General features: G+C 34.9%; 6 protein-coding genes across 6 annotated transcripts; 3 read left to right on the top strand and 3 right to left on the bottom strand.

The window, feature by feature from the left end:
* The first annotated feature begins 3403 nt into the window (after positions 1-3403).
* On the top strand, positions 3404-8025 carry LOC121977827 (cytochrome b5-like). Its single transcript, XM_042530251.1, has 3 exons — positions 3404-3502; positions 7614-7680; positions 7757-8025. The coding sequence occupies exons 1-3, from the start codon at positions 3416-3418 to the stop codon at positions 8023-8025; spliced, it is 423 nt and encodes a 140-aa protein (XP_042386185.1). The 5' UTR covers positions 3404-3415.
* Positions 8026-10201: 2176 nt separating this feature from the next.
* On the top strand, positions 10202-13386 carry LOC121976012 (protein SIEVE ELEMENT OCCLUSION C-like). Its single transcript, XM_042527985.1, has 6 exons — positions 10202-10420; positions 10522-10604; positions 10694-11264; positions 11361-11488; positions 11779-12255; positions 12632-13386. Exons 1-6 carry the CDS (start codon positions 10258-10260, stop codon positions 13130-13132), a joined length of 1923 nt encoding a protein of 640 aa, XP_042383919.1. The 5' UTR covers positions 10202-10257; the 3' UTR covers positions 13133-13386.
* Positions 13387-13633: 247 nt separating this feature from the next.
* LOC121976011 (cystinosin homolog) lies at positions 13634-23108 on the top strand. Its single transcript, XM_042527984.1, has 8 exons — positions 13634-13802; positions 13948-14080; positions 19598-19687; positions 19810-19934; positions 20151-20193; positions 22049-22166; positions 22252-22301; positions 22740-23108. Exons 1-8 carry the CDS (start codon positions 13684-13686, stop codon positions 22881-22883), a joined length of 822 nt encoding a protein of 273 aa, XP_042383918.1. The 5' UTR covers positions 13634-13683; the 3' UTR covers positions 22884-23108.
* A 141-nt stretch (positions 23109-23249) lies between these two features.
* Positions 23250-26119, bottom strand: LOC121976010 (LON peptidase N-terminal domain and RING finger protein 3-like). The gene is made up of 5 exons (XM_042527983.1): positions 25809-26119; positions 25504-25726; positions 25361-25410; positions 23965-24039; positions 23250-23881 (listed from the first exon to the last, which is right to left on the bottom strand). The coding sequence occupies exons 1-5, from the start codon at positions 26030-26032 to the stop codon at positions 23452-23454; spliced, it is 1002 nt and encodes a 333-aa protein (XP_042383917.1). The 5' UTR covers positions 26033-26119; the 3' UTR covers positions 23250-23451.
* Positions 26120-46014: 19895 nt separating this feature from the next.
* LOC121978521 lies at positions 46015-47376 on the bottom strand. Its single transcript, XM_042530858.1, has 5 exons — positions 47362-47376; positions 47040-47245; positions 46330-46442; positions 46205-46233; positions 46015-46080 (listed from the first exon to the last, which is right to left on the bottom strand). The coding sequence occupies exons 1-5, from the start codon at positions 47374-47376 to the stop codon at positions 46015-46017; spliced, it is 429 nt and encodes a 142-aa protein (XP_042386792.1).
* A 2603-nt stretch (positions 47377-49979) lies between these two features.
* Positions 49980-50629, bottom strand: LOC121978520 (auxin-responsive protein IAA27-like). Its single transcript, XM_042530856.1, has 2 exons — positions 50555-50629; positions 49980-50450 (listed from the first exon to the last, which is right to left on the bottom strand). The coding sequence occupies exon 2, from the start codon at positions 50442-50444 to the stop codon at positions 49980-49982; it is 465 nt and encodes a 154-aa protein (XP_042386790.1). The 5' UTR covers positions 50445-50450; positions 50555-50629.
* Between the last annotated feature and the right edge of the window lie 10319 nt (positions 50630-60948).

Genomic DNA, 60948 nt, shown 5'->3' with positions numbered 1-60948 from the left:
GTGCTTTTGATGTGATCCAACCTCCTTCGAGCTATTGCGGTCGTGCACCTTGCTAGTGTGTTCTGGCCTTCGCGCCGTTGTTGATGTGTTCTGGCCTTCAAGTCGATATTGTATTTTGGTCTGCCTGCCACTTGTCACATGTCGGCTAGTGAACCACTATTATAGTCCGGCCTACGAGTCACTGTTATACTCTGACCCTCGGCTCCCCAATCCAGCTTCTTATTCGACTCATATTCATCTACTCTTCCGGGTCATGACTCTTAGGACCAAAAATTTTTAGATATCTCCACAATAGATATTGTTCACTTTGGGCCTAAATCCTCGTGGATTTATTTTTGGGCTCTATCCAAAAGACCTCATACCAATGGAGATATCTTCATTTTATAAACCCATGATATTTTCCATGTATTTCCAATGTGAGACTTTGATTGTATTCCCAACAACAACAACTCGATCAGCGTTACAACCAACTCACTGGTCTACTAGAGGGCGTCCCCTGGGCCAAGGTATGTTTTTCATGCTTATTTTCCACACACTTTGTTATTTTAGTATTTATTTGGTTCCGTATATATTTTTGAAACCTGCCTCGAGCATCGGGGTACTAGGGACTGTGGCAACTTGGTCACTGTCTACGGGTAGCGTTGACCTGAGACCTTCTGATGACTTGGTCAATATGGAAGACAGCTTATCATACCCTTCCCCTCCAGGTCATGACAACTCAGTCAACATTCTAATCATATCATTCCGATTGTTCCATCTACTCAGCTTTCAGATGGGAACAGTAGTCTAGGAAGTGTATCCATAACAGTACTTACAATTTTCCTAATCGTCATATCGTGCACTTACTGATCTATCAGAAATTGCCAATGCTTCTTAGAAGGGTGAGGTTATCAGTCTATTCATGATGACAAACATCATTCACTGACAATTCACACAATCTGTTCTGGTAATGCTGCTTCAGGGAGCTAAATATGCGCGAATAAGGTAGATATAGAGATTTGTTTGCACCCAAAGTACTTACGAGTTTCATAAAACATTACATGCTCTTAATGGCTGGGAAAGAAGAAGTTCCATCTAGCTCATCTGAAATAATTGGATTGATGATTTGTTATAATATGGGTTAATTGCATCTGGATAGCAATAGTAGTAGAATTAGTAATCACTTCTCATATATTCCTCTGATGACTAGTCACATATGTATGGTTGGACTCATGTTGCTTCTAAGAACTTGTGCATTTTGTTGTTGACCTCATTCTTCTTTATCAATGATTCTAGTTCTTTCCCATATGGATTTTGTACTTGCATTATGCTATCCTGTTATCTGCATGACTTTTTTTTTTCTTCCATATGCTGGAATAAACATGTCAAACATGAGTTCTGTTGTGTGATCCAATACAAAATATAACCATAACCATAATAACTGCACAATAACAGCTAGGTCTTAGTTTTGTTAGATAGTCAATGTACATATTTGCCTTGTTATATTTGTGTTGTCTCTTGATTCAGGCAAAAGATCCTGAATGAATTAGCAATTTGGTCTTTTCCAAATTAGGTTCAAAGCAGTCTTCAGAGGCATAAGATCCTTGTTCTTTGCAGTAATTAGCCTTAAGGTTCAAAGCAGTCTTCAGGTAATTATACTACCAGGTGATTCTTTCTTCAAAATCCCAGTCTTCACAGAGAGTCAACCACTGACTAATACTACTACTTCTTCTGAAATCATCCATTCTGTACACTAATCATTCAAGGAAGACCATTATTTTACAGCAGATGGAGAAGAACCCCATGACATCCTATCAAAGGCCTTAAGGTTTATTGAAACAGCAATCTTTTTCACTTACATTATGTTGCATACTTCTTCTCTTAGGAAGAAAAGCAATTTAGTGCACAAAAATCAATGCCCTAAGAAGGCCTCATCTATTGTAAGTAAATTATATTATATACTTTCTTAGATGGCTTACAATATAATTTTTTAAGATTCTTGATGTTGGCGAAGTATTCTAAAATTTAAGACATCAGGGCAAAAAAAACTTATAAAAAGGCATTTTCTTCTCTTGAAAAGTTATTTAGATACAGAATAATATTAGAGTTGAAGTTTTTCATGTTTTTTCCTATCAATATTGAATGAGAAATCTATGATGCAGATTGTGAGATTATTTATATAAAGTTTATATAAAGTGAGCTTTTTTCTTTGAGGATGTAAAATCCGGCCAAATCATATTAAATTGATAATGGAAGCATTATCTTAACATTTAAATTTTTGATTAAAAATATTTTTTAAATGTTTTAATTATATGGATAAAAGGAAGTCCTTGGGATTTTCTTTTTAAAAAAATTGCACAAGTTGATTATTTAAAAAAATGAAGTTTAAGATGATTGTTGATAAAAAATGACAAAAAAGGAGTAAAAAATCAATCAAATTAAATGAACAAAAGCCTACCGATCTGATATATTTTTAAAAATAATATTTTTGGGTCCACTTTTTCAAAAATACATTTAGCATCAAATTGCACCAGTCTCTTTAATTATTATTAATTTTCTCGTGAACAGAAATTACTTTTCTTTTTTTTGAAAGAAATTGAAATGAGGGAAGTCAAAAAAAAACATACAAGTTTTTATCTCCTCTCTCTAAATTTGAAAATCTTCCATAAATACTATTAATTTAAATACTTATATATACCCACATTAATTTAGCCTTTCTACTACATAATCCATTTTTTTAAGCCCCGGGCTATGGTGCAACTAAAGTGTATCAAATTATCATCATATATCTGTGATTCGATTCCAGTTATGATGTATTTGTAGAGATTTTTTCTCTAAATGAAATGCGTACTAACTATGAGATAAGGTCATCCGTCGTGAGCACTTTTCGATTTATATATCAAATAGAAAAACTTTCACACTAATCATCTTAAATTTAGTATTATTTGGTTCAATATTTTTTTAATTAGCTATTTTTATAAATTATAATATTACACATTTATTTCTCTACATTTTAAAATCCCTATATTTAGTCTCTCGGCTATTTATATTAATTAATAAAACATCACAAACTTTAAAATTTATCTTTCTCATTATGAGATTTGTATAACCAATTGCTTTCCTTTATGCTAACCTTATCAAAATAAAATAAAGGGAAACAATTTATGATTTGTTTTTTTTTAGATTTTTTAATGGAACAAAAAAATAGCAATTTCAAATTTTTTATTTTATTTTATTTTTAGTAAGCTTTTATTTTATTTTTTCAATAAAATAAAATAAAATAAAATATATTTTATTTTATTTCCAATATGAAAATTTAAAATCTCTCTATAAATTGGTCACACCCAAGCAACGACTCTTCAGGACTCTCTTCCTCGTCCCGTTACGTTGCCCTTCCATCGGTCGATTCCAATTTTCTTTGGCGAGGTAGGAGGAGATGGCCAGCCACGCGAAGGTCTACACCCTAGATGAGGTCTCCACGCACAACTCCTCCGAGGACTGTTGGCTCGTCATCCACGGCAAGGTCTGTGCTCGTTTCGTCTTGCCAGATTCCGTTGATCGATCTAGTCATCTTTCTGTCTTCAGGGGATCTTCAAAAGTAACCATTTATGTCGACTCTTTGGATCTTGTCAGTGGATCTTTACGAGGCTTGCATGCGTAGTATTTTCATTGTCTTTTAGGCTATAGATTATTAAAATTTATCTGTATCTTATTATTGTGATACTATACACATGCTTCGTTGGAGAAATTAGATTGTGTGAATGGTGCATTGGAGAGTAGATAGCTATGTAAGATGATATGATAGTAAAAGATGTTGGTTTTAGTCAGACTATTAGCTACGTATTCCTAAGATAGATCATATAGATGTGTGAGTTTACTGTAAAGTAAATTATGAAGATAGATAAATTCAATTGATTCAAGTTCAAGGTATAATAAGTAGAAAGTGAACAAAAGAAATGGTTGCTGTAATTGAAGAGTAATTTAGAAAATCTTTAAAGAAGGGGGAAAGGCTTGCAGAGCTAACTTCCAAGAAGCATAAAATTCTTCCATCTAGGGCCGGCCCTGACTTTTGGGGCCCTTGGGCGAAAAGAGAAAAGTGACCTCTATAAAAAAAAATACTAACCTACAATTTGAATATAGTTTAATAGAAAAAAATTAAAAATTAATATATTTAATTTAAAATATGGTAAAGCCCATACAAAATATATTTCACAAGATTCTTCAAAAAGTGCAACACTATATAAAATATGTTTTCTAAGTTTCTCCAAAAAGTATAATACCTACAAATACAAAAAAAATATATAAAATAATTATTGAAAAAATCTATATCTTCTAGCATTTTTAGAAGTAAAATTATCAATAAGATCTTCAAAATCAAGTTTTTCTAATAACTCATTTTCAATATATAAAATTGTCAAACCATTTACATTCAAATCATTATCATCATTTTCTCTCAATTCTTTCTGCTCATTCGTTGCATGATTATGATCATCATTTTCTCTCAATTCTTCTTGCTCATTGATTGTATGATCATTTAATTCTTCTTGATTACTCAATTTTTGCTCATTTATTGCATGATCGTTTAGTTTTTCTTGACTTTCTTCTTGTAATTCATCGACTGAATCTTTAATTGAAAAGCTAGCTTTAAAAAATTTACAAAGAACACCTTTGTGAGTTTTAATAATTTGTTCCACTCTTTTTCTTTTGTTTCTTTTAATACTCCGAGATTGATAATTTTTTTAGAAATATATTTGTACTACAAATTTTAAGTGTAAAAATAATGCACACAAAACCAGCAACAAAACTAACAATGAAACAAACACAAACAGTGAAAATAATAGTCAAAAGACAATAAAGCCTAGTTTGTGCTTGAAGCAATCGATATAATCTATTCTGTGATGATTAAAATTGGGATAATTTATTTAAACTCTTTTAAATCTGTAAGAAAAATCATAAAATATTGACTCTAATATAATATTAAAAATCAATATTGAATATTGATGATAAGAAAAAATATAGATAAGTAGGTAACTTACGTTGTAAGTTTATATATTAATGAATTATGATATTGATGAAACTAAAATTTTAATTGGAGAACAAACTTTTCTAATTTAATTAGAAGAGATTCAAAAAGTAGAAGACGGAAGAAAATTAGCGTTCAGGATTCCTACTTTATTCTTTAAAGTCTTATGACTTATGTAAATAAATTAATAAAAAAAATTGTACCAGAAATAAAATCTTGAAAAGAGAAAAAGGATCGTTTACCTTCCTTTTTTTTTTCTTTTCTTTTTTTAGAATTCTTTCTTAAATTTTAATAGTTTTTTTTACCTTTATTAAAATAATTCAACAATATATATTTTTAGACCTTTATTAAAATATTCCAATAAAATATATTTTTTAGATTTTTATTAAAAAAATCTAATTATATATAATATATATTATATATGCATATCAAATTTGGGGCCCCTAAACATCGGGGGCCCTTGGCTGTCGCCCCTGGTGACATGCCTCAGGGTCGGCCCTGCTTCCATCTAAAAGGTCATGCATTATGCGAAGCTTCTGAAGTTTGTATTTCCTTGTTAGCTTGATTGAATGTTGCCATGTTTCTAAAATGAAGATGTTTCCTCTTGTTAGTTTATTCTTTTTCATTTTGTCAAGGTTATGTCTCTTTCATTTTTTTATTACATTAGCTAATAAAGATGTCTATACCATCTTAACTTTTTTCTCTCATTTTATTATTCATTGATGCTGATCATAATCTAGATCAGATACAGTTTAGTTTTTTCTACCATAAAGAATTGGGAAAGAAAAATCTTTTCCTTTTCTTTTGTTATGGTAAACTGTGATGACTTTTTATTTCAGTTTGTTAAGTTTGATGAAATAAGATCCTTCCCTGTGATTATTAAGAGACATTTTAATGATAATCACATAGACCGCCAAGCAACACTCAAGGTTGTTCGAGTAATTTGATCATGATATTTTCTTCTTGAATTTTGGTTCATGCCAATTAAGAAATTGATATTTGGAATATAGAAGATGATAAAAGAAATATATATATCGCATGTTGGCAAACATTTGTTAAAATGCTGAGAACTCAGAAATTAAAGTTTCCTAATAAGGTGTCGTTTCAATAGAAGCTCATTCTCATCTGAATCTGGTTAGAAATTTTTCACATTTATGCTAGCTTTGTAAAAATCTAATTCAACTTGGATGCACCTCTTACACAATATCAAGGATATGGGGGCATAATAATCCTAATTTTCTGTTTGAAGTCTTTGCAATGCACTTTTGTTTGGTTCGACAACCCTCTTTTTGTGGTTTAAAATGTCGACTATTGCCATCAGAAGCAACAAGCTGTGTTTCGATACACTATTTGAGGTTCAGTTACATGGATTTTATCTTTCCAATTAGATGCAAGGCCATGCCACTAATAATATTCAAACCATTGCTTTACCATTTCAGCTAAAGGTTTTTTCAGTCTCCCTCTATCCTTTTCAAATTTATAGCTTCTACTCTAATCAATTCAAATTTTCTAATTATCAAAATATATTTGTCGCCTTCAAAATGCCTGTTGATTATATGTTTGCTTATTGTGTTATTATTTAGAAAATCATCCTTAATACATTTGTTTTGGTTATCATTAACTTTTCTCCCTTGATTTTTTATGTTTACATTTGCTATCATAGATTCATAATATTTCACAAAACTCATTAATTGTATCTTGCTAGATCTCACTGGTTAATTTAAGTTTCTGTTAGCCCATCAAAACATAAATTTAGTTCTTTCATGACAACTTACATTTGGATAAGCTGTTAATAATACTATATTTTGAGTGGAATGTTAATCTATAAATTTGACAATTTTCTAATTGCCTAAACTTTCTATATGTGATCACCCAATTTTTAACAACTGTTGTTTTTAACAACTGTTGTTCATTGGATACAAATATAATAAATTTTTCAGCTTAAGGTTTGTGATGTACCATATTTGTATACACAAGTATACACACTGGTGATGGACGAGATTGTATTAAAATTTGTCTTTCTATGAGGGAATACTTGGACTTTTGATTGTGGACAATCTCTTTAATAAGTTGTCTAATAACGTGAACTATCTAAATGTTTTAGTTTTCATTCGTAGGTAATAAATCTGTTCTTGTTAAAAATGTTAGTAATTGCATAAAGAAACTCATTTCACTTATACAAAACTAAATTAGAGATTAAGTGAGACACAAACCAAAAAGAAAACTAAGATAAATGAACTAATTTTGATTGGGCATATTCAGTCTGTTGAGAGTGGTAGTGAAAAAAGGGGAGTAGGACGATTTATAGTCTCCTAGGAGGTTGTTATGGTAGTTGGCAGAGGTCATGTTGAATGAGTGATAAGGTGGAAGAATTAGCTAAAACTTAGATGAGGGATTTTTTGTCCAGAGAGCTTGTCGTATCTTCTCCAAACAGTAATATTTGGTTGATGATTTTCATGTAGATTGAGTAAAGGAAAATATTATATAGTTTACAAACAATAGTGTCATTTGCTTCTAGTATTTATCAACTTTGCTCTTGGCAGTTTCTGCATAATTAAGTAACGAGTTTTGCTGCTATTGTGGTCAGTTCCCTAATGCATTTGTTTTCCAGGTTTATGATGTTACCAAATTCTTACAAGATCACCCTGGAGGAGATGAAGTTTTGCTCTTAGCCACTGGTATATCTACCTTGAATGATTCACAATACCATACAGCTTGAATTGTTAACCGATGAGATATCCTATTTATGGTCAGGGAAAGATGCAACTCTTGATTTTGAAGATGTTGGTCATAGCACCTCTGCCAAGGCATCGATGGATGAGTATTATGTTGGAGAAATTGATACTGCTACAATCCCAAAGGAAGTACTCGACACTCCTACCAAACAGCCAAACCATACCAAACAGCCAAACCATAACCCGGGCAAGACATCCGACTTTATTGTCAACATCCTCCGAGTTTTAGTTCCTCTTCTTATCTTGGGTTATGCTATCGGCGTCAGATACTACTCAAAATCAGCTTAACTGTTGTGTCATTTTTCAGTCAAGTTGGAAATAAGATTTCTGTCTGATCTCCTATGCAGTGACATTCAGTATTTTAATTTCTTCATCGGCTCATTCCTTCATACCCTTGTTCATCAGTGACAGTTGTTTTTTTTAAAGTTGTCTTTCGCCAGCTTCCAATTGCCTATATTTCTTTTATTATTTGACCTATTTAGTGACTACTCATTATGTTTTGCTGAGAAATTATCGTAGATAATTACTGCTGTTCTTGTTTAACTCCAGAGCATCTTTGCCGGTGGATTGTTTTTATTAATGGTGCAAGTATTGTCCCTCTGTTTGTGCGCATTTGAGTACTTTAATCAAAAGCAAACTCACAAATTATGATCGACAAGAAAAAGAAAAAACAGCCCAATATCAGACCAAACTGAAATTTCACATATATATACATACACACGAACTTGTTATCCTGCACATTCTTATATGGGCAATTGTGGATGACAGTCAATGTGGTGGTGAGCTGATGCAGATAAAAATCTAGCATTTTCTCCTCTTCTTCAAAACGCGCGGATATATTTTGGCTCTCTCTCTTCCCTTCCCTTTATTCTTGTCGTTGGTTTTCAAAACCAAACCCCTAAACCCTCTTCCCCTCTCATCCATTTCCTTTCTTCCCCTGTGTCAAACCTTAGACTCAGGTCTTCTTCTTCAGTGATCAATTTGAGTGGATTGAGTTAGAGTTGGATGTGAGTTAGGGTTTTCATCCAACCCATACTACTCATTTTCCTCCTCTCCTTTTTTTATCCGTATTTTTTAATAGCACATTAATTATATATATATATATATATATATATATATATATATATATATATATATATATAATCCAGAGTAAATCTAGAGCATTAGGTAGTTAGTTTTTTGGGTCTATTAATTCTAAAGATGATCGACTTAGATTCGTATAAATTTCTCATTGACCATCAAGATAAATCTGGAAGTACTCGTAATAAGTTATCCAATAACCCAATATCCTAGGTTTATCATTTTATTAGAAGAAAATATCAGTGCACCATAATTAGGAATCAAATTGTTGAGAGACTATATAGGTGCTTTGCCATTGCACCATGAGGATGAAAAATTTAATATTTGATTCAACTTTGTGTTGGGAGGAATGGTATTTAACATAACAAATTATTTTGATCTCCATGAATCTCTTGCATCAAGTTGCATCCATCCTTTGCTCTTTTTCTTTCTCATATGTCCTGGTACTTATTTTTAGTCGACAATTTAATTCGATTAATTGATATTAAGCCACAGATAAAATAATCCTCCATGATACGGTGATAGGCTGTTTATATCATCTTCTAAGTATTTACGATTTAATTCTCAACTGTGATATATTATTAGATATTTTTCTCGAATAGAATGACAAATCTAAGATTTGGGTTGCTAGGCCGCTCGCTATGAACACTTTTGGATTTATCCTTGATGGCTAAAGGAAAACTTCCATAGGATCGGATTTATCGTTTTCAATATTAGTTGGTAGAATAAATACATGGTAAAAAAAATACAATATCAATCAGAAATACGTATCGAACGATTAACAAAAGTAATAACTTGCGTTGTAGAATAGATGCTGATATAAAAACAGGAAAAAGGAAGGAAACAAAGAATTGGCTGTGGAACTTTACTTCAAGATCACACATGAAAGTTATGCTACCTTGCTTGCCTAGGGGTAAAGCAAATATTCCTGTACCTAAAGAGGAGGATTTTGAAATAAAGTTTTGTGCTTTTAAAGTGGTCAAGAAGCCAGTGTGTAAATCTCAATGATGGCAGGCTTCGGCCAGTCGAGTTGCTCTGAAAGGCCACAGGTTCAACTACTTTCCGTAGATCTCATTTCGCGACTTTCCAAACATCTAACTTTGTTCTAGATCAACAGAGTGAAATGGACACTAGCAATCGACGCGAGGTGTAAGTCAGGGGCGGAGTTAGGATCCAGATTCAACAATATAATATAATTAATGAGTATAATTATCACATGGTAACACTCTATCATTATGCTGAAGCTCCTCTTCTATGATACAATTATCACAGTGCTGTTTAAATTAAACTACTGGACACCTGGGATTTACTTTTACTTTTACTTTTACTTTTACGTTTACTTGAAGAACAATGCTGTTCCAAACAGCAGCAAGGCAACGTCGAGGATCACCAGCTTATTAATACGACGAAATTCTGTGTCAGAGATCATCGGCGAGCGAGATGCAGTCGCAAGGTGGTTCAGAATGCCTCCCTGAGCACGAAGACATCTTGATGAAGAAGATTCTGCAGACGCATGCTCCGGAAGAACACCAAGTTGATTCTGCCTCTCTGCTCGATCTAACTGAGAGAATATTTCTCAACTTCGCAGTGTCAAGCGTACGAAGTAGTGTTCATCTTCTTTTTTTCTGCTTAAGTTTTTCATTCGATCGTTCTTACTCATCGATCAAAAACTTACAAATATTATTTTCCGAATCATTGAATTAGAGGACTGCAGAAGCAAGGAGGATGCGAAGATTGTCAACGCTGTGAAAGAGCTAGGAATCACAGTACATCATATGTCATGCGAGGTAATTAATTAAACTATATATACATAATCCCATCGATCGAATGCATTTATTAATTCAGAGCTAGGCTCTCTAATTTGTGGCATTGGCAGATGCTCCAGCATATTTCTACAGATCGTCCACCGAAAGCGACTACATGTGTTCTCCTGGAGTCGTTGGAGAGACATCGATGGAGCACGAAGCTGACTATCGTTCTTGCAGCATTGGCATCGAGCTACGGCAATTACTGGCTCATCGCACGCTTCTGCCTCACCAATCCTCTTGCCTTATCGCTCGCAGCTATGAAGGGTCAGCTAAGGAACAGTCTGAAAACAACTACCATATTGAACTATCGGTTAAAGGCTTTGCGATATCTTCTTGAGAAAATGGTCAGCGTGGCGAAATGTGTGATGGCGTTCGAAATACTGCCGACGAACTATGTGAGCCAAGATTACGAAGCCTTGGCAATGATGAAGAACCAAGTCCATATAGCTTCCTACTGGGTGATCCGAAGTTCAGTAGAGTGTGCTTCGCAGATTACTAGCACAATAGCTTTGGGGGTCGAATCGAACTTGCAGGCAAAGGTCACACCTCAAGTATGGGAACTCTGGAGTTTAGCTAAAAAGATCAGCTACATATATGAGGTTTTAAGAAATAACTTTGATGCCTTCAGTCAACAAATAGGTAATATATATTTTCCTGAGCCTCTGGGCTCAAGATCTCTCTCTCTCTCCCTTGATTCTGACCATTAATGTTGTTATCATGTATTTCATTTCAAAGAGAAGAAAGTACATTTGAGACTCGTGAATTTGTTTGCTGGAGTTCATGACAACAACCAGGATGTTCTATACACATTATTTGCTCAGAAGGATGATTTCCCCCTCAGGGATTCTTGCTCACAGGAGAAGGTTAGTCGATTTCAATCAGAATTTCGAGTTAAGTTGTAATTAATTAAAAAGTGCTCGTTTATGAACTATATTCATTGATAAAATTTGTATAACCTGCTAAATAAATAAAGAAATTTTAAAAATAAAAATAAATTTATATTATCAAATTCAATGACTAAGTAAATAAATTTAAAACTTAATTTGAATTGATTATCTTATCAAGTTTACTAAAAATTTGACTCTTACCGCTTTTAATTTGTTGTAATAACATTTGAATTGCTAAATTCACATTGCGGTGATTAATTATGCAGGTTGGTGTTAATGTATTAAGTAACAAAGTAGTGATGCTCTTCATCTCAAGCCTGAACATATACCCGGAAAAGCTTCTTCTCGTGGTACAACAATCAGAGAAAAAGATTCATAATAGGCCAGAAGAAGAATATGAGATTGTTTGGATTCCAGCAATGTTTTCCGCACAAGAAGTCGAAAGAAGAGTGTACGACCAAGTAGTCGACATACTCCCATGGTACTCTATCACCGAACCTTCGAACTTGAGCTCATCAGTTATGAAATTCATAAAAGAAGTATGGCACTTTCAAGGAGACTCCATGATGGTGGCCTTAGATCATGGCGGAAACGTATCCTCCCTAGATGCATTCGATATGGTCGCAATTTGGGGCTCGAAAGCTTACCCATTCACAACTTCAAAAGAGAGGGAGCTATGGGAAGAACAAAGATGGACAATGGAACTTCTACTAGACAACATAGATCCGCTTTTCTCCTATTGGGTAAGTTACTGCATTTACAATACAACAATTCACCAAATGCACACCGCTGTGATGTAAGATTTCAAAAAACACACCAATATGATACTGATTTTTTAGATGATGCTTTTTGAAAATCAATGCCACTATTGTGTTTTTTTTTCTCAAAATATAACACCACTATTATATAAGATTTATGCAACACTAAAATGGTATTGTTCTTCAAAATTCAACATGTACAGTAATGATTGACAGGAAGAGCAAGAAACACATGCGCCTTTTAATAAATCTGAAAGTTAAATGCATCTTTTTAGGAATTTCACAACTTTAAGAGATGAATTGCCGGTGCACATATGCTATATTGCAATCAATGTCCTTGATGATCGGCAACTCTTTTCAGATGGAAGAGAGAAGAATCATCTGCCTCTATGGAACTAATGATTTAGGATGGGCTCGAGAGTTGAGCAAAAAAATGAAAGCCCTCAGCGAAGCTGGAGTCCCAGTAGAGCTCATCTACGTGGGAAGCAACATGCAGGAGCAAACCTCAAGCACACTGACAAGAATCATGGAGGAGAAACTGAGCAGGTACTTGTCGCACGTAAACATCAGTATCTTCTGGCTGCGTTTGCAGAGCATGCGAAGTTCGAGGCAGAGACTTGGGTACGCAAGTGAATCTGACGACTCCATCACGCAAGAGATAGACTCCTTGCTGAGCTCCGACACACGAAGCTCCGGCTGGCTGCTGGTCGGTGAAGGGGCGTCCGGTGAAGTTCTTAAGCTTTGGGGTAATCAAGTGTTGGAGTCTCTGTCAAACCTCCATGCATGGGGGCAGAAGATTAGGAGGTTGGGATTCTTGGGCGCCCTCCTGAAATCCCTCGGCACTTCGGCCACAGAACCCTGAGATTATTCCGTCGTGACCCCTTTCTCAGAGAGCTCCATTAATGGAGAGTCGTCGGTTTGCAAGAAGTGCAAGTCTATAATGGAGAAGCACATCATGTATCAATGCGGGACGTGTTGAAGTCGTTCCATTATAAACATGAGATTCTCGTGTGTTGATCCTGTTTTTTGGGATTAAAGTTGAGAAGTAGATCCACTTTAGATCTATATGCTCGATCCTCTGAGTACTGTTAATTATTTTAATGAGATGGAGTGGAAATTTTTCTAATTTTACTATCCAGTGATGGATGAACGGTGAATCTGCCAGGGATTCCATCCGGATTCTTACACGCATTGCCAAAGGCGGGTGCATCAAAGCATGTACTACCCAAAATGCCCGTTACCTTTTTCGATTTTCTCACGTCGACCCGGATCCATTCAGCGAGCACAGACAGTCCCTGGAGGGCATTTCCGGGATTCGGACCAAACGAAGGCACTATAAATATCCTCGCTTATTAGTTCCTTTTGGGTGCCGTGTCTTCCCAATCGCATCGGGTCGAGTAGGGAAAGGAGCCCATGGCGTCTTGGAATTCGATCTACTTGGACATCACTTACCAGATCTTCGGGTGGATCGCCTTCTTCGCATGGTCCATCAGCTTCTACCCCCAGGTCATCCTCAATTTCAGGAGGAAGAGGTCCGGATTTTTCCTTTGTTAGCTTTTTTTTACTTCAAGATTGAGTTCTTGTTTGTAAGGTTGATTTTGATGGGATCTACTGGTGGTAGTGGGGGATTTGTATTTTTTTTTATGTGGTATCGAGCTGATTTGTTGTTGATTTTAGCGTGGTAGGGTTGAATTTCGATTTCCTGGTTCTCAACGTAACGAAGCACTCGTCGTACCTCATTTACAACGCGGTGCTGTTCTTCAGTCCTGCGGTCCAGAGGCAGTATCATGAGAAGTACGGTTCCGATGAGGTTGGTATTTTTATTTTAGGAGAAAAAGAAAAAAAAAAAAACTCCTTCTCGTTGGTTTATGTTCTTCAGAAAGGCGTTTGTTCCTAAATGTTTTGTTGCCTCGTTCGTCGACGAATTGATTGACGATAATTCTGTAGTAGATCATATTGCGCTCCCTTGTCTTTGTTAAAACCGAAGCAATTCCCATTTCTTGCCCCCTTGACTTTCTGAAGATACCTCTATCAATTAATAATTGCATTAGTTATCATAATTAATCTACTATTTCCTATAAATATTTTCTGTGATAATCTCAAAAAAATTATAATATAAAACACAACAACAACAACCAAGTTTTTTTTCCACTAGGTGGGGTTGGTTGTATGAATCCTTTTACGCCATTGAACTCTATCTTCGACTATATCATCATCTATATATTATATTTAAATAAATTTTATCTTATTTTACTATTGCTAACCAAGTCTTTTTTTTTGTCTTCCTTTTCCTCATTTGATATGCATATTTATCATAGTTTCACATTGCCTAATTGGAGCATTTATTGGTCATCTAAGTACATATCCGTAGCATCTTAAACGTGTCTCTCGGAGTTTTTTCTCAATAGATAAAACTTCGACTTTCTCTCTAATGCTCTCATTTCTTATTTTGTCCATCCTCATATGCCCACTCATCCACCTTAAAATCCTCATCTTTGCAACTCTCATCTTCTGCTCATGTGCTCGAGTCATAACCCAATATTCAGCTCCATATAACATAGCAAGTCTAACTATGATTTTATAGAACTTACCTTTAAGTTTAAGAGGTACTTTACGATCACACAAAACACTCGACGCTCCCCTCCATTTCACCCATCATGCTTGTATTCTATGTAAGACATCTCTCTCGATCCCTCCATCGTTTTGCAAAAATGATCCTAAATATTTAAATCTCTTTGTTTCGGACAACTCATCCTCTCCTATCTTAACAATTGTCTTATTACTTCTAATATTGCTAAACTTAAATTTCATATATTCTATCTTTAATCTATTAAGCTTAAAACATTTCCTTTCTAGTATTTCCCGCTTAGTTTATCATTTACTCCTTCACGTGTTTCATCTATTAAAATAATATCATCTGCAAATAATATATACCACGATACTGTGTCTTAAATGTGCACAGTGAGTTCGTCTATAATTAGTGTAAAAAGATAGGGACAGAATTGATCTTTGATGTAACCCTATCTTTATTCGAAATGCTTCAGTTACTCCGCCTGAAGTCTTTGCTCTGGTCGTTACATCCTCGTACATATCCTTAATTAGGTCAATATATGTTACGCTAACACCTCTCTTTTCTAAAATTCTCCATATAATTTCTCTTGGGACTCTATCATAAGCTTTTTCTAAGTCAATGAATACCATGTGTAGATTTTATTTTTGCTCCTGATATTTTTTAATTAATTGTCTAAGAAGATGTATAGTTTCTATTGTTGACCTTCCAGGCATGAACCCAAATTGATTTTCGGTCACTGCGGTCTCCTTCCTTAATCTTTTTTCTATTACTTTTTCCCAAACTTTCATAGTATGACTCATTAGTTTAATACCCCTATAGTTTGTAAAATTTTGTACGTCTCCCTTGTTCTTATATAAGGGAACTAGAGTATTTATCCTCCATTGATCAGACATTTTTTTTTTTTTCAATATCATGTTAAATAATTTTGTAAGTTATTCAATACCTTGTTTCCCTAGGCATATCCATACCTCTATCGGAATATCATCTGGTTCAACGACTTTTCCATTGTGCATCTCATTTAAAGTTTGTTTTACTTTTGAAGTTTGAATTCTACGATAAAAATTAAAATTTCTATGCTCATTTGACCTACTTAAATTACCTAAGTTAAGTTGGTCACCTAAACTTTCATTAAAAAATTGATGAAAATACCTCTTCCACCGCTCTTTTATTTCTCCATCGTTTACTAATACCCTATTACTTTCATCTTTAATACATTTTATTTAGCTAAGATATCTACTATTCTATAAATGTTTCTTTCTCCTTTTTTTTATCCAATTTTTGATATAATCGTTCATAAGTTTTATTTTTTTGCTTCACTCATTACTTTCTTAGCTTCTTTCTTGGCTATTGTATATTTTTTTAAGTTTTCTTCGTTCTTACAAATATATAATTCCTTATAAGCTATTCGTTTTTCTTTCACTTTCTCTTTTTCTTGTACTTTCTCATTCTACCTTCAAGATTCCTTACTTAGTGGTGCATGTCCCTATGACTCACCGAGTACACTCTTAGCTACTATTTTCAACTTTAATACCATCTTATTCCATGTTATATTAGAGTTATATTTCACCTAATACTTGTACTTCTACCTTCTCCTTAAATATATTTTGCTTCCCATCCTTTAACTTCCACCACCTAATTCTAGGAATCATATATATTTTATTCCTATTGATACTATGTTTGAGGCGTATATCCAACACTACTAACCTATGTTGGGTAGTTAAGTTTCTTCAGGGATAACTTTGCAATCTTTACAAATCTTTCTATCCTTCTTCCTAATCATAAGAAAGTCAATTTACGATTTATTATTCTCACTTTTGAATGTGACTAAGTATTCTTCTCTTTTCTTAAAAAACATATTAGCTAATATAATATGCTATCGCAAAATCTAATATAGTTTTTCCTTCCTCATTTCTCATTCCAAACCTATAACTCCCATGTACCCTCTCATATTCCTCATTTTTCACTCCGACATACCCATTTAGATCACCTCCCATTAAAATCATTTTATTTGGTGAAATATTTTATAATATTTCATCTAAGTTCTCCCAAAACCTTGATTTGGTAGCTTCATCTAATCCTACTTATGGTGCATATACATTAATTATGTTCATAGTTTCTTTTGCCACTATTATCTTAAGGGCTATAATTTTATCCCCTTTTCTAACTACTTCTACAACTTTATCCTTTAACAAACTATCTACAATAATACCCACTCCATTTCTTGCTTTATCATAACTAAAACCCGAGTTCTTTATCATCTTTGCATTCTCGCCTATCCATTTTATCTCTTGTACACATAAAATACTAATTCTTCTTCTAATCATCATATCTACTACTTTCATTGATTTATCGGTGAAAGTTCCTATGTTCTATGTTCCAAATCCTAGATTATTGGTTTTCTTATCATATTTATTCTTATCCAACCTATGGTGTGAGAACTCTTGCCTATTTAACACTACACCCAAGTTCTCATGGAGATGTAGTGGTCCTGACGTTATAGTCGGACCCTGTAACGCGAACTTTTTCATATTTAGCACTACATCCAAGTTCTGGAGATGTAGCGGTCCTTGCCGAGACGTTACAGTCGGACCTTGTAACGCGTTTCTTACGGAGAACAACCTAGCATTAACACAATAGTTTAATGGATCCATTCATTGAATATTTGCCATAATTTTGACGTTGGCCGGCAACCTAACGTAACCCTCCCCTTTTATCCATAGCATAAAAATAATTCATGATAGCAATCACTTTAAGTCCCATAACAAAAAAATCTATTGAGATAAGTAGCTGTATTCAAGTATGTAATCCTAAACTCATCTCATACCTATGACTAGTATCTGCCATTTCACCCAATCTCATTTTATTTCTATTTAATGTGTACTTGTAGCAAAAGGTGAAATCTGTCATCCCAGTAGTATTTAATGTGTACTTGAACTCAATTAAAGGGGTCAGATAGTCATGATTATCTGGAATTATCTGTTCTGTTGCCAGTCCTATTGCTTCTTGTTTTCTATTTCACAAAAGTGCTTCGATCTAATCAATATTAAATATAATTTGACATGGAGTTTAATAAGTTTGGATGGGTATCCGCAAGAGGATGTGATGTGTCTCTCATTGTATAAGCATATGTAGAAGCATAAACAACCTAGGTAGTGAATTTTTAAAACTCGTTTCCATGTAGGAAGATTTAGGTGATCTCACACATGGATAACAATTTGACATGTAATGAACACTCACGTTAACCTGCCCTAATTAGGGTCACCTTAGTCCTTATCTGTTATGACAAAGGGATGAGATATGAAATCATAACCTGCAAACATGATAGGCATTGGGCAAGGTTTTGATTTCCTGCCCTGCCCTGCTCTGCACTGATTTCTTAGATTGCAATACCTGGAATTTGATATAAACTATGTATATTTTATAAGTTATTTGTCATAATTAATATAGATTACATTGATCTGCCTTGAGCTAGCCTCACTCAAGAAGCGGGGCTTATGGCAAAGAAATATTTTACTTTGTAATCCACCATTCCACCTTGCTACTTGTGTGGGTTGGGGGTGAGAAGTTAAATTCATACCTTGCCCCGGATCATTGCTAAGTCTTCACTCATGCTCCGTCAAAGGTGTAGTGTCACATGTTAGGTGTGATTAAAGAAATGAGTACTACACCTTCAATGGCATATAAGTTTAACTCAACATTGAAGATTTTTTTTTCCTATAAATTATAAATTTCACATCATGGTTATACAAAACTATAATTTTTTTTGTCGAGATATAATAAAATGTATTTATAAAATTTAATAAAATAAATTCAGAAAACCAATATTTGGTGTGGTCAAATTTAAATAAATTTTTAAAATTCATTTGCATTAGAAGTTGTATAATTTTTTTTTTTTAAACTAGAACCATTATTTATTTATTTATTTTAAAAATGCAAAACGTAATATTTTATGAATAATATTTGAAATTTTAAATTTTGCAATCAATAGATTTTCTATAAAGGAATCTTAAATTCATAGTTGTGAATTAATTTGAGAAAACAATTTTTAGATTTTAATAGAATTTAGATCAACAATATTTTTCAAATGAGCAAAATTAAATTTGTATGTATATGTGCTTTTAGTTTTAAATATAATTAATGTCTTAAGTAACATTTCAGATTCTAAATCATTTCAGATTCCTAGTTCTTAATTAATTCTAAATTAATTTTAGGTAAACATAATTTTAACTATTATAATATCTAAAATGATATTGTTAGATTTGAGTTCAACAATATTAAAAAATAGAGACAGAGACTTACTACTAAATGCATATTTCCTTTGATTTTATAATTGCATTTGGGCAAAAAGGCGAAAGAAAAAAAAAATCAAATCTTGATTGTTGTAAATTTGAAACAAAATGTCTAAAGAATTTTGATTTCTCAATAAATTGTTCCATGCACACTGCACAAGTTACTGAAAGGAAGGTTGTGTTGTATAAGTAGGATGTTTGAAATTACAAAAAAAAAAGAAGTTATTTTTGCTTGTAAAATAAGACTATAACTGTGATGATATCTTATGAAGAACAAGCCTGATATTGATCTAATGTGACGGTAATTTGTTGAAACTTTTCATAATCTCATTAAATCATTCAGCTCCTTTGCTGTTGGATCTGGAAATATAGCTGGATTGCTTGTTTGAAAAGTTTTGCTTACTCTGGAATCATTTTTTAAAAATATATTTAAGATGTATTCATACTGAATTTGCATGGATTTCAGATGATTCCTGTAGCTGCAAATGATGTGGCTTTTTCAATACATGCTGTTGCACTCACAGCTTTCACATTGTTCCAAGTGTTGATTTATGATGTAAGTAATCCTTTCTTGAATGATAACATGTCCTTTGAGTCTGAACAATACATGTCATTATACCCCTTTTCTTTAATCAAACTCGCTATTTACCCTTCTTTTTTTATTTCTAATCTACACAGCGTGGAAATCAGAAGGTCTCGAAGGCTTGCATTGGGATTTCTATAATTGTCTTGCTTTCTGCGTTGGTTTGCGTGATCTTAGCTTGGCCAAAACATTCTTGGCTTTGGCTTATCTCTGTATTCAAGTAATACTTTGTTCTCTTATGAAAAAGTAGATATTGCAATATTAGATAATCAATCCATGTAAGATACATCTAATCTTCCTGATATGCCAAAATAGAACAATCCAGAAAGAAGTTAAATCCAACATTTGCAAAAAAACAATTTTCCTTTCACATTTGGAAATGACTTTCTTGTAGTTATTGTCTGATTCTAATTCTATTCTTTATGGTCTAATTCAGCGCAATACAAGTTACCATGACGGCAATCAAGTATATCCCACAGGTACAGATTCTATCTTTGCTCTTAAGATTCAGTCAGTTCACATATGTCATTACATCTAGTATAAGATCTTTTGTCTAAATGAAAGAAAATTTAGATAATCAGACACCAGCAGCCTGAAGCCAAAAGAGAGTAATATCTTTTAGAATTCATTGGTGTGTGGGTACACATTTAGCTTATATTATCTGAGCTGATCAATTGTCCTAGTTGTTCTAAATTCAACCTTAAGCATCACTAATCAAGTTGAGGTTCTTGAATAGGCCTTCATTCAGGCTTCAGAATACACCTTCACCTTAAAGCTATGAATTGTCAACTCCTTGTTGACATAAAGAAGTTTAGTAGATCATCCTTAGTGGTATGTGTTATATGCCAATATGATGCACGGACCTAATCTACCTAATTGCTCGTGTACTCCCTCCCTCCACTTTTTTTCTTAGGTCCATCCATGATGTTGCAATTGCTAACTTTTGCTTGTCCATTGGCTTGCAAATGGGCAATAACATAAAAGTGAAACCTCCAACTTGTCACACGATGATTTGAATTTGAACAACATTCCTTGTATTGTTTTTATAATAGGTGATGAAGTTCTGAGAGAGGTTAAATCCAGAAGTGAAGTCCTTCTAGATGATTTTTTTTAGTGGTGATCTTTAGCCATTGGCTTTGATGCCCTTGATGAGACCCTCTGTGGATGTGGTTGGATCTAATGCAAGCCATGACAATAAATCATCTCGAGTAAAATTTCCCTTGGCATGCGGTTAAGCACATACTTGTGAATCTTCCATAGTGGATCTTTCAGGAATTGCTAGTGTCTTGCCACTCTATCCTTCAACTTTTATATATTGGATTGAACTGGTTCAACATTTGTGAGTTACATAAATAGATAAGTTATCAACCAAGGTCTCCGTGGAATGATTGAAGTGCCAAGATTACTGTTTTGGTTTCAGTATGCTATGTTGCACTTTTTAGGAGAATTGGTTAGTAGATTGATTTTGAGTAACTATTAGGTTAGGGGTGCTAGAAATGGTTCAGATTATGTCTTTCTCAGATGCCCAAGTTAAAGACAGTAGTAAGAAAGATTGTATTTATGAGCTTTTCAATTTCACCATCTCTTGGGATTACACTTGAGCTTATATAGCATGATGCTTTTTATTTGTCTTGTCATGTTTTCAGTCTGGGAATGGCCTTCTCCCCTCCCAATAAGGTTCAGAATCTTGGTGACTTGATCTGTTCTTGGGTTGTTTGTCGATGACGAGGTATAATTGGTATTCTAGTGGTTACACTAGCTTTGGATGTTGTTAGGTATTGGCTGTCACCTCTTCTCCTTCCTCTTCAAGAATCTTTGGTTCAAAAATCTAATTGTTTGAGGTCAGGTCAGACCCTAGGTTGACGGTTGAAGGTCTGTTTGTATCCCACCCATATCACCAATTTTTAGATTATATTCAAGAAGCTAGATGAACGAAACCCTCCATGTGCTTATCATGTAATACCTCAAAACTATTAAACTAAAGGTGGCCTTAGGAAAGTAGATAGCCAAGAAGACATCAGCATACATACAAATTAACTTCATGAAATGTACCCTCTTAAACTAAACAATCCTAGTTAAGTGAAGTGAAAAAAAGAAAGTGAAAGACATTGAGGTCATGTTAAGTAAATAGTTACAATATCTTGAACATGGCAACATCATTTAGAATATTCAACAAGTTATTTTCTATAGAAAAGCTAGTTTTTCTTTTTTCCTTGTTCTTGTTTTCCTTTCATTTGTTACCCCTATCTTTGACAACTTTGGATTGATGGACTTCTTGACACTTTTGTTTTGTTCTCCCATCTCGCTCTTTAACACTGCTAACCTAATTGTTAGGCATTTATGAACTTCCAACGAAAGAGTACTGTTGGTTGGAGTATTGGCAATATCCTGCTTGATTTAGTTGGCGGTTTGTTGAACTTTGCGCAGATGGGTATTCAATCCATAGATCAAAGTGAGTAAAGGTTTTTCTTATGGTTGGATCTATCCTTGGTATACGGGTTTCAACATTTTCCTGATAGGTACATTTTTTTCTGCAGATACACTAGTTAACTTCTATGGTAACATAGGCAAGACGCTTCTTTCTGTGGTATGTAAATGCCTTGAGTTTCTTGATGCATGAAGGCATTGTGTTTCTTTATCATTGTCTTTGTAGTCATGCTTTTATCAATTTAGACTAGATTTGCCTGAGGTTCTGTAAGAGGCTATGCAACTACTGTAATCAGTGCTTTTAAAATCTGACACTGGTTGATGCGACAAGTTAAACCAGGAACTGGAGAAAAATTTGCTGGTTTAACAATGACAATTCCGTTTGAATCTGTTAAAAACTGCTAAGTATATTGCATTGAAATTGTAAAACAATACATGTATGTGTATTTAGGGCTCAACTAGAAACGTTTGACCTGAAATATCAATGTGATGCTGCTCCCTATTACCTAATACTCTCAACAATAGTGTTTACTTTTTATATTCTTCAGATATATTTTCTGCTCATATTTCCTAATTTTTTTCTGGTTTAATTTTGCAGGAAGTTGTACTCTTTGATGCTCTCTTCATTTTGCAGCACTATGTATTCTACCCCGTGAAGGATGAAAACGACCCAACAACACTGGAAGAGAATGCGACTTCCTCCTTACTGACTCAAGAGAAACCTGAGTTTAAAAACGTATAGGGGAATAACATCGATTTGTACATATCAGAAAAATATTTAAGTTGCTACTTAAAGGTCATTGCAGACATTGATGTGTGATTTTTTTCCTCCTAGCTTTTCATGTTCATGCCAGCTTAAAAAACAAATCTTTAGTGCGTGTGTATATATTGACATACTAGACAACTCTCACCTGACTGAATTATGAATGTTTCTTCTTGGCATACAACCATTGTAAGCTTACTCAAAGATCTTGTTGCTGAAGTTTATTATGCAGTTGTCTCCATATTAGGGGCATCTAGTATCATTGTGAATGTGATCCGGTGCCGACCTAGCAGTCGTCGGGTTCCATTAGCTGAACCACAAGAACAGTCAATGAAATTCACTCCATTAATCAAATTACCAAATCGAAATTGGCAACAGCCATGAAGTCAAGTCACAAGCAAATAAGCAATGCCATACGCAGAGGAATTAGTGAAACAACATTTGTTGTCTCAATGGTTATTGTCATTTAACACAACACTGATACGCTATGCCACACCGTTGCTTTGATCAGTAACACAAATAATCAGAATCAGAGGCTCATGTCGTGTCATTCACTTCTTGTGCGAGTATAGAAACCCCTGGACACCATGGATCTGATATTGGCATGAGCAGAATAAAGTGCTTGTCGTCGCAGCCCCTGGGTGCTGTTTCCTTGAAATGCCACCATAAACTCTTCCCTTTGCAGCCTGAGCGCCATGGCCGCATCCTCTGATTGGCTCGGGCCAACTCTGGTTCTGGAGCTCCTACTCTGTGTCATTTGGGAAGCTTCACTTGCACCACTTCTGATGTTGCTACTTCTGGTACTACTTCTTCTGCTGTTGATACTTGTGTTTGCAGTATGTAATGGAGCGTGTTGCATGCTCCTGCTCCGTGTTTCACTTGCAGTAACTTTGCTCTTCCTTGCATCCACTTCCTCAGGGAATAGAAGCTGGATGGTGTTCCAAAGCACTGTGTTTATGGTGCAAGCTCTTCCGTTGCTGCAGCAGTTCAGCCAACTCGGTCAAGAATTTATGCAACTTTCTTTCAGGCAAAATGTAAAATCCACATGAATTATGTTTACCTTATCAGTTGTCTGCATTTGGGGCATTTCTTTCCACATTTTGTGGCAGCACACTTCAAGCATCTGATGCAGAAGCTGTGAATAATGACATCGAGCAGGTATCAAAATCAAGAGCACAAATTCAGAGTCCCCTGTCTGCCATTCATTTATCTGATTTTTCTCTGTTGGTTTTCTGTTTCTATTCTGATTTATTGTGCTCACTTGACACTTTTATTTCATCAAGTTCTCAGATTTTAAAACCATTTTTGTATCAGGAAAACGACTAGAGTTTTTTAGGCTTCTCTAAAAGAGTCTATAACAATCATCATGGAATAATCTAAAACTATTTGGAAAGAAGAAAAAAACATAAAGTAGATGAAAATATGTATGTGACTAGGAGGAAATGTCTAAAATGTTGGACGAAGATATATAGCCACCATTAACTCCTACACATAGAAGAGGCAATGTCATTTGTGTAACCAGCAAGAAATTGAAGAAAAGTTAAAGAGAGCATAAGAGGAATGTAAGTAGAACTACTAAATTATGGTGTGAAAGTGTAATTGGAGTTGTTTGGAGTGGTAGAAAAATCCAACTTTCTACTTCCAATATCCAAAGAGCTCTAACAGCAAGGAAGTCATGGAAGTTGTGGCAAATGAACATTAAGAATACATTCTTACATAGAGAAATTGAACAAGACATATACCTAAAGCAACCACAAGGATTTGGAGACAATAGCTCCTAGACTATGTAGTTGAAGGCGGCATTATATGGACTAAAATTTGTCTATAAAGAAAAGACTAGAGTAATTTGCCCGTTGATATTTAGCAACCATTATCTTCTATAAATACGGGTGGGTGATGTAATTTGTTTAGCCAAGAAGAGATCAAAGAAATGCAAGGGAGGCAATGACTAGGTGTGTGAGTAGAACTCCAAAGTTAAAGTGTGCAAGTGTAATTGGAGTGCTTGGAGTTATCAATCCTTCAATAATAAATTTTGATTACTAGAGTCACTCCAACAGTCTTATCTTGCATGGTCATGAATGAATAGTCGAGAACTTTCCTAATTTATGTTGTCATCTAATCAAATTAGATAACAACATTAAAAAATCCTAATATATTTCTCTTCAGAACTTTGTAAAATCATAACTGATGGAATTTGAAAAGCAATCTTGTCAAGGAAAATTTAGATGCATTTTATCATCTTCCCATAAATCTTAATCTTGTTCAGCAATGGTTACATGGTTTTTCTAAGTAGCAGCAGGGAAGTAGCAGATCTATCCAAGTTATTCCTGAAAATAATCCCATTCAAAAGTGATCATCCATTTACTAGTCTCCTTTAGACGATCAAAGAATTTGAAGAGAAAAAAAATAATTAAATGTTGAGTGAAATCGATGCCTGGTTTTGGCTTTTCATCTACCTGTGTCCGCAAGGAGTAGTGCTCGGCTCGAAGCAGATCTCCAAGCAGATCTGCATAAAATAGCCCTCTTGATGAGCACAAGAGAAAGATAGTGATCAATGGAGTCGATTGAAGCCCAGGCCGAGAAGCAGTTAATTACTCACAGCGCAGGAGAGCTCTTCCCTCAATCGATCCATGCAGGGAAGGCCCTTGTTTGGCTCCTCCAGCAAAGCCCCTTCTTTTTCGTCCTCCTTCGCCGTTCCCACCACGGCCTTCTCAGCCTCCTTATCGATCTTCTTATTTTCAACTCCGTCTTCTTCTTCGTCGTCGAGGCAAAGTACCACAGGCGGAATCGGAACCCCAGATTGCCTCCGCGCCCTCCTCTTTCTGCAAATCGCAAAGAGGAATAAGAAATCGGACGAATTTGAGAAAAGGAAAGGCGGTGGGTAGAAACAAGGGCGTAAAGAACCTGGTGGAGGAGGTGGTGGATGCGGGGCTCTTGAGGCGCTTCTTGTGCTTGTGCTGTCGGGACTCTCGCACGGGCGTGTCCTCCACCACGAGGGTGGCGAAGAGGAGGGCTTCCTCGTCCCATCCGGCCATGGCGGCGGCGGAGCGGAAACCGGGGCTCAGGATCATGCTGCGGTTCGTCGTCGGCGCCGCCGCCTTGGGGCTCTTGCTTTCCGCGGAAGGCATTCTGTTCGTCTACCGTAAGGCAAGAGACAAATGGCCGATGGCAACGGTCGAATTTTCGAATTAGGGCTCTGGGATCTCTACTTTGTATTTTATGCTCGTGCATGATTAAAAAGGAATGAGAAAATAAGTCAAGCATTCAAACCCCATGAAAAATTTATATAATACGAAATTTAAATTAATACTAAATTAAACTCAAACTGGTATAAATTGAGAATAATAAATTTTAAAGGTTTTAAAAAAATTATCACAGACTCATTATAACATTTAGGACAATAATATTCACTAATTAACATAACAATAGATTCTTAAAACTACTATGATTTAAAAGTTATCAAACTTTTAAATTTTTAAATAGTATAATTTTATTAGTCAATTTAACTAACTGATATACCTAAAGAACTTTGAATCATTTCAAACTAAAATTAATATATTTTTAAAAATCTTCTTAATATATTCATGTCATTAGACGTAAATGCGATAATATAAATTGATAAAAGTGAATTTTAAAAATTTATAAAAGCTTATGCATAAACTCGAAAAAAGTTATATATTATTTTTTATAACTTTAGAGCCTCAATCTTCACCTTACTCAGCTCTTTGATAGATTCCATTATTATTATGTAATTAATTTTCATGAATAAAGGAATTCATTCTTTTATATTAAAAATAGATAATCTATCATTAGAAAATTTATTAATAGATATATCCCTTCTAAATATATAATTTACTCATAACTAAGTTCATTTAAATAATATTTGGTTTTGAAAAACCTATAGCCAAAATGCCCTTTTACAATTTTGAAAAACATATGATTATATATAACGAACAAACAAAATTAATGTTGGCAATTAGTGTAGAAAATTTGAGAGCCATATCAAGATGTGGCTAGAGTTAGGTTTACATGAAAGATGGTTGCCAACTTTCCACATGGACTCTCATAATTGACGTTTAACAAACAACTGACAATGAACTACAAAGACCATTAACAAACGCAATAATTAAAGAACATGAAAAAAGGCCACAGAATCCAAGACATGAAACAAGGTAACGAGAATGGCAATGCACATGAAACCACAATCTTCGAGGAGTGTGCATCAACCACATACAGAGAACTGAAAGCATTTCTGTTTCTTTCTAAAAAAAATAATTTAAAGAGCCACAGCAAGTCGCCAGACACAGTAAACACAACCATCATTTCTGAAAAAAAAAACTTGCACCTTTTAATTTGTTCTTCACGTAGGTCACAGGAGTCCCATGATACCTTGTTCCTCTGTCAGCTGCATAACATGGCAATCATGTGCTCTCGCATTGCCCTTTTGATTGCTTTGCTGGATAAACATTAGGATCAGTTCCTCATTAATGGCCATCCTATTTATCTGAATTAGGTGCCAAATTCCTGATAATGTCAGCTTGAAGGTAAGGCCTGCAGTGCAGATTGGTCCTCCTCTATAAGAGGCCCTTCCAATGCAGTCTCCTTTCCCATCCAAAACCCAACTAACTTTGCTTTTGAGTCAAAAATGGTGTCGAAGGTGGAGGAATCCAGGGTGAGAAAGCAGGGGAAGGAGCAGAAGCAGGAGGTGATGAGGCTGCACAAGGTTTGCAAGTTCAAGAGGAGCAGTTTCAGTGAGGAAGAGGATGCCACTTGCTCTGCGATGCTCCTCTTGGCTTGTGTCGTCTGCGATCCTTCGTCTATTTAGGCAGATGCATGCCTTGGCCATCACCTTGTTTCGTTTAGTGAATCTATTATGCGGTTTCTATCAGCAGTTCAAGATAATGCTATATGAAGTTGGAGTAGTCTACATGAGAAACTTTGCCACTATCTCTATTCAAGGGATAGAGATGATGGAACTTGAGTTCACTTGAAGGAAGTAATTTAGGTTCCATAGCTTGTTTAACAAAGCACAACTTCAAACTCTTGTTTGAGCAAGAAGAGTTTGGACTTTAGGCTGTGTGTGTGATGTGTTGTTCAAGCTTGATATCAATAAAGTTAGTTGATCTACTTACTGGATTCCGTGTGTTTAAAACATGCACATGGTTGTGTTGCTTAATTATATTGTAGAAAACTTAGGTATTTTTTTATGGTCCGTTCCTAGGTTATATGAGGGAAGATAAATTATAAGGTCAACTTAGAGTAACCATCCAAGTAGTTAGAGGGTGGGAGGGATTTTTTTTTCTCCGAGGATATGTGCCCGTCGTGAATTGATCATTTACCCCATTGTAATAAGTCTGTCATCTTATAACTAACTGAGCACCATGTAGGGACTGGTTGTGTTGCTTAATGATAATGTTTAGGGTTGCAAAAGTACCACTGCTAAACTATGAACGAACTGTAGTGCGCGTTGCCTAGAAATGTTTAGTGTAGAGTTGCCGAGTAGGGATGCCGAATTATTGAGCGACTCGAGAGGCCAAGTCAAGTGGTCGGGAAGCACAACTAGAGCTCCATTGAGCACTGCTTAGGTATGTGCTTAACATAAGTTTCTTAGAAGAGATTGTTCTCCTCTTTGACTATGGTTAAAGGGCATCTGTTTCCTTCGATATAACAGCTCAGCCATGTCAGCAACTAAACATTGTTTATGGTAAACTGAGCAATAACCCGAATGCTGTCACTGGAAAAGCGAAAAAAGGACAAAGAAACTACGGGGAAGGCTTGCTTATGGATGATAGGAATTCGATTAGATTCCCTTCTCTACTGCCCAAGGAAGGAGTTTCCTTTTATCACTTAAAAAAAAACTAATTTAGCGATGAAAAAAATTTTATTGCTAATTATCAATGACATTTGCCATAAAAATAAAATTCGTTATAAATTAGCAATAAATTTTATGACAAAAAATTTATCACTAAATTAGTAACAAATATATTTCGTTACAAAATTCGTTGTTAACATTATATTTGTTGTCAAAATTGTCACGGATTGGCGATTGATCCTGTCTGAAAGCTGAGAAGATGGCGGGTTACGAACATAAATCTGCGGTTGACTGGAAGAAGACTCCACATTGCCCTACAAAACTGGGAGTGTTAGTGTTGGGTTGGGAAGGAATCTCCAACGTTGACCCTCTGATACTCAAGTCAGTCCTCAGTTTAGTGGAGAAGAACAGTAGGAATCAACAACAGCTAGGAGTGTGTAGAATAGTGAAGCATTACATACTTCCATCTGTAGATGGAGACCCCCTTTTAATTGTATCACTGTAGCATCTGTGCGCAACCTCACGGGGTTATGCGAGATGGTAAGTGGTGATTATGTTTGTAGCTGAGAACGCAGGGTCGAACCACAGGGATGTCGGGGCATAAAATCTCCGAACCCTGTGTACCTCACCCCACCCACCACTTGCCCTCTTGGCTATCGTGATTTACCTCCCTCGTGATGGCCTTGGGTTGGGTGCGACGGGGGCGCTAGGGGCGAGCGATTTCGCCTGTTGAAGTTGCAGCAATTGTAGCATCTATGCACGCATCCCAAATCATGTGCACGTTTTCTAAAGCGTTATAGGAAAAGACAAGTCAAAAAGTGTTCCTTACACCTTTTCTTAAGCGAGCACGCAAATCTCTAATATGGCAAGCTAGAAGCTTCTAAAGTACTGCTTGCTTGCTGGATATTCTCTGCTGTCGGTGGCACAAACTTCCAAAAGAGTACCATGAGATATGTATGTGGGTCCTGCTATAGGCCAACCGGGATCCGCTTGGCCGAGACGCCACCAGCTTGATCGTATCAAACGGGGCTATCAGCCTGGCCTTCACTTAGCATTTCTGTTGTCAGAGGGCTACCTTTTATCCGACCGAGCATGCCGTATAATCGGCAGGGACGGTGGGCTAGGAAGTTTACTATTTGTCTCTTACTCCCAGCTACAAGTTTTCGGCGGATGGCCGTTCGGACGGTCACACTCGACCGACATGGAATGCCCGTTTAGCGAACCTTGTCTGATCTATAGTTCTGGGCCTTTGACCATTTTGACTTTGACATTCGTGTCAGTCGGCCTTCCCCATCTTAACCCGTTCTTAAGTCTCCTCCTCAAGTCTAGTCGAAGGAGGATGCAAGTTTGACTGACTAAACGCTTAGTGTTCTTTGCAATTCTTCTTCCCGACCGGACGTTCTAGGGCTTATAGCCGCCGCTTAGCTAGCACAATCGTTGCTCTCATGGATCTTCAATCGCCAATCTTCTCTAGATCAGAAGACTCCGAAATTGACGCTGCTCGGATCCGATGTGAACCACACTTGGCCCTTTATTAGCTCTTTGCTGATCTTTCTCCTGCTCGAGAGACTTTAAGACTGATGCCGCTCGGGTCCGATGTGGACGACACTTAGTCTTTTATTAGCCTTATTAGCCTTTTTTGACTTCTTTCTGGAGCGACTATACACACTCAGTGCCTTTTAATGACTACTGATGCCACCTTGATTTATTGGAAATCACTCAAATCCTCTGCCATTAATATAAAGTACGTCAACCATGCCTTTTAATCATAGGCTTCCATTCCTCATTAATGTCACCTGTAGTTGAATGCTATGTGTTGCGATCTTTTACTGCCGAATATGTGATGTGATAGGTGTTGGATCATAAAGTTCGCTAGAGAGGGGGTGAATAGCGATCATTGAAAATTCATTATCGAGTAAGCAGCGGAAACAAAAAAATAAACACAACGCTAATAAAACCAATTTTACTTGGTTCGAAGCCTTCATCAACTCCTACTCCAAGACCCGCATGTGAGAGTGCTTTCGTTGGGCAATCGCTCAAAAAAATAATTCGCAAAAGTATTACATAATTTAGTACAGGAATTATGAAAAGAATATCAACAACAAGGAAAAATGAAATTGAGTTGCAGGTTGTCGGAGGAGCTTCGCAGCGTCGCAGGAGCAGTACGCAACAGAGCAATTGTAGAAGTAAATTGTGTTTTTGCTCCAGGTGGAGGGCTCCTTATATAGGTAGCTCCGAGCGCCTGGACCATGACGTTGGCCCAGCCAGTCAACACGCTCCACGTTTACGACGAGATAAACTTTTGCATTCCGGGCACCCAGACCAGTTCCGGGCGCCAAGAGCTGGTACGGGTGCCCAGATCCCTTCCGAGCCCCCGGACCACTTTTTCAGGAAAAGATTTTTCCTGCAAGAAGAAGATTAGTCTGATGCAATAAACATTATACTACCCTGCAAAATTTATAAAAATATAGTAATTAGTTTCTGTCTCCTCGAGACTAGAATCTAGTCAAGATCTCAACTTAGATTTTCGAAATGGATCTAAGTTGGATCAATGCCTACTGTTCCCTCAAACGGGGAACATGTCCTCACCAAGTCACTCTCCTCCAGTGACTTACCGTAACTTACCATCTTGCCAGACATCTAGTCAGCCCGTCGACCTGTCTGGACTTCATGCCAGTTATCCGATTGACCCGTTGACCTAGCTGGACTTCCCTGCAATACTAAGTTAGCACAATAGATAAAATAGTAAAGTAAGATAGTGTTAATAGATTTCAAGATTTGCTGGTGTGGTCGACCTAGGGTTACCTCCCCTAGGGCTGCCCATCTTCACTCAATAGAACTTCCATTACTTATCTTCACTCACCAGGACTTCCACCACCTAGCTTCACTCACTATGACCCAACTTCACTCACCAGGACTTTCACTACCTAGCTTCACTCACTAGGGCCCGGCTTCACTCACTAGGACTTCTACTTTGTCGAACCTCCAGTTAGGACTAGTCACTTAGTAGAGTTCTCACCTGCCTATTCTTTGGTTAGGACTTACTTTTTCTAGTCATCTAGTTATGACTAGACTTCTCTATTCCAAATATCAAGTCCTATTTGGATCAATTCTTGGTCAAATTGACCAAACTTAGGTATACTATTAAACATCAAAATCCTAGAGGTCGATTGCACCAACAATCTCCCCCTTTTTTATGTTTGATAATTTTCTTAAGTTAGGCTTGGGTCTTTAAGGGTTAATTCTCAAAGTTTGAGAGATTAGAAATGTTTTAACTTTTCTAACTTAAGATAACTCTCTTCCTTTAACTTTTATAACTTAAGATCACTCTCCCCCTTTGGCACACATTAAAAGGATATAAACTTAAGGTTACTCTTGATTAGATTTTTGCACCAACAATAATATTTGAAAGACATAATTAAGTGTTTCAGAAAATGTAATTTTTCAAAGAGGTGATGCAGACTAATTTTTCAAGGTTGGTTGTTAGGGTAACTTTTGAAAGTCTAAGCAACTTTTGATAGTTAATTTTCAAAACATTTTTCAAAATACTTGCCAAAAACAAATTTGAAAGTTATATTTTCACGGAGATATTTAAAATTAAGGAAATTGTAAAAGATAGATTTTTGCAAATATTTTTCCAATGGTTGGAAATATATAACATATTTCAAAGATAGATTTTTGCAAGAATTTGATAAAGTTTTTCAAAAAAATATGTTCAAAGATTAAAAACATATTTCAAAGATATTTTCAAAATATTTTCTATGAAGTTTAGGGAACTAAAAAGTTTTTAAGTAACCTTCAAAAATGCGTAAGTAGATCAAAAACATTCACAAAGAGCTTTTTCTAAGTAGAGTTTAAAATAAACTTGTACAAAAAAAAATTTTAAGTAAGATTTTCAAAAAGAAGTGTTCAAGATTATTTTTGAAATAAGGCCATTGAAAATATTTGTCAAAAAAAAATATTTAAAGTAAGATTTTCAAAGTATTTTTTTTTTTAAAAATTGAGGTAGGATTTTCAAAAGAGATTTTAAAAAGAAATTTGATAAGGATAATTAAAAAATATCCTAAGGAATTTTTAATAAAAAGACTTAAGGAAACAATTTTCTAAATAAATATTTAAAGAAATTTGATCCCCTGAATTTGATACTCCCCCTGAATTTGATACCTTAGTGCCTAGGGAATTTACTTTTTGTAACACTAATGCTCATCAAAATTATTTATACCTTATTATGATTGTTCACTTAAGTTTGATTAAATAATTAATTTTAGATTTAGGTGTATGAAGTTAACCTTTAGTTTAAGGTTGAATGAAATAATTTGGTACTAATTCAATAATAGTTAATCATTATCAATGGTTTATTGATTAACTTTTACTTGACTCAATTCAATAATTTAATACTTATTTATTAAAATAACTTACATTTCATATTAATTGACTGATTTAATAAAAGTCTAAGTTATAATTTAATTTTTCATTTACATCATCCTTTGTTATTAGATTTAACTTAACTAAGTCAGTATTAGTTCAAAGTTAAATTTGTTAAAATTATTAAATAAATTTAAGTAAAGATACGGTTCAATTTAAGTTGATCTTTAATTGAGATAAATTATGATTTAATTAAAGTAAAATTAAAATTTTGATTAACGTTTTAATGTATAGTCAAGTTTGATTTAAAAATGACTTAGAGTTAATATTTTAGTTAGGTTAAATTAAGATACTGATCAAGTCAACTAAGTTTTTAAATAAGGTTAGACTAAATAACTAAGTTTTAATTATTTATATATATTTTTTAATTAAGTTTGCAATTTAGGTTAATTGAATTTTGATTGATTTGATTGTTTATTAATTAGGATTTAAGTTTTAAGTTAAGTGTTTAAGTTTTAAAATTATTTTTAAAGTTTTTTTAAAAAAAATTTTAAAAGAATTTTTAAAATGATTTAAAAAATTTTTAAAAATAATTTTTAAAATGATTTTTAAAGTTTTAAAAATAATTTTTAAATGAATTTTTGAAATAATTTTTAGAAGAATTTTTAAAATGATTTTTAAAGTTTTTTAAAAATAATTTTCAAAAGAATTTTTAAAATTATTTTTAAAGTTTTAAAAATAATTTTTAAAATGATTTTTAAAGTTTTTAAAATAATTTTTAAAATGATTTTTAAAGTTTTAAAATGATTTTTAAAGTTTTTTAAAAAGAATTTTCAAAAATTATTTTTAAAATTTTTTAAATGATTTTTAAATTTTTTAAAATAATTTTTAAAATGATTTTTAAAGTTTTTAAAATAATTTGTAAAATAGTTCCTTTTTTAAACTTAGTTTAATTTTAATTTAATTTGGTTTAATTTATAATTTTTAATTTTGTATAATTTTTAATTTAGTTTAATTTTTAATTTTAAGTTTAGTTAATTTTTAATTTTTAATTTAGTTTAATTTTTAATTTTAAGTTTAGTTTAATTTTTTAATTTAGTTAAAATTTTAATTTTTAATTTAGTTTAATTTTAAATTTTATGTTTAGTTTAATTTTTTGTTTTTAATCCAGTTTAATTTTAATTTTAAGTTTAGTTTAATTTTTAATTTTTAATTTTTAATTTAGTTTAATTTTAATTTTAATTTTAATTTTAAGTTTAGTTTAATTTTTAATTTTAAGTTTTGTTTAATTTTTAATTTAGTTTAATTTTAATTTTTAATTTTTATTTAATTTAAATATAACTCTTAATTTAAAATTTCAAATTTAACTTGTTAATCATTTCACCCGATTTATATTTTTAATCAGGGAATCATACAATTTTGTTAGATGAATTAAGTTCAATTTCAGGGTTTGATTTAACTTTGTGTTAGATTCAGGTTTGGCGTTGGGTTCAACAAATAGACATTTTTTGGATAAACTTCTGGGTTATGGTGAATTACCTGGACATCATTAGAGTAACCATGCATTCAAACTTTTTCAAATAGTCCTATCCACTAAACTTAGTACAAAATCTTGGTCTAACTAGTTATGATTCGTAAGAGGTAGCTTCAATTAGTTCCATTAAGTCAAATGCACTAGGTTAAAGTCATATCTTCCTAGACATACATAGACAGAGTTTTCCTAACCTACTATCATCCAAAACTTCACCAGTACCGTAGGTCAAGTTAAACTTTTGTCCCTTTTTAATCTAATCCTAATTATCCTGTCGGGTAAGTTGTTATTTTGGAGTCTCTCTCTAAATTATTGATTTTTCTTTTATGATTTTTGTATAATTAAAGTTAATTTTATTTGAGATTTAATGTTTAATTTATAATTTAAATTTAAGTTTTAATTTTGAATTAATTAAATTGATCAAACTGTCCTTCTTTGAAGGAGTATTTAAATTTTCTTTCAATCTTAATTTTATTAAGTTAAAATTATTTTTAGTGTTTAAGTTTTTATTAGTTTTTAAATTTGAATTATTTGAATTATATTTTTTTAAAGATTTATCTTTTAACATTGTATTAACGGTTGATTTTGAATTTTCTGGATTATCTTTATTTAAAATGTTATCTTTAATATTTAATTTTGAATTTGTTAACTTTGGTTTTGATTTTATTAAAATGTTTGAATTTATCCTTATATTTTCTTTGTCTTTTAAGTTTATATTATTAGTTGAATTTATTATATTAGTCTTTAAAATTTAATTTTTTATTAATTGAATTATCTTAGTTTCGGATAGAATTTTTTAAATTGATATTGTCTAGATTATTAAATAATTTATTAAGATATTTATTGATTTTATTTAAATCTATTTCGTTATTTTTTAAATTTAAATTTATTTTAATGTTTGAATTAATTGTTTCTAAATTTTTACTTAATTTTAAGTTTTCTGAATTAATTAATGTGTCTGAATTGATTTGGTCAATGTTCTATTTGACTAAGTCACAGTTGATGCAAATTTGATCAAAGTCTTGGTTTACTTGATCAAAACCTAGATTGTCATGCAGCATACTAGGGATAATTTCATAATTATCTAGATTATCATGCAGATAATTTAGACTACTATTGATAGGGGTATTTTGGTAAATTATACTGACCTTAAGCGCATCCCCTAATTCAGTAGGTTTCTCCGTTGGATCTCACACGAGTCTGAATTCAATTTTGACTTGATTCTCTAACTCCAACGATTCCTCATGAAGCTTGGTCAGGCAGGTCCAAAACTCGTGGGCATCCTTGACCTTTCCTATCATGCATGTAACTGTGTTAGGTAATATATATGAAATTAACTTTATTACCATTTGGTTTGCTTCCAAGTTCTGGGTTGATCATCTCAGTGCCATGCCACCATCACAGTCATTCATAAAGATGAAGCTTTCCATCAGCATCCTCCACAAATTGAGTTCGTGCCTCTCGTATATCTCATATGGTGGCGGTTTGTGGATGCTCTGTCCTTCTTGATGAGAGACATTGATATACTTACAAAAATTATAGGCATGAAGCGATTTCCAAAACTTTGTCTTGGGGTAAGTAGTGTGGGAGATAAAGAATTGACGGCATTTCACTAATTTTGAAAATAATAATAAAATAATAAAATAATATTAATAAAAATATTATGACAAATTTTACCAGAAGGGTTATTTCATCAATTCTAACTAATGGTGAAAAAATTGTAGTGAACTTTTCAAAAAAAAATTTGGAGGGAAAAATACGAAAGGTGGTTGGTGGTTGAAAAAATTCTAACTATCTTTTCTTTTAAAAAAAACCTCTTTGCCTGATTCGTGGTTGCACCAATTCAGAGTGGTACCCGCTCTGATACCACTTATTGGATTGTAAAGTTCTCTAGAGGGGGGGGGTGAATAGCGATCGTTGAAAATTCGTTATCGAGTAAGCAGCAAAAATAAGAAAATAAACACAACGCCAACAAAATCAATTTTAGTTGGTTCGGAGTCTTCGTCGACTCCTACTCCAAGACCCGCACGTGAGAGTACTTTCGTTGGGCAATCACTAATAATTAACAAAATTATTACACAATTTAGTACAAGAATTATGAAAAGAATACCGACAACAAGGAAAATAGAATTGAGTTGCAGGTTGTCGAAGGAGCTTCGCAGCATCGCAGGAGCAGTGCGCAATAGAACAAACATAGAAGTAAGTTGTGTTTTTGCTCCAAGTGGAGGGCTCCTTATATAGGTAGCTCCAGGCGCCCAGATCCCTTTCGAGCGCCTAGACAGTGACATTGGCCTAGCCAATCAGCGTGCTCCATGTTTGTGATGAGATAAAATTTTACATTCCGAGCTCCCAGACCAGCTCCGGGCGCTGGGATCACTTTTTCAGCAAAACCTTTTTCTTGCAAGAAAAAGATTAGTCCGAGACAACAAACATTATACTACCCTGCAAAACAAAAGTTAACACAATTTATAAAAATATAGTAGTAATTAGATTCTGTCTCCTCGAGACCATACATCTCTTGATGGTTTCCTTCCTTTATTCAAAGACCAATTATATGCTGGTTTGTGATTTCCTATATATCCATCCTTTATTTTCTGAAGTGTGTAGGTATTTTCACATCCCTCTATCACAATGAGTGCCTAATTTCTTTAGGCTACTGTGCGTCGTTATACTATTCTCTCTGTAAGGAATACCTCTCCTGCCTCGCATTTTTCACTATTTTTATTACTTAAAATTATCCAAGCCAGGCATCTTCCTCTTTCAAGACCGAGTGGGCACCGTCTATTTTGAAAAGATACCCACATCCAATAAGTCTTAGAGCGTCTTCACTTTGCTCGAATTTTCTTCGATTCCCCGCTCGGTTAATTGGAACCAAGGAAGTGTCTGCTCTTTGCTCCGAACAAGTACTTGCTAGGGTTGAGCTTGACTCTATACTTCCTCAAGGTCTGGCACATCTCTTCTATATCTACACACAGATCAACAGCTTGGAGGGATTTTATCAATATGTCATTGATGTATACCTCCATATTTTTGTCGATCTGCAACTATAATACCTTGTTCATCAATTTTTGGTACGTGGTTCCGACATTCTTCAGCCCGAATGACATGACATTGTAGCAGAAGGTTCCATCTGTCATGATGAAGCTAACCTTTTCTTGATCTTTCTTAGCGAACAAGACCTGATGGTAGCTCTGATATGCGTCCAACATGCATATCAGCTCGCAACCCGCCGTGGAGTCAATCATCTAATCTATGCATGGAAGAGAGGAGTAGTCCTTTGGGCACGCCTTGTTTAGGTCTCTGAAGTCGATGCACCCCCATCACTTGTTACCCGGCTTAGAGACTAGCACCACATTGGCGAGCCAACTCGGGAACTGTACCTCTCGGATGTGCTCTGCATCCAGCAACTTTTCTACCTTCGTACGGATAATCTTATTTGTTCCAAGCTGAAATCCCTTTTCTTCTACTTTACCGACCAAGCGTCTGGTCAGACGTGCAACTCATGTTGCGCTATTGTTGGCAAGATACCTGGGAGTTCATGTGTCGCTCAAGTGAACACATCATGGTTTTGCCTTAGACAGACAACCAGTTCGGTCTTCTTTTCTATGCTTAGATTAGTCGCGATAAAGGTAGTGGCCTCCGATCGACTGGGGTGCACTTGATCCTCCTCTTTTTCTTCATAGAACTGCATGGGAGACTATTCCAGGATTGCATTAACTTGTAGTTGTTGGGCCTTTTGAGCGGATCGTGACTCGGTCTTCTCCATCTTCACAAAATATTGAAGGGCTACGAGCTGGTCGCCCTTAACTTCGTCGACCGAGTTGTCCATAGGGAATTTGATCCTTTGGCAGAACGTGGAGATGACTGCTCATAACTCGTTCAATGTCAATCGGCCCGATATAACATTATAAGCAGATGGACCGTCCACTTTAATGAAATTTGTCATCCTTTCATCACAAGTGGCTCTTCTCCAAGTGATATGGCTAGTCGAGCCTGGTTGATCGACAACACCTCATTACCAATGAAGCTATATAAGAGAGTTGTCATGGGTTGAAGTTTTCTTCGACTGATCTGCAGCTGATCAAATGCCTTATTGAAGATAATATTCACTAAGCTGCATGTATCGATAAAAGTATGGTGAATATTATAGTTAGAAATGACTGCCTTAATAATCAAGGCATCATCATAGGGGACTTCTACCCCCTCCAAATCTCGAGAACAAAAATTGATCTTTGGTCCCTGTGCTCTTTCTTTACTGCACCCGACTGCATTGATTTCCAACCGCCTGACATATGACTTTCGAGCCCAGTTGGAATCACCATCGGTCGGGCCTCCCGCTATCATGCTAATGTCGTCCCGAGCAGCATTGCTGCGATTCTCTTCTTTGTGTGCTGACGAGCGTGGCCGCTCGGCTGATACCTAAGCAGGCCTCTGATTATCTCTTCCTTGAGGCTGCAGTCGGTGCTGCTCAACAGGCGCATTGCCCTCCTCGTGTTGTCCGTCCAATCGATGGCAGCAAAATGCTTGGTGAGTTGGTCGAGGCGGCTTTGGGTTGAGATGGTAACAATTTCTTATATTGTGGTTTATGGAGTAGTAAAGGCGTCCACTATCGAGGCTTAGTGACTTTTGCCCGCTTGGCCTCCACATGCTGGACCGCATGGGCTCGGAGCTCCAGATGTTGCTTGATTGCTCTCACTCATGGCCCTTTTGGAGGTTGATGGGTGTGTGCTGCTCGATGCTCTAGGATAGACGTTGGCTCAGGGATCACTTCTTTTTTCCGAGATGACTAGGCCTCTTCGATGTTGATGTACTTCGTGGCTCGTCCGAGTAGATGATCAAAGTCTCTCGGAGACTTTCTAATAAGTGAGTAAAAGAAGTTATTATCCGTAAGTCCTTGGGAAAAATAACTTACTAAGATATCTTGGTTGGCTGATAGGACATCCATGGCCACTTAATTGAATCTCTTAATGTAAGTCCGTAACACTTCCTTGGGCCCTTGTTTGATCACGAACAGGTTCACATTCGCCTTTTGGTAGCAGTGATTGCTTGCGAAATGCTGAAGGAACGCTGTTCGGAAGTCTTTGAAATTGTCGATGGAGCCGATCGACAAACATTTGAACCACCTCTGTGTCGATCGAGAGAGCGTGGCACTTGACTCCATCGGTGTACTGGTGGGAGAGTGGCCATGTTGTCAAATTTGATCAGATGGTCCTCAGGGCAGTTGACCCTATATACTTTCCGATTGTCAGTGGTGTATAGTGAGGTGGCAGTTGAACGTTAAGGATTTCTTGGGAGAATTACTTGTTGATCCACTCAGGAGAGTCGTCGAGTCAGGGTGCTTTGCCTTTTCGCCCATCCTAAATGGGTGCATTCTTGGAAAAGGATCCTAGTGTCCTTTCACCTCAGCCATGCTCTTCCGATGGTGTATGGAATAACGCCCGGTGACTTAGGATCGACACATTCAGTACTTCCTGAAAGGCGCCAGTTGGCCTATGGTTCGATTTGCGACTGGCATGGTCTTCTGGTCGGTCTCTTTGGCCAACTTGCTAACCTGTTGCCAACACGGCTGGGTCGTTCTACGCTCTACAGTCAACTGTTGTCTCTTGTTGTTGCTGCACCATCTTTGCTGCTTAGAAATTTATTAGTATCTCTAAATCTTCTTGGGTTAGCATCATGGTAGTAAGTTATCCAACATCTTCCATCTTCACGTCTCATATGCAGGCATAGTTCCCATAGATAGCGTCAAATATGATCATGTTCGAAAGCTGAGAAGATGACGGGCTAGGAACGTGGCTCTACGGTTGATTGGAAGAAGACTCCGCGCTATCCTACAAAACTGAGAGCATTAGTGCCGGGCCGGGAAGGGGTCCCCGGCGTTAACCCTCCGACACTCAAGTGAGTCCTCGATTTAGTGGAGAAGAACAGTAGGAATCAAAAGTAGCTAGGAGTGTGTAAATAGTGAAAGATTGCATATCTCCGTCTGTAGTTGGAGACCCCCTTTTTATAGTATCACTATAGCGTCTATGCATGCATCCCAAAGCACATGCATGTTTTCCAAAGTGTCCTAGGAAAAGATAAGTAAAAAAGTGTCCCTGACACCTTTCCTTAAACGAGCACGCAAATCTCTAACGTGATAGGCTAGAAGCTTCTGAAGTACTGTTTGTTTGTTGGGCATTCTCTATTGTCGGCCACACAAACTTTCAAAAGAGTATGGTGAGATATGTATGCGGGTGTTGCTATAGGACGGTCAGGATCCCCTGGGTTGGGACATCACCAACTCAATCGTACCGAATAGGCCTATCGGCCTGGCCTTCACTTGGCTTTTCTGTTATCGGAAGGTTGCCTTTTGTCTGACCAGACATGCCATCCAATTGGTAGGGACGGTGGGCCAGGAAGTTTACTATTTATCTCTTACTCTCAGTTGCAAGTTTTCGGTGGATGGTCGTTCGAACGGTCACGTCCGACCAGGATGGAAGGCCCGTTCAGCCAACCTTGCCTGATCTGTAGTCTCGGGCCTTTGACAACTTTGACTTTGACCTCCGTGTCAACCAGCCTTCCCCATCTTGACCCATTCTTTGGGGGGGGGGGGGGCTGCCTCTATTGCTGTATCAGCCACGAATTCTGTCTGTATTCGTCACTAAATTTAAAGATCTTCACCAAATGTAAAAATCAACTAGGATCTCAAATTTGGCGACGAATCCAAACTTCATCTCAATTTTGTGACAAATTTTGGATTCATCACCAATTTGGTGATGACCATGATTCATTATAAATTTAAGGATCTTCACCAAAATCAGTCGGAATCTCAAATTTGACGCCAAATTTTAGATTCATCACCAATTTAGAGATGAACTCAGCGATGAATTTCAATTCGTCGCCAAAAATTCTAACTTAACAACCCCCACCCCCAAATTTGCCTGATCACCCAACTCCCCCGATCCCTTAAATTTAGAGACGATGACGAACGAGAGCTTGGAGAAGTGCGGCGTTAAGCCTCCTTCGCTCTCCTCCCCCTCCCTCTCATTTTCCCTTCCCTCACTAGCTGGATCTGGCCGTGGTGTTCGCGAGGTGTGGCAGCCACTGAGGTGCGACAAGCACCAGTTATGGCCTCGGGCACTGAGGTCGGCTGAGCCCTTAGCCTGGTCAATCATTGAGCCTGTCCTCAGGCTGGCTGCTTCCTCGGTCATCGACACGGTCAGTAGCCATGTCGGTGAGGCCAAGCATGACCTTGGCAGCGAGGTTAGCTGACCATGATGGAGCAGAAACTAAAATTTATTACGCCCTATATAATCTTAATGGATATAGATGATTCTTGGAAGTGACTAGAAAATTAGGTAATTATCCTTTTGTACTATTACTTGAAATCAAGTTTGTATCTTTGTGTTTAAGATAGACATTTTGTATCCAATCTTGTGGATAACATGTTTTGTATCCAATCTTGTGGATGTGCTATTAATAACAATTTTTTATGACATTTTTTTTTCTAGAATGTTTTGTGTCCTCTTGCTTCACTTTCAAGTAAAATTTTATTGTATGGATTGTGTGTGATGGTAACTTTATTATTAAGTGATAGATGCAAATGTTGTTTGCAACAATTATTCAAAATTTATGTATTTTATTGTCGATGATAGATGCCTAATGCATATATTTCTTTTGATATGAAAGTTGTTATAAATAATGTGATCTCCCTTATATTTGCTAGTGATATTCATTTAGTTTACCAAAAATATTTGTTTGTATACCTTTATATTTGATTGGTGACTTCATAATGTTGTTTATATAGGTCTCTTTTTTTGCTTGGGCTTAAAGTATTTGGAGACACTAGTTTTTGTTCACCTATTTTAGGTATATCTACATTCATTACTGTAATATGACTTATTGTTATATAAATTTAGCATTAATTAATTATGTTATTGTTGTTGATGAGGTACTAGCTTTTATTTATAGTAGTTTCTATTAATATGTTAATAAATTAAAAATAGGAAAATGCATAAAAGGAGTTATAGGTATAAAAGAACTTAACTTGAATGTCGGTGTTTAACTGATGAATTTAAATTTGGATTGGAATAATTTTTGGATTTTACTTATAGTAATGTTGAGTGTATAAATGGGATAAGATAATATATCCATGCAAAAAGTATCGCAATGGTAAATTTTTACAGTTTGATAAAGTTTAAGAACATCCTTATAGATTTAGTTTTACCCTGAATTACTATAATTAGATATGTCATGATAAACCATGCATATCTAATGAGGATTATGGATGAAATATATCAGTCTCAGTTAGTGGGGATCAAAGTTATTACAATAAATTAAATCTCTATTAGAAGATGGTAATTTGTGAAGGGGACTCGAAACATTAGGTTAGGTCTTTGTGCTAATGAATTTTCTCTATTTGAAAAATTAGGAAAAAATTATTCTTATTGGTCAGTTATCTTAACTCCATATAATCTTCTGCCTGGAATGTACATAAAAACAACCTATATCTTTTTGACATTGATTGTACCTAACTCGTAAAATTCGAAGAAGTTAATAGAACCACTGATTGCAGAGCTAAAACAACTATGGGATAAAGGTTTTCCTACATATGATGTTCATATTAATTAGATGTTTGTAATGAATGTTTCTCTTCTTTGGACCATAAATGACTTTTCGGCTTATAATATGCTATCAGGATGTTGTACCATTGAAATTATAGGATGTCCAATATGTATAGAGAGATCAAAGTTAATTAGATTAAAACATGGGAAAAAGCCAAGTTATTTTGATTGTTATAAATAATTTTTAACACCAAATCATAATTTCATAAGGAATAAAGAATAAAGATGAATTAACTAAAAATAGAATTGAAAGCACACCTTCGCCATTGAGATTAATAAGTGAACAGATTTGGTATACAGTATTTAACATTCCATCTGTTATTGAAGAACTATATGGAATAACATATGAATATGATAGTATACATAAGTGGGCTAAATAAAGTATATTTTGAGATTTACTGTATTGAAAGAGTCATTTGATTCATCATAATCTCGATGTGATGCATATTCAGAAAAATATTTTTAATAATTTGATAATATAGTGATGGATATTGCCAAAAAAAATAAAAGACAATTTGAATGTAAGAAAAGATATATGACTCATTTGTAAAAGACACACTCTTGATGTCAATGAAAGTAGTAGGGGACCAAAGCCAAAGACGATTTATACATTGAATAAGAATCAGAGATGTGTCGTTTGTGAATGGTTGAAATTATTAAAATTTTCAAATGGCTATGTCTCTAATCTTAGGAGATGTGTCGATTTGAAAGAATGCAAATTGATTGGTTTGAAAAATCAAGATTATATATTCATGGAAAGATTCATTCGTATTGCTTTTAATGAATTCTTACCAATTTTGTATAGTGTGTCATTATGGAGTTAAGTATTTTATGTCATGATATTTGCTCAACAATTTTAAAACATTCACACATGAAGACATCAGAGAGAGACATTCCAATCACTTTATGCAATTTAGAAAAGATATTTCCACCCTTATTTTTTGATTGTATGGAATACCTTTTGGTTCATTTGTCATATAAGGCTAAAGATAGAGGTCCTGTCCATTTTCAATGAATGTATCCATTTAAAAGGTATCATTTCCATCTTTTATACTTCATTATTATATATTAATATCTAATACAATTTATTCTATTACAATCAGTTCCTATATTATTTGAAGGAAAAAGTGAAAAATAAGACACGAGTTGAAACCTATATTGTTAAGGCATACATTATGGAGGAAATAATTGTTGGATCCCGTTGGCTGACTAGAAGGGGGTTAAATAGCTCTGCACAAAATCAAAACAAACATTTCTCGGACTTAAAAGAATACTTGCATAAGCGATAAATAAAAGAAACTGAAAGGCAGAGACTCAAAGAGTTTTACTTGGTTACAACCGGGGAGGTTGTTAATCTAAGGAAATGATGTGCACTAATTTCTCCTTCAGGCGGAGAAGCCTCTTTACAGCAATGAAAGCTCAGAAAGGAAGAAGTTAAACAAAACAGAAAAGCTCACAAGTGTTGTATCAAGAATTGCTTGTTGTATTTTAGTTTTTGGACCAAGGTTGTATTTATACACTTAGTTGGGGCGCCTGGAAGGGTTCCAGGCGCCTGGAAAGGATAAAACTTTATCCCCTTCACAACGGATCATGGTTAAACACAATCTGGATAAAAGTCCATTCCGGACGCCCGGGTCCACAAAGTCAACCTAGTTGACTTTTTCAGTCTGAGCCCTCTACTCCAGTTCTGCTTGCCTCGGTCCGGGTCTTCCGCTCCGGCTCCGCTCGCTTGGGTGATTTTGGATATGCGGAATAGGGCACACCCGAACCCAACTTCCGACCTTCTTGAGCAACCTTCCGCTCCGGCTTCTTGTCCGTCAGAAACGTCGCGCGCCTCCTTTTTATCAGCCCGCGTACTCTTCCGCAGCACCTCGTCCCTTAGACGCACCGAGCCCGTCAGCTCTCTCTCATGTCATCCTTCTCGCTAGTTGCATCTTTTGCTAGACTTCCTGTGCTCCTAAGCTCCTGCACACTTAGACACAGGGTTAAACACAATAGGACCTACATTACAACAAAAATCCTCATAGACATCGGTTTTCCACCGGTGTCTATTTCATTTTCGACCGATGTCTATGAAGCCGATGTTAAAAGTCTGTCATTTTAGACATCGGGTTAAAACCGGTGTAGTATCACTTAACGACACCGGTCTTCGAATCGGTTATTAACCGGTGTAGTATCACTTAACGACACCGTTTCATCAACGGTGTAAAACCGATGTAATATTGTATGTTAATAACACCAGTTTTGGCAGCGGTAAATGACCGAGTAATATTAGTTAATAACATCGGTTTTGCAGCGGTGGAAAACCGATGTAATATGTATATTTTTAACAGCACAAATTTGATTTCCGAAACAATGAAAAATTGACAATAATAAAAAAAATACACAAATATTCACAAATTATACAAATATTCTTCATTCAACAATATCCATAAAATACACAAATATTCACAAATTATATAAATAATCTTCTTACAACAGTATCCATAAAATACTCAAACATTCTTTTTACATCAAAAGCTAGCTAATAGATATCAAAATCAAGGTAGAACATTCTTTTAACACATCAAGGTAGAACCGCACTTCAAATGTAATTTAGCATGCATTCAACCCACTCGAACCGCACTTCATCAATTTCAACTCTAGAGTACTTGAGATTTGTAAACTGTAAAAACACATAAATAATATATTAGTAAACCAAGACCAAAGATCATAGTTGAAAATGCAATAAGAGCACCAGGTAACAAGATGACTAATTGGAATGTTTAAAAAGATAAACATTCATCAATTATCTCAACCACATCATATAGTGATAGATCTATGAATAACAAGTTCAAATCTAACCCTTGCATCCTTTTGGAAGGCAATCTAATTTGATAAACGAGCAAAAAGATGATTTACTCAAAATCAGTTTGCATTTGTAAAAAACAATATCACTTCTGATACTTTATTTTGTATATTTTATCAGTTAAAAGGAAAAAAATACACTTACCACATTGAACACAACAGGGGCCTCTTTACCTGGAGACAAATTCATGTTCAGAAACAGATACTGAGACAAATCAAATTAATAGATGTGTAAATATTAGTGGAACTGTTTCTTTCGTTTTCGGTTACCTGATTCAAGATCATGCCAAGGATGGGCAACCACTGATCTCCTGGACAATGACGACAATATCCTTTCATTCAACTTTGGAGCTGCAACGTTCTCCTGTTGTTCGCTCATATTTCTACATACATAACAACATAATAAGGAGTATTTGAGGAGATTGCAAGAGTTTATTGATAACAAAAGTCCAAGGTAACTCATGATCCATGAAAAAAATATATAGAGAGAAAACAAAAAACTAGTAAGCTGGAAGTTTTGTGCCTTGGCATTATCAGAATGAAAGTTTAGTAATATGATAGCTGACGTCAAATAGAATTGCAAATCCAAAAGATGGCCATTTGTTCCCCTATTATGGAAGTTAATTAACAATTGAACTTGTATCCAACAAATTAAAGAATGAAAAATTACTGGACAAGTTGGAAAATATGTTATTGTTTCATTTTTATGCTCGCATAATCATTGTGGTACTAATGAACCGTATACAAATTACAGGGCACTAATTGGATAATCAACCAACTGCTTGCATTTAAAGCAATGTAGAAGGTTTCATCACTTAACAAGACCTCATAAAAACAAGTCCTTCATCAAGTTCACCAGCATTACTACAGTAGATTGATAATTCATGAATAGTTTAATGATTTTAATGCAAGTAAATGATCAAAATCAAGACTAAAAGAGATTAAAGCAGGAACCGGAACTGAGAGTGCGATGCTTTTACCTTGACGAAGGAATCGGAAGCGATGAGACAGAACCAACAATTGAGTTATTGGAGATGGATACCAGCCATTCCCTATGACCTTGATGACTGTTATCACCATCATGGACTTTCACTGCTACTTGAAGGGGTTGCAGCCCATCCCTGAGATCTTCACTGATCAAACCTTTGTAAACTCTACCAAATCCTCCAACACCCAAAACATGATCCTGCCTAAAATTCCCAACTTATTACTGAAAATGCCATACTAATTAACTCATGCCATACTAATTAATATCTATAACATGCCATACTAATTAACTCATGTATCTTGACATCTACATACTGAAAATGGCTCCATATCATATCTATAAATGGGATGTCCCTTGCTGTCAGATTCTAATTGCTTTCTCTCATAATTCCTTGGTCGAATTACTTCTTCTTCAAGTAGTTTCCACCTTTCAGAAAACTACAACTACACCACCCAGAAAAAGCAACATGAGATAACTCTTGACACACTTAGCATATACAGTGGAAATTCATGACACAGACATGTATTGAAATTGTAATCACTAGAAAAGAATAGGATTTGAGCTGGTAGAGAAGGATAAAAATGAAAACTGTATGGCACGAGACTAGATGATAACTAAATAGGTCATAGGCTAGAACAGTAAGGTCATAGCAAAATATAGTAATACACAAAGTTACAGACATCTGGAGATGTTTTAAAATACATCTTTTACATCAATGTTTCAAAGGGAAGGAATGATAAAGCTTTTGGTTGCTCATTCTAAAATGCAAACCAGCCAAAACATGGTTACATGGGAATTTAAGATGGAAACACAATATTAGATGGAAACACAATATATGTAAACCAATAGATTGTTTGTTCCAAAAATCCAAATATACATTCATAATTTTGCAGATTTGAACATTGAAACACAATGAACTACTAGCTGTCTTTCACGTCAGGCTAAAGATGTTAAATAAATAAGGTATGTATATATACACACACACACACACACACACACACACACACATATATATATATATATATATATATTGACAAGGATAAAGACACACATGTTAAGAGAAACTGGATGTGAACCAGGAAATTGTGGGTTTGTTCTTCCCTAATAACCAAGAATAAGAAACAGAGAACTAATAAGAAATAAAATATAAATGAGTTAATACGATCAAATAAAACCACAGCAAATAAGACCAAATCGCATTGTGAAAATGTGATTGTTAATTGAAAATTTTAGTAGGGCTGGATCTAAAGTATAACTATATTAGTTACCAAAATAACAGGTACTTGTGAATCAATAAATAACAGAGGCTCCCTGACTGATTATGTATAACAGATTCATAAAGGTTTGAAAAATTAAATTCATAAAGAAAGACCATAAAAGAAAAGTGGCAAACTGAGAAAAAACTGAATCATAAATCAAGAGGTGCTAGAAGAAGGAAAAAAAAGTAGAGCTTATGATATAAAATTCCAGTGTAATTGCAGCAACTTCCTATTATAGATGTAGTATTATTTAATGACCATTTAATGTGGATAATATAATTGAAATAAATAACAACTATTACAAGGTGAAGTATCCATACCGTAGGCGGCATTAAATCAAGGAATTGGTAACAGAGGTGGCGCATTGCATCTTGTTGATCATAAGGTATTGCATCACCTAGAACATCATCATTTGTTAAAATTTTAATATCCACATTCTCCTGAAAAAGAAAGCAGGTGTAAACTTCAACATTCACCAAAATTGAAAAGATTATTGATAGTACAGTGCCTCTACTGACTGCTAAACCCACACAAAGAATAATAAAAATAGAGTCTTGTGTAAAGGATATCCATGACATATATACATACATTTTATAGCTGACACGATATGATGTCAATACCTCATCAAAGGTCTAATTATCCATGTAACAATTAACATTCTAGAGTAGATAACAAATACTAAAACCATATAAAATGTGAAATAAATCTTCAAGAAGAATGAGGCCTTTTGAGAAAAAAAAACAGAAAGGCATATTTTCTGATACCATTAAAGAATTTTGTCATTTACCGTCAAAGAAATCATCTAATATCAAATTATCAATTAATGGTGATAATGAACTTTAATTTTTCTTGTATTCCAATACACTACTGTACTTCCAGCAGAATCAAATTGCTTATTTCCAGATGAATAGGCGCAAACATAAAAATTAGTAAAATTAAAATTAAAAAATGGACTTACCTTAGCTAATGAGATGCTAAACGACACAAAAAAAAGTTATGCTTAAATGTCTTGCTTTAGTAATGTCATACCTTTAAGAGTCTGGTTCAGTAATAGTTTACAAGTAGGAACAAGAAAAAAAGTAAGCATTCATATACATCTGACTATTAAATGAATGCTTTAGTTTAAAGTAATTGATTAAATTACTTTATGATTTCAGTATCAAAACACTCAAGTCTAGAAACCCAGAAGTAGACAAAACTTGAATACATATGTTAACGTCCAAGGGAAGATCTTAGTCTCTCAAAAGCATACATAATATTTTACATAAAGTAATTGATTAAATTCCTTGCTTAGTAATGTCATTTCATGGATACAAAGATCCTGGCGCCGAGAAAAAAATCGATTCTTCCTATTAAATGAATGGCAGAGTTTATACCATTGCAAACCCTTGTTGAACCACAAACCACCAAACGGATGTCACCCAGATTCTACATTTGTGCACCCAAAAAAGACTCTATTTTCACCGAACGTAAGGAAGAAGGGGAAAAACAGCGAAGAGCAAACAAGAAAAAGAAAAAAATCAGTGAAACGACGAGGGAAATTATAACAAATTCAATTAAAAGATCCAAGCTATGCCAAAAGGGGAAAAAAAAAAGAAACAAAAAACAGAAACCAGAACGCATGAAGATTTATGAATCTATGAAAGAAAAATCTAGGATCATTTTTATCACACTTACTTCATTGCATGAGCTACCGGACTATCATTCCCAACAGAACCACAGCCCTTCGGGGTGACCTTCCGCTCCTGCCCAGCCGCTTTCACCGCTAGGTCCTTCCCCACATTCCCTTGCCCAGAAAGCTGCCCTGCACTGCCACCGGACGCAACCTCCCCTCTCCCTGAAAACAAGCCGCCACCTTTTACCGAGTTCACTTCAGATCCGCCACCTTCGGCGGAAAATCCCCACGTCCCACCCCCATCGTTGGCGTCGGAGAACCCCCTCTTGGCATCGGAGACGAAGTTCTTGGGGAGCAAATCCAGGGTGAGCCCGATCTTCTCCACGCGGTGGGGCGACTCCGACCCAGGCAGCCCCAACCTGAGTTCCGTGGCCTTGAGGTTCAGAACCCCTCCCTCGACTCCGCCGGCAGAGGAGTTCCGCTCCGATAGACCTATGTAATCATGCTCCACCGTCGACGACATCAACCTCTGCATAGAGAACAAGAGATCATCAAACTGCTGAAGATTCAAAGGTAGTCGAACAAACAATCGCAAAGGGCAGAGGAGTAAAAACAAAAAAAAAATGGAGACACCTTTGCGTCTGGTTTTGCTGATCGTTAGCAGCTTCCTCTTCCTCCTACATTAGACACTTTGGGCTTATCGTTAGCCCATATCCGTCGGAGAGGGAGGCGACGACGACCGACAAGAGATCAAGGGACGACGCCTTCTCGGAACCTATCTGCATCTTGGCGGATCGAGCGGTGAATCGGAAGCACAGATCTCCGATCTCTGTTTCTGTCTGCTTCGAATTGGGAGAATAAAGGAGGTCGAGATTGGGTCGGCGATGGGAGAGGAGGAGAAGATAGAGGCGGAGAAGGTGAGTCGCCCGAAGACGGCTCTCTCTCTTTGCCTCCCGTGGACGACATCATATAGGGTTAGGTTAGAGGGAAGAGTTGAAAATTTTAGCTAAGTATTGGTGGGAAAATTATCATAGACATCAGATTTTAAAAACCGATGTTAAAATCGGTGTCTATTAACGAAAAAACGGGCGCTTATAGACATCGCCTAAAAAACCGATGTCTATGAGCGAAAATCTGCGCTCATAGACACCGGTTTTTGGAAAAATCGGTGTAAAATACTCAAAGACATCGGTTTTTGCTTAAAACCGTTGTTGTTCCACTGATGTCTATGAGGGTTTTTGTTGTAGTGCTAACTTAACTTGTTTCATCACATCAAAACAACCTTGGGGTATCAATAATCTTCCCCTTTTTGATGTGAGCAACCCAGGTTAAGTTAGGGTAAACAAATATAAAATAAAGGCAATAAATTTGTAATTCAAGTGCAAAAAAAAAAAAAAAAAATTAATCTACCTCCCCCTAAACTTAATCTTCCCTTCTCCCCCTTTGATCACATAAAAAATAGGGTACCATAAAATCTAAGGGTAAGTAATACTCTGATTTTCAAATAATTTTGAAAACTTTGTCAAGATTGAAAATCATTTTGATAGCACTAACAATGCAATAATTTTAGAAAAATTTTCTAATTAAAAAATTTGAAAAACAATCAATAATTTCCTCAGTTAAACAAATTTTTAAAAACTAATTTTATAGAAATTTTGGTAAAGTAAACGTCTAATTTTATAGAACTTTCTAGACAAAGCCTCATAAGGAAATTAAACGTCTAATTTTCTCACTGAAAGCGCTAAGTCTAATAAAGTTCAAGTTAAACAAGAATTTGGAACCCAATATAGGTTCCAGTCAACTGGATTAATTAAGAATTTTTTAGGACATATTTCTTTGAAAGTTTCCTAATTTAATTTGTCCTTTGTGATATTTAAAATATCAGTTCAAATTATATCTTCTAATACTTATACTATATGTGCATGTATGATTTTTCAAGTTTTTTATTTCTTTTTGTAAAATGTCATTTTATAGTTTTAGTTTATCAAAATCTTCTAATGGACAAGATTTTTCTAGAATTACTTTTAATTCTTTAATCTCTTTTTCTAATTTACAACAATCTTTTGATAATAATTTAACGAATTTAAACATTTTATCGGGAGGAAGATATCGTAGCTGATTTACCTTGTCGATCTCGTTGTCTGTGGCTCCCCCTGAACTGCTGCTTTCTTCCGATGTCGCTCCCCCTTCATCGATACTCTCGATTCTCATTTCGGAAGAGCTTTCTTCGTGTTCGTCTTGATGACTTGCCATCAACGCAAGCCTTGAGAAAGCCTCAACTTCCGATTTGGACGATGTTTCATCCCACATCACCTTTAAAGTCTTGTACTTGTTAGGATCGTGTTGGCCGACTAGAAGGGGGGTTGAATAGCCTGCAAATAATAAAAATAAACCCTTCTCAAACTTTCAACAGAACACTTGCATAAATTATAAAAGCAATAAATTAAAACAGAAAAGAAGAGGCACAAGATGTTTACTTGGTTACAACTGGGGAAGTTGTTAATCCAAGGAAAGTGGCATACTAATATCTCCTTCAAATGGAGAAACCTCTTACAACAATGACGTACAGAAAAATAGAAGCTCAACTACAAATGAAAGCGTACAAGTGTTGGAATACTAATTGCTTGAGATGATTTGAAGCTTCTGGACCAAAGCTGTATTTATAACCTTGGTCGGAGCGCCTGAAAGGGGTCCAGGCGCCTGGGAGGGGATAAAATTTTATCCCCTTCGTAATGGATTGTGTTTGACACGATCCTGGTCAAAATCCAATCCCGGGCGCCCGGACCACTAAAGTCAACAAGGTTGACTTTTGGTCCGGACCCTCTGCTCCGGTGCTGCTTGCCTCGGTCCGGGTCTTTTGCTCCAACTCCGCTCGCTTGGGTGATTTTAGCCAACCAAAACAAGGCTCACCCGAACCCAATTTCGGCTTTCTCGAGCAACCTTCTGCATCGGCTTCTCGTCCCTCAGAAACGCCGCACGCCTCGTTCTCATCCACCCACGTACTCTTCCGCAGCGCCTCGTACCTCAGACGCACCTCCTTCTCACTAGCTGCATCTTTTGCTCGACTCCATATGCTCCTAAATTCCTGCACACTTAGACACAAGGTTAAAAACACGACAAGACCTAAATTGATGACATCAAAACAACCTTGGGGTTCCAACAGTACTTATTTGTTTGGACAGGCTTCTTTCCTTTATCCTTATCCTTATTCCTTAACTTAGAGCAGTTGTCCTTAACGTGCCATTCTTCATTGCAGTTGTAGCATCTGATTGTCCTTTTCTTTCTACCATGCGGATTGTTAGTTTTTCTTGATTTAAATAACTTTTTAAAATGTCTTACCATCATTACCATTTCATCATCATCGAGAGAGGATTCTGACTCATGTTCATCTCTCGTTGCCTTGAAAGCGATGTTGTGCTTCGGCTCCTTCATACCTGCACATCTCGATTCCTGCACTTCAAAAGTTGAAAATAATTATATTCTTCTAAGGTAATTGATTATAAGTCCTTAGAGATATAGAAGGCATCTACTAGTGATGCCCATTTTGTATTTCTAGGGAATGCATTAAGAGCATACCTTAGCAAATCTTGATTGCTTACCTTTTCTCCGAGATTCGAAAGTCCGATGATGAGTTCCTTAATCTTTGAGTGAAGTTGTGCAATCGTTTCATCTTCTTCAAATCGTTGGTTGGTGAGCTGGTTGCGAAGTAAGTCCCGTCTTGCGAGCTTGGCTTCGGACATCCCTTCGTGTAGCTCAAGAAACTTCTCCTAAAGCTCCTTTGCTGAGTCGTAGGTGCCGATCCTGTTGACTTCTTGTGGCGGAAGGACGCTCAATAGATGGAACTTTGCTTTACCGTTTGCCACGTAGTCGGCCTACTCCTTCTTCATCCACTGGTATTCCTCCTTACCCTCGGGTGCTACAAAACCGAACTTCATTATTAAAAGTAATTCAAAGTTGATTTTAAAGAATACTTGCATTCACTTTTTCTAGCTAGCAAACTTCGGTGGGTATATGCTCGGTCCGACCATTGATTTGGTGCTTCAATCAGCGATTAGTCCTCCTGAAGTGTCTTGACTCTGATACCACTTGTTGGGTCCCGTTGGTCGGGGGGTTGAATAGCCCTGCACAAAATCAAAACAAACCCTTCTCGGACTTAAAAAAACACTTGCATAAACGATAAATAAAAGAAACTGAAAGACAGAGACTCAGAGAGTTTTACTTGGTTACAACCGGGGAGGTTATTAATCCAAGAAAATGATGGACATTAATTTCTCCTTCAAGTGAAGAAGTCTCTTTACAGCAATGAAAGCTCAGAAATGATGAGCAGAGAGCAGGAAGAAATGATGAGGGTCCTATTGATCCCAATTTAAACTCTTTTTCATTTTTTAACTACCTTGATTGACTAAGTATACCATGTAACTAAAGATACTTAACTGGTCAAGATTGATAGGCAACCCAAACATATATGTACTGAATTATCTACAAGTCAAGTCATATTTTGAGTTAGTATATATTTCCTATTTTTTGTATTTCGTATGATGTACATTATTTGTGTTATAAATTGTTTATTTTTATGATAGAATTTTCCTAAACTTATATTCTAAAATATCGGCACACGAGTTTGATTACGTCTGTGAATAATAATTTGCATCATGTTTTAAATCATATGTAAGTAGATAATCTAATTTTGGTTTACACATATAATAACTCTTAAATATATTTATTTGGCTTTAGATTCATGATAATCAAGATCAGCTTGATCAAAAATTGTTTCTTTATCTGTCATGGGGTCCAAAAACATTAGTACATACTTGGCCAGTATATTTCATAAACAGATATAATTTTCATACTCAAGAATATGGAATGAGAAAGACTACAATGAATAGTAGGGTTTGTGTTTTGTCATCTAATGATGGAGGTAGAAGCAATAAATTTAATGATTTGCTGGATAAAATTATAGAGATAGAATACCCTGGCTAGAAATGCAAATTATTTCATATCCTCTTTTATTTATGTGTCAGAGGGATGAAGGTGCATCCACGGTATAATTTGGTTGAAATAAATTATAACAGATTGTATAATAGATATAAACCATTTATGTTATATAACAAGCGATGTAAGTATTCTATACTTTATATCCTAGTTTGAAATGTGAAAAAATTGATTAGTGAACTATTTGTATAACGAAAGAAAAGGAAAAAAAATTGAGAATATATTTCAGACCAAGGAATATATTATTCCAACGTCACAAGATTCTAGCAGAGTAGTGATAAATGTGGATGCAAGTGAAATTCATGAGAATAATGATGATGATGATGACGATGATGATGATGATGATGATGATGATGATGATGAGGATGAGGATAACAATAAGGACTTTGATTTTTGATAATGAGTAAATTTTGTTATCTTAATATAATAAAAATATGATAGTTTATTTTCATATATGGTAATATTTTTTATAAGTAAATTTAATTTAATTAACAAATTTACAAGACTTGTATCTCAATTAGTTGTTTATATACTATCTTATTTTTAAATTTATATATTTTATATATTAATGTACTACATTTTTTCCCATAAGTCATTAGAGGTGATATCTTGGTATTTTGTTTTGTGCACTCATTGATTTGTTAGCAAATATGGTAAGTTTTTCCATGTTCTTCATTATGCATCATCCTTTTATGTACTTTAGCTTAACAATTTTGGTTGATAGTTGTCTTGACATGGTGGTCATAGGCAGAGTACTCTTGGCCAGTCTGCTTTAGCACCTACGCCCCTCTGATCGGGCAGGACCTTCCCATATACCTTTGCTAGTACATTCGTCAGTATCCATGCAAGTTCCTTCTACCAAACACTCAGTTGCTGAGATGCAAGACACTTGAGGGTTTTAGTCGCTTACAGATATTCATAAGTACTATAATTTCAATTTATTTTTTTAACTATCTTAATTATTTAGCATTATTGTTATAACTTTATGATAGATTAATAAATTTTGTACAGGTTATTCATGAGATTAATCAAATACTGAATAACCATTGGGGAGGGGCTTCAATGGCATATGCATGCACTCCAGCACCAACAAAATAACTCTAGTAGAATGAATTTAAGATATATGCCCTTCAGTTTATATATGAAATTAAAGTGAATATATAATTATTTTTTTTCAATTCAAATGGATATTCAATTGGGACCTAAGTGAAGAATTGGAAATAAAAAGAATTTTTAAGAAAAAAATATGACAATCACATCCGACATGTACTAAATCATGGAAAGATTCAGGGAAAAAATACACCTTGCATCACCAAAGAAAATTGGAATAGGATCTTCAATTTTTGAGAAACAGAGGAGAGAAAACAAAGGAGTCAACAGAACAAAACAAATAAAACTTGTAATTTTAGAGACTCATTTGCAACATATGTGGGAGACTCTACCAATATCAATGAGCATACACACAGATTGGTAATTTTTTTTTAACTATTTCACTAATTTTTAAATCTATTTTAGACTATTTCATTATTTCTAGCAATAGTTTTTCATACAAAGGAATTAGGGAGGGAGCCATTATTTATAAACACTTTCACTCGTACATTTTGAAAAAAAAAAAAAGGACAAGACTTGGAGTGGGGATAGAGCTAAAGCAATTAAGAAAAAAAGTGGAACTGCCACATTAACGACCCCCTACACAAAGGCCCCACATCGATAGAAGGAGGTTCATCAGGAGCATAGGTGTTAAGTGCATAGTGGGATAAACATAGGGGATGCATGAGCTAAAGCAATTAAGGTTTGGATTAATCTTATATCTTAATTTATAATTTAGATTTTATTAGTTATGTTCTTGCTCTCTCTTTATATTATATGCATTTCTAAAATATTATTATTGTAATTTTATTTTAATTTTCCTCATGACAATACAAAAGAAATATGATGAACTAGAGCTACCACAGAGAAGTTTGGATACTAGTGATGATATTGATGGATCTGATCCCTCTATTAATAATAATATGAGTTTACGGCTAGAAGTGAGTAGGGGACCTAAGGGGGAAGGATATTGGGAATGTGCTCTTTGAGCAGAACACATAGTGTTACTGGTACATCTTCCACCCCACTAGTAGTAAGTGCACATATAGAAAATTTGACTAAAGAGGTTAGCAATTTGAAGAGGATAATATTGTAAAAGGATCATACTACAAAAAAGACCATTTGCGATAGATTTTGTGATAATTTTTTTTTAAAAAAAAATAACGCTAAAAAATTGTGACGAACTCTATGATAAAAATATTTTTGTCATGAATAACTTGTCGCCAAACTCTGTGAAGAAAAAAATATAAATTCATCACCAATTCTGCAACAAATTTATTTTTGTCATAAAATTTGTTGTAATTTTGCAATGGAAAAAAATTCGTCACACAATTCACCAAACACAAATCTACAATTCAAACATTTTTTCACCCTAGATTTAGCGACAAATCTCATTTTCGTCTCAGATTTTCAACGAAAATGGTTTCATCACCAAATTTGCAATGAATATAGTTCATTGCAAATCTGCAACGAATCCCATTTTCATTGCAGATTTGCAAAAAAAATAGATTCATCACCAAATTTGGGATGAATTCATTTCATTGCAAATCTGCAACGAATCTCGTTTTCATCACTGATTTACAATATATAGTGATTTGCGATAATTTAATGATGCAAATTTTTCATCACCAAATTTGTCACAAACACTAATGTTTTACTCAGATTTTGCACATTTCTACATTTTATCATGTATACATAATACGACACATCCTATTCGCAATATACACATCCATTTCCAATCCTGTTTAATTTATAACATACATAACTAACACATCCTAATTTCATTATCATACACATCCTATTTAACATTCCAAACCAAATCTAAATACAAGTCACAAAACAAACATACAAGAAACCATACAACAAGTCAAAACAAACATATCAAATCCATACAAATTTTATACAAGTCATCAATCCCAAAAATATCTAACATTCTCCAAGTTGTTGCAACAAGTCATCATATCCCAATGAAAATGTCTCATACACAAACATATCAAATCATTGTCCTCTTATTCCTTTGGCAGAGAATTCCATTTCCTTCCATTATTCTTATTTTCCTATAAACAAATTAAAAAAATCATTTTCTAACAAGAAAGAAAATCCTATAAACTAACACAAATCTTAATATGTAAAGACTTAGAGAGCATTTGGTTATCCTTGTTTCCATTTCATTTTTTGGAAAATAAGCATTTTTTGAAAAAAATAGAAAATGACTTTTAGACATTTTCTACTTTTTCAAAAAAGCTATATTTTTTTTAGAAAACAGATGTGGAAAATTTAAACCAAACGCTCCATTATTTTCTCTGACATGGATTTTCAATTTCCACCACGTTCCTTGGCCTAACCAACCCAATTCGAAACAAATTAAGAAGGGTTCATAATCAAATAACAAATGTTCAAAAACACTAATTCAGATACAAATAACATTTATACATAGCAAAATGATGAAGAACCATCACCACCACCACCATCATCATCATTGTCGTCACCATCATCACCAGAACTGGGAGAAATCTGACATGGAGTGGAGCTTAACTAAAGATGTCACATTATGACGTCATGTTGTTGGTGCACTTCTCTCATTTTGTCATCCCTTTACAATATTATCCCCTTCAAATTGCTAACATGTTTAGTCAAGTTATTTGTTTGTGCCCTCACTATTGGTGGGGTGGAAGAAGATGTACCAACAATTTTATGGGTTTTACTCAAAGAACTCATTCCCAATATCATTTTTCCTTACGATACGTCTCCAAGCATAAACTTATAGAATTACCAACAGAGGGTTCAGATCAGTCTATATCATCACTAGCTTGCGAACTCCTTTGAATAGCTCTAGCTCATCATATTTCCCCTATATTGTCAATAAAAATTAAAATAAAATTATAATAACAATATTTTAAAAATGCATATGCATAACTAATTGAATCTAAGTTATAAATTAAGATCAAAGATTAATCCAAACCTTAATTGCTTTAGCTCTTCCCCACTCCAAGTATTGTCTTTTTTTTTAAAGTGTGTGGGTGAAAGTGTCTATAAACGCTAGCTCCTTCCTCATTTCCGTGGTCTAAAAAATACTGTTAGAAATAATGAAATTGTCTGAAATAGATTAAAAAATAAGTGGAAGAGTTAAAAAAAAAATGACCAATCTACATATATGTTAATCAATATTGATATGACCTCCCGCATATGTTATAGATGCGTTTCCAGAATTATAAGCTTGATTTAACCTATTCAGTTGACTCTTTTTTTTCTCTCCTCAGTTGCCTAAAAATTGGAGAGCCTGGTCCAATTTTCATCGGTGATGCAAGGTGACTTTTTTCCCTTAGTCTTTCCATGATTAAGTACATGCTAGATGTGATCCCCATATTTTTTTCTTAAAAACTCTTTTTATTTCCATTTCTTCACTTGGTTCCTAATTGAATGCCCGCTAGAATGAAAAAAAATAATTGATTATATATTCACTTTAACTTCATATATAAATTGAAGGGGGAATACCTTAAATTAATTCCACCAAAGTTCTCTGGTAGGTGCTAGAGTGCTTGTATATGTCATTGAAGTTCCTCCCCAATAGTTATTCACTATTCTATTAATATGGTAAATAACTTGTACAAAATTTGTAAATCTACCATAAAGTTAAAAATAAATATTATTAAATAATTAAAATAGTTGAAAAAAATAAAATATTAACATAGTACTTATGAATCTCCCAGTAGGACTATAAGCTCTCAAGTGTATGTAATCTTAGTGGCTAAATTTCTTGCAGAAGGAACATGCTCCTATACTAGCGACAGTGAATGAGAAGGTGCTAGTGAAGGTGCATGGGAAGGCCCTGCACTTGAAAGGGAGCGTAGGTCCAGTGTAGGTGATGAAGCAGACTAGCTAAGAGTACTCCGTCTATGCCCACCACGTCGAGACTGTCAACCAAAATTGTTAGGGTAAAGTAATTAAACTTACTATATTTATGAACAGATTAGAGAGTGCGTGAAACAATTTCATAGATATCACCTCTAATGACCTATAGAAAAAAATATAGTGCATTAACAGATATAATATATAAATTTAAGAATGAATCGGTATATAAATAACTAATTGAGCTATGAGTTTTGTAAATTTATAGATTAAAATTAAATTTACTCATAAATAAAACATTATCATATATGAAAATAGAATATCATATTTTTGTTATATTAAGATAATAAAACTTACCCATCATCATAAATCAAAGTCGTTGTCATCATCATCATCATCATTCTCATGAATTTCACTTGCATCCATGTTTATCTTTATTGGGATCTCGTAACGTTGAAATAATATATTCCACAGTCTGAAATATGTTTGCAACTTCCTCTTGTTGATATGTATTATCTTCTCAATGTTCCTTAATTTTTTTCCGTACTTTCATTTTACAAATAGCCTACCAATCAATCTTATCACGTTTCAAGTTAGGATATGAAGAAAGAATACTTGAATCACTTGTTGTGCCGACACAAATGATTCATAGCTCTTATATAATCTTTTATGATTTATTTCAACTAAATTATACCATGGATGCACCTTCATCTCTCTAACAGAGTCAAACCAGGGACATATAATAAAATAACTCACATTTCTATGATAGAGTATTTACCTCTACAATTTCTTCCAGCAAACCATAAAAATTATTTTTTACACCTCCATCATTGGATGACTGAATACATACCCCACTATTCATTATATCCTTCTCTATTCCATATTCTTGAGTATAAAAATTGAATCTATTTATGAAATATATTGGCCAAGTGCATATCAATGCTTTTGGGCCCCATGACGGATGGAATAACAATTCTTGCTTAAAGTGAGCTTGAGTATTATGAATATAAAGTCAAATAAATATGTTTAAAAGTTTACATATCTGTAAACCAATAGATTGTCTACTTACATATGATTTGAACCATGGTGCAAATTCT

This window comes from Zingiber officinale, chromosome 4B, assembly GCF_018446385.1.
Source record: "Zingiber officinale cultivar Zhangliang chromosome 4B, Zo_v1.1, whole genome shotgun sequence".
NCBI classification, from domain to species: Eukaryota; Viridiplantae; Streptophyta; class Magnoliopsida; order Zingiberales; family Zingiberaceae; genus Zingiber; species Zingiber officinale.
The sequence above is the reverse complement of the archived record's forward strand: the minus strand, read 5'-3'. Positions and strand labels throughout refer to the sequence as shown.

What these genes read in the sequence shown, in the direction of transcription:
- LOC121976012 (XM_042527985.1), top strand. Translation starts at nt 10,258, where the DNA reads ATGCAGTCGCAAGGTGGTTCAGAATGCCTCCCTGAGCACGAAGACATC. An exon ending in TACATCATATGTCATGCGAG is followed by an intron (nt 10,605 to 10,693) that starts GTAATTAATTAA and finishes TGGCATTGGCAG; the next exon opens with ATGCTCCAGCATATTTCTAC. An exon ending in ATTCTTGCTCACAGGAGAAG is followed by an intron (nt 11,489 to 11,778) that starts GTTAGTCGATTT and finishes TTAATTATGCAG; the next exon opens with GTTGGTGTTAATGTATTAAG.
- LOC121976011 (XM_042527984.1), top strand. Translation starts at nt 13,684, where the DNA reads ATGGCGTCTTGGAATTCGATCTACTTGGACATCACTTACCAGATCTTC. An exon ending in CTCAATTTCAGGAGGAAGAG is followed by an intron (nt 13,803 to 13,947) that starts GTCCGGATTTTT and finishes TGTTGATTTTAG; the next exon opens with CGTGGTAGGGTTGAATTTCG. An exon ending in AGAAGTACGGTTCCGATGAG is followed by an intron (nt 14,081 to 19,597) that starts GTTGGTATTTTT and finishes CATGGATTTCAG; the next exon opens with ATGATTCCTGTAGCTGCAAA.
- LOC121978521 (XM_042530858.1), bottom strand. An exon ending in TTGGCATGATCTTGAATCAG is followed by an intron (nt 46,234 to 46,329) that starts GTAACCGAAAAC and finishes ATTTGTCTCCAG; the next exon opens with GTAAAGAGGCCCCTGTTGTG. An exon ending in CCCCTGTTGTGTTCAATGTG is followed by an intron (nt 46,081 to 46,204) that starts GTAAGTGTATTT and finishes TTATCAAATTAG; the next exon opens with ATTGCCTTCCAAAAGGATGC.
- LOC121977827 (XM_042530251.1), top strand. Translation starts at nt 3,416, where the DNA reads ATGGCCAGCCACGCGAAGGTCTACACCCTAGATGAGGTCTCCACGCAC. An exon ending in GGCTCGTCATCCACGGCAAG is followed by an intron (nt 3,503 to 7,613) that starts GTCTGTGCTCGT and finishes TTTGTTTTCCAG; the next exon opens with GTTTATGATGTTACCAAATT. An exon ending in AGTTTTGCTCTTAGCCACTG is followed by an intron (nt 7,681 to 7,756) that starts GTATATCTACCT and finishes ATTTATGGTCAG; the next exon opens with GGAAAGATGCAACTCTTGAT.
- LOC121978520 (XM_042530856.1), bottom strand. Translation starts at nt 50,444, where the DNA reads ATGTCGTCGACGGTGGAGCATGATTACATAGGTCTATCGGAGCGGAAC.
- LOC121976010 (XM_042527983.1), bottom strand. Translation starts at nt 26,032, where the DNA reads ATGCCTTCCGCGGAAAGCAAGAGCCCCAAGGCGGCGGCGCCGACGACG. An exon ending in GGGAAGAGCTCTCCTGCGCT is followed by an intron (nt 25,411 to 25,503) that starts GTGAGTAATTAA and finishes TATTTTATGCAG; the next exon opens with ATCTGCTTGGAGATCTGCTT. An exon ending in ACTACTCCTTGCGGACACAG is followed by an intron (nt 24,040 to 25,360) that starts GTAGATGAAAAG and finishes CATTATTCACAG; the next exon opens with CTTCTGCATCAGATGCTTGA.